The 70,079-nt window shown below is 45.9% G+C and overlaps 4 protein-coding genes across 4 annotated transcripts in view; 2 read left to right on the top strand and 2 right to left on the bottom strand.

Annotated features, from left to right (window-relative positions):
- Positions 1–8,852, top strand: part of PIGR (polymeric immunoglobulin receptor) — a 9,217-nt gene extending 365 nt beyond the window's left edge. The window contains exons 2-10 of the mRNA XM_036273433.1: positions 358–699; positions 1,233–1,892; positions 3,772–4,107; positions 4,903–5,226; positions 6,136–6,310; positions 6,702–6,823; positions 7,447–7,578; positions 7,692–7,750; positions 8,757–8,852. Coding sequence (XP_036129326.1) covers positions 358–699; positions 1,233–1,892; positions 3,772–4,107; positions 4,903–5,226; positions 6,136–6,310; positions 6,702–6,823; positions 7,447–7,578; positions 7,692–7,750; positions 8,757–8,852 — 2,246 coding nt within the window. The remainder of the gene's footprint in view (positions 1–357; positions 700–1,232; positions 1,893–3,771; positions 4,108–4,902; positions 5,227–6,135; positions 6,311–6,701; positions 6,824–7,446; positions 7,579–7,691; positions 7,751–8,756) is intronic.
- A 7,397-nt stretch (positions 8,853–16,249) lies between these two features.
- FCMR (Fc fragment of IgM receptor) lies at positions 16,250–41,705 on the top strand. Its single transcript, XM_036272816.1, has 8 exons — positions 16,250–16,423; positions 29,900–30,235; positions 30,971–31,099; positions 32,026–32,245; positions 33,643–33,773; positions 34,016–34,174; positions 34,628–34,686; positions 36,771–41,705. Exons 1-8 carry the CDS (start codon positions 16,387–16,389, stop codon positions 36,945–36,947), a joined length of 1,248 nt encoding a protein of 415 aa, XP_036128709.1. The 5' UTR covers positions 16,250–16,386; the 3' UTR covers positions 36,948–41,705.
- On the bottom strand, positions 38,799–42,625 carry IL24 (interleukin 24). Its single transcript, XM_036273291.1, has 5 exons — positions 42,455–42,625; positions 41,264–41,326; positions 40,243–40,401; positions 39,738–39,812; positions 38,799–38,882 (listed from the first exon to the last, which is right to left on the bottom strand). The coding sequence occupies exons 1-5, from the start codon at positions 42,623–42,625 to the stop codon at positions 38,799–38,801; spliced, it is 552 nt and encodes a 183-aa protein (XP_036129184.1).
- Positions 42,626–63,360: 20,735 nt separating this feature from the next.
- IL20 (interleukin 20) lies at positions 63,361–66,015 on the bottom strand. The gene is made up of 5 exons (XM_036273290.1): positions 65,857–66,015; positions 65,512–65,577; positions 65,244–65,396; positions 64,467–64,541; positions 63,361–63,438 (listed from the first exon to the last, which is right to left on the bottom strand). The coding sequence occupies exons 1-5, from the start codon at positions 66,013–66,015 to the stop codon at positions 63,361–63,363; spliced, it is 531 nt and encodes a 176-aa protein (XP_036129183.1).
- Between the last annotated feature and the right edge of the window lie 4,064 nt (positions 66,016–70,079).

The raw sequence follows: 70,079 nt of genomic DNA, 5'->3' as shown, positions 1-70,079 counted from the left end.
AAGAAAATGGTCTACAAAGTGTTTTTAGAAAATAACAGACAGCAAATGCACAAGTGAAACACCCTACAAAAGTGTTTTCTTGGTTTTGTTTTAAATAACCGAGGGATTTCATTATATAAGTTTGCATTCCATTGTCCTTCACATGGTTGTCATTTGTAAATTACAATTAGAATTTAATAATGATTAATCAATTCCTTTACCCAACAGCAGCAATTGACTAGCTATAGGACATGTAAATAATCCACAGAAGGCCCGTGTGTTAGGTGGAAATTCACCTCCTCCAGGTAGGCTCTTGGAATCCTCCCAGCGGCTTTACCTCCCACGGCCTCAGAAAGCCTCTATTCTCTGTCTCCACAGTGGTCTCCATGAAGAGCCCCATCTTCGGACCCCAGGAGGTGAGCAGAGTGGAAGGCAGCTCAGTGTCCATCACATGCTACTACCCAGACACCTCCGTTAACCGACACTCCCGAAAGTACTGGTGCAAGCAGGGAGCCAAGGGCCGTTGCACAACCCTCATCTCAGACAGCTACATCTCCAAGGACTATGAGGGCAGAGCCAACATCACCAGCGACCCAAAGAGCAACAAGTTTGTGGTTCGCATTGACCGTCTCACCCAGAATGACTCTGGGCGCTACAAGTGTGGTTTGGGCCTTGTTAACCAAGGCCTGTTCTTTGACGTGAGCCTGGAGGTCATCCCAGGTGAGGACCCTTGGGCTTCTGTGGGAGAGTGAGAGGAATCATCGCAGGTGCCATGGGAGGTCTTGAAGAAGAAGGTCCTGAGGGGGAAAGGTATCTCAGCATGAAGTGGGAAAGGCAAGGATCTTTCAAAACAGAACATGAAAATGAGACAGATGGCACCTTCTTGGGGGTGGTGGATGGACCTTTCTAGGTCTTCAGGGCCTATTACATTTTAGGGTTTGCCTGAGGCCCTAGCTTCGAAGAGCATCAGGGGGACAACGTCTCTCTTTGTGTTTAGTGCAGGAGGGACAGGAGGTCTATGAGCTGAGAGACATAGAAAAGGCAGGCAGAGCCCTGGCTGGTTTTGCTCAGTGGTTAGAGCTTTGGCCTGTGAAACAAGGAGTCTCGGGTTCGACTCCAGTCAAGGGCATGTACCTCTGTTGAGATTCGGTCCCCGGTCTCTCTCACATTAATGACCCTCACTGGGAATACTGAATAGTCCTATGTCTCAAGAAAATGAAATCAAAACTAGCCTCCCACCCCTCTTCCTGCAGGTCCTGGGCTCCAAAGTGGCACTCAGTTCTATATAGCAGAGCAGGGCAGAACAGTGACCATCAACTGCCCTTTCACGTCTGAGAATGCCATGGAGAAGAAGTCCGTGTGCAAGAAGATAGGCGAGTCCTGTGTCCTAGTCATCGACTCCAGTGGGTATGTGAGCCCCAACTACTTCCACAGAGCTCACCTCACTATTCAGGATACCAGCCAACTAGCATTCATCTTTATCATCAACCGACTCCAGCTCAGTGATACCGGGATATATGTCTGCCAGGCTGGGGATGATACTAGAGGTGACCAAAGCAATGTTAAACTCCAGGTGATGAAGCCTGAGCCTAAGCTGCTTTATGGAGACCTGAGGGGCTCAGTGTCCATTGACTGTACCCTGGACCCTGAGGTGGAACATCAAGCTAAAGTTCTGTATCTGTGCCGGGTGAGCAATGGGAACGACTGTGAAATGATCATCAACACCCAGGGGCAGAGGGCTCAGGCCTTTGAGGGGAGGATCCTGATTGTTGCCAAGGTTCAGGGCTCCTTCAGTGTGCATATCAATGGCCTGAGGAAAGAAGACGCAGGGAGCTACATGTGTGGAGCCCACTCTGATGGTGAGCCTCAGGGAGGCTGGCCCATGCAAGCTTGGCAACTCTTCGTCAATGAAGGTGAGACTTGAGAGGGGAAGAGGGAAGAAGGGGGGCCATCAGGCAGGTGAGAGCCTAGCTCTCTCCTTGTGAGTCTATTTAATATTCATCAGTCAGTCAACACTATTTGCTCATGGACAAGCCCTGAATGGGACGCTACGTGGGCAGCTGTCCAGGACAGCTAGAAAACACTGCCTCTGTTATCTTCATTCTTCTCTGTCATCATCTTGATGGCTGACCCTGGTTAATAGAAATGATGAGAGTGAAGTTCCTGATGGAAGCAAGACTTGTAGATCGTCTGGGTTTCAGAGAGCCACGGTGAGCACGTAGCATGGAGTCCCAGAGCCATGGCAGGGATTGCAAGGGCCCTCTGGCCTTTCTCCCTGACAGAATGGCTCCCCGTGCCTTACACTCAGATGGGTGAAACGGTGGCTTGTCCAGCTCTCAAAGCTCCCCTAGGAAGGCAACGCCCCGACTCTAAATGTTCCTGTCCGACATCTCTTACAGTTCATTGCTATTCATGCGATCTGGTTTCCTTAGCTCTACTTTGGCAAGGCATCAAGGTGGTGAAATACTTAAACCCCGGCTCCTTCTCACCCTGGAGCACTCTGCATGGAGTTACCCTCATCAGAAACGAGAAACCAGTACTTACAGTTCAACAGTACTGTCCACGTGACTTATATGGGGCTCACATTTCCTGGGCATCATTTCACTGTCCAGCTTGGGGTGCTTAGCTTGGGGTGCTTACCACATTCCTCAGCAACTTCATTCTGCCAGGGTTCTCATCGAACCTCTGCATGAACTTTTTTTTTTTAATTAATTTTAGAGAGAGAGAAAGGGAGAGGGAGAGAGAGAGATAGAAACATCAATGAGAGAGAACATTGACTGGCCGCCTCCTGCATGCCTCACGCTGGGGATCGGGCCCACAACCTGGGCATGTGCCCTGACCAGGAATTGAACCGGCGACCTCTTGGTTCATGGGTCAATGCTCAACCAGTGAGCCACACCAGCCAGGCTCAGCATGAGCTTCTTGGGGAAGGGCCATCCTTCTCTTTGAGAGGGTCCTTAACAATTAAGCTTATTTGTGTGGCATAATTTATATATATATATATATATATATATATATATATATATATATATATATATATATATATTGGTTTTGGGTTTTATTTTAGAATTTATAAAAATCCAGTGTCATCCATATTCATGAGCCTTTACACATATTTGCATAAAATCTCCAAATTCCAAAGTTAAGGCCAAAAAATGGAAGGTGATACTGTTCCAAATATGTACAGTTTTTTTTTTTAATTTGGAGAAAATTCATCAGGCAGCTAATAAACAGACAAAAACTTATATAGAGGGAGATTTTGCAAGAAGCCAAAGAGAGGACCTGATAGTCTGTCCTTAAATCCTTTTGTATCTCAACCAGCTGGTGTGGCTCAGTGGATTGGGCATCATCCCACGGACTGAGAGGTCCTGGTTCGATTCCTGATCATGGCACATGCCTGGGTTTGGAGCTTGATCCCCAGTAGGGGGCGTGCAGGAGGCAGCTGATTTATGGATATATGTGGATGTTTCTCTCTCTCTCTGTTCTTTCAACTCTCTCTAAAAAATAATCAATAAAAATATATATTTTTTAAAAATAAAAAATAAATTTCTTCCAGTCTCTGCTCAGAATAAGATGAAGGAAGGGAACCAGATGTCCTGTCTAGTGGTGAAGATTACGGGATCTGGTTGGGTGGTTCCAGTGACAGGCTCTGTGACATTAGGAAAGTCTCTCTCATTTTCTGAGGAGGAAGAGGTGATTTGTGGGAGTCTTACTCCCCACCCTGGCTGAGACCAGGGAGGGAGCCTGCTCAGACCATGTTCCATTCTTCCACCCCCATCTCTGTCCTTCCAGAGACGACGATTCCCCGTAGTCCGTCTGTGGTGAAAGGTGTGGTAGGAGGCTCTGTGGCTGTGCCCTGCCCCTACAACCCTAAGGACAAAACCATCTCGAAGTACTGGTGTCGCTGGAATGAGCAGAATAGCTGCCCACAGCTGGTGAGCAGCAATGGGCTTGTTAAGGGGCAGGAAGCAGTCTACGAAGGCAGGCTCACCCTGCACGAAGAGCCAGGCAATGGCACCTACACAGTCATACTCAACCAGCTCACCACCCAGGATGCTGGCTTCTACTGGTGTCTGACCGGCGGTGATATTCACTGGTGGTTCACAGTGGAGCTCCAGATCGTCGAAGGTAAGCCCTGCTCAGGTGGCTCAGTTGACTGGAGCATCAGCCCATGGACCAAAATGTGGCAGGTTTGATTCCTGGTCAGGGCACATACCCAGGTTGCAGAGTCAATCCCTGGTTAGGGCGTGTACAGGAGGCAAAGAACTGACGTTTCTCTCTTACATCAATGTTTCTCTCTCTCTCTCTCTCTCTCTCTCTCTCTCCTTCCTCTCTCTCTATAAAACCAATAGAAAAACATATCTTCTATGATATGTGAGGGTTTAAAAAAAATAAATAAAAGAGCTGAACTGGGGCAAGAGGGAAGGGAGACAGCCCAGGACACCTCCAGTCAGCAGCAGCATCACCCCCCAACTCTTCTTCCTTCTACTGCACACACTGCCATGCTTCTGGGACAGACCTCAGAAAGAGTCCTCCTGGGAAGGGGTCATACTTTCATACCTGCAACAAGTACCCTTCCCTGCACTCAGCTCCACTCTTCAGACTACCACACTTAGCACGTCCTATCTGAGGCGGAACACAGCTCTTTGCACTGAGCCCAGAAAACAAGAGCAAGGAAAGCAAACCGAAGCCGGTGTGCAAGGTTCTATGTTCTGTGACAGACTGACTTGGAGTGGCCGTGCACAATGCTGATCACATGGGTGCCTTAGTACATTTCTTATGTATTCAATATAATGGGGTCGTTTATAATGCTGTCCAAAAGAGGAAATGAGCTGTGGACCAAGGTCCCCACCACAGTCATTTCCCCGCAGCATCGTCACCAGTGCCAACTTCTATGCCTATTTCCTTCCCTCTCTGCTCCAGGAGAGCCAGACCTCAAGGTGCCCCAGAAAGCCACTGCTTGGGAGGGACAGACTCTCACAGTGCCCTGCCACTCGCCGTGCAAATACTTCTCCTACGAGAAATACTGGTGTAAGTGGAGCAACCAAGGTTGCAAGGCCCTGCCCAGCCAAGACCAGGGCTCCAGGCAGGCCTCCGTGAACTGTGACCAGAACAACCAGCTCACCGAACTGGTCCTGAACAAAGTCACCACGCGCGACGAGGGCTGGTACTGGTGCGGGGTGAAGGAGGGCCCCCGATTCGGAGAGACCGCGGCTGTCTACGTGGAGGTCAACAGGAAGGCGAAGGGTGAGTCTCCAAGGCAAGGCCTGCTCCCCCTGGACCCCAGAGAAAGGCTCCTGCCTGACAGTTCCTCCATCAGGGTGGGGGTAGGGGGCCAGGTTTGGCTCTAAGAGGCCGGAGCAGGGAAGATTTAGCCCCCACCTGGTCTCCGCCCTCCGGAAAGGGCGTCCCAAATAAACACACAAACTCAGAAAAAAATAGCAGGTTTGCCATTTAACCTCAGCTTCAAGACAAGTCCCATAGTCGCCTCTTTAGACCATTTGAAAACCTTTCTCTATGTAGAGATCTTCCTTTTTATAGAGAAAGTTCCAAGTCACTGTCATATGCAGTACACTCTGTCAAAGCCTGCTCTCCAAAGATAGCCAGATACCTTCTCCTACGAGGTCTCATAAAGAAAGTTAGGGCAACCTCTTCTAGTAAGTTTGCATTTTACACTTCTTTTTTAAATGTCACATGAAGTATTTTATCCCTAATGAAGGTCTTTTCGGTCCCTCTAGATAGGCAAGTGTGTCTGGGTCCTGCTGGTCGGCTTTGCGGAGGAACCCAATGCCAAGCTACCACCAGGGGGCAGCACTATCGCACCCTACAGTCAGGAGGTTTGGGGCAGGGTTTTAAAGTTGTGAAAACTCCCCGTCCCCAAATGATAGGTTGGTCAGCCTTTACACACAATTGGATCTATGATATGGAGCCTAAGAATAAAATTTGTATTAATGGGACAGAGGTCATATGTGACCAGAGAGAGGAGACCATCACTCCTGTTTTTAGTGCCATCCAGGACCCTACCCTAACAGCTTTGAAATCTCACTCTGCCCCTGTGAGTCATAATCAAGTCCCACTCCTGAGACTTCCTAACCTCAGGAGTGAAAACGTAAAGAAGGAGCCATCCATCATTCAGCCCCACTCCACTCTCTCCAGGGTCCCAGGATGTCAGCCGAGGGAATGCGGCTCCTGGTGAGGCGGTGGTAGAGCCGAGTGTCCGGAAGATCCCGAGCAAAGTTGTTCCGGATCCCAGCCTTTTTGCAGAGGACAGAGCAGCGAAGGCTAGTGAAGACGAAGCTGACAAGAGCAAGGCGCCTGCAGACTCCAGCAGGTGAGGAAGGATTCAGGGCTCCCCACTCAGAGAACAAGGACCTGAGGCTGGGCCACCAGGTCTGAGCAGGAGAGCCTGCCAGCTTCCTGGTAGGGGGGCAGCCCTCACTGCGTCTGCTGGTGCTCAGGAGAGGCTGGGGGTGCCCTCAGCCCTTCTCCTGTGGCTGGGGCAGGGTTAACCGTCCAGGTCAGTTTCCCAGGTCTGGGATGCAGAGAAGGCCCAGCCTTAGCCTATGTCATGTCTGGGAAGGTTTCTCGGAAAAATGGAGATAGAGGGTTCTATCAGGAGGAGGGACTGGATTAACCTGGAAGGAAGAACTAGCCAAAGCCAGCACATTGTGGGACGCCCAGGTTTCCTCTTCAGTGACTCACTCACTCACTCTTTCTTGCAGCTCTGCAGGACAAGGAAGGAGCTCCACCGTGCTGGTCTCCACCCTGGTGCCCCTGGCCCTGGTGCTGGCACTGGGGGCTATGGCGGTGGCGGTGGTTAGAGCCCGGCACCGGAGGAACGTTGGTGAGCCCTGGGATGCTCACTGCTCCCCCACCTCCAGCCCCTTGTCGGGAGGCGGGTTTGCCATGGTCCCTGCTCTTTCATAAGCTCAAGAAAGGGTTCTGGGAAGCAGGGCCGAGAAAGATAAACCCACAGGTATCAAAACTGACATTAAGTGCTGCTGTCCAAACGATGTCTCTGGAAGTCCATCCCGATTGTTCAGGTCTCAGTTCAGAGACAGGGCAGCCAAAGAGGAGAGCGGGCGCTGAGGAACCACACGTCCAGCCTAGTTTGAGAACTAATCGGATGCGTGACTTTGGGTGTCACCATTTCATGCCTCATAGCTCAAGATAGGGCTCATAATTCTACCTCAAAGGGCTGAAGAGAGGACAAAACAAGGTTCTACTCATTGAAAGGTCACAGAGTGACAAACAGGGATTGTCGAGCGTTGGTTGTTCATGGAAAGGGACTGGGAAGGAGACTCAGAACATTGCCAGTCTGCTTTGGGTCATAGTCAAAGATGAGCAACCAGAGACCCTGCCCCCGACCCCCAGCTTCCCATGGGCTCCCTCTGAAAGAAGCAGCATGTCCTGCTCCCGTCTGTCCCCAGCCCCATCCCTACACCAACTCTTTTTTCTCCCCAACAGACCGGGTTTCAATAGGAAGCTACAGGACAGACATTAGCATGTCGGATTTTGAGAACTCCAGGGATTTTGGAGCCAATGACAACATGGGAGCCTCCCCGGTCACTCAGGAGACATCTCTTGGAGGAAAAGATGGTACGTCCCTCACTCAAGAGGATACCTGACCCCCAGAAGAATTAGAGCCGACTCTGTGTCAGGTGGGAATATGAGGCTAGTGAGGGCTAATTCACCCCCTTCTTTTCACACAGAGTTCATGACCACCACCGAGGACACTGTGGAGACTGAAGAGCCCAAGAAGGCCAAGAGGGTAAGGGTGAGAAGGGAGAAGGACACCTCCCTTGGGTGACAAGGAAATATGACATGAGGGACTGCAGTTGGACATCAGGAAAAACGACCTCAAAGTGGGGCTGATGTCAGAGCAGGGGAGGTGGTGTCAGCAGTGTTCGGGAGAAAGGAGGGTGAGATGTATGTTACTGGCGTGGCGTTGATTGGCAGGGCAGAGGTAGGAGGTGGACTACAAACGTGCAGGAGGGAGACAAGTGCACGGAAGATTCGGCCATAGGGTGGGAAGGTCAAATATCCTAGGCAGGTGATTAGGTGGCTGGTCCTCCTGGGCTGCAGGGCCCAGGGACTTCACGTCACCCTTTGAGAGTTTGCTCAGGACCAGCTTTTTGCCTGAGACGGAAAGACACTTGCTGGTGATGGGCAATTTGGTAGATAGTAGATGTCCCTCCCCACCCCAACCAAGTGTTCCTTCACTTGAAATCTTATCAGGTGACTCCTGCCTTTGGGTCACCTATCACCCTCCCTGCATGCCTCTGTAATCCCAAGGGGATGTATTGATCAGATCTACTCCCCCTCACAGAAGCAGACCCCAGCATTTGGAACAGTTAGGGGAATGAGCCAGTTCTGGAGACAGCCTTCCTCTCGAGCCTTGTGTTGGGTCTCTGGGCTGGTGGACAAAGAATAGCCTGAAGCCCTGTGGCCGACACCAGCCTAGGGCCCTTGCCTTTGTGAACTGTGTGGGCAGAGCTTCCGGGGACAGGCCCAAGCAACAGAGGGTTCCACTCCACGTGTCGGAAGGAGGTAGTGAGACAGAGGGAAATATTTTTAGAAGCTGCAACTTTCCGTTTCTCAAAATTAGTCCCTCTTGGTAAATATGGGGGCTGGAATCAGAACAGCCTGGTCAACACAGGCCTGGGTTGCCGGGGCCACGAGGATGGAGTTAGGATACTTAGTGTATCCTCTCCTTCCGACCCCCACCCACTGAGCCAACCCTGTAAACACTGACCCCTCTCCCGTTGCCCTTACAGTCCTCCAAGGAGGAAGCTGACATGGCCCACACTGCCTTCCTGCTCCAGGCCAACAGCATGGTGACCGACGTCCAGGAGGGCCCCAGCGAAGCCTAGGCAGAGCGCCAGATGCCGCCTCCTTCCACCCTTGACAATCACCTTCAGAATCCTGTTGATTCTTAGGGCTCTCAGCTTCAGGGGCTTTCCTGCCTGCACCCACACCCTACCTGGGCTTTTCCTACCTGTCCTCAGAGAGCATGCTAGTCCCTCCCCAGCGGCATCCCAGCCTGGCCTCATTGTTCCTGGGAGGGGTGAGGTGATGTGAGGAGTTCCCACCTGAGGGAACTTATTTCTGAGACAACTAAGGTGTGGAAGGAGAATGGAATTTTTAGAGAGGCCTCATTGGAAAGAAGAGCTCAGGATGGGTGGGAGATCATTTTAGAGGGGACGGGCATTCGGGGCTTCTCTGCACCCTTATTATGGGATGTCAATGGGATTTTCCTCTTCACTCCATCACTCCATCTCTCATCCTCTCCCTCCCATCTGTCCTGCCTTTTTCTTTCCTTCATTGAAAATACATATATGAGCCCTGACCAGGTAGCTCAGTTGCTTAGAGTGTTATCCTGATACAGCAAGGTTTGATCTCCTGTCAGGGTGCATACAGGAAGCAACCAATAAATGCATAAAGAACTGGAACTGTGAATCAATGTTTTTTTCTCTCTCAAGTCAATAAATAAATAAAAAGAGAAAAGAAAATACTTCTAGGAATCCTCACCAGAACTCAGGCGTTCTGCTAGACACATGAACAGGGAGACCGCACACCCAGGCTGCAGCCTTTCTGTAAGCACCACTGAGTCCTTGGCAGCCACAGCTCCTCTGTGTATTATACTCACTATGACCTGACGTCCTCATCAGGTCATAGTGAGTACTCACCTCTCTGCCCATATTGGGAGGAATCATAAAAGGTCTGGAGTCCTAAGGCCTTAGGGATCATGCAACATGGACATACCTACAACAAATCTTAAATGCACATTCTTAACATTTTACAGGTGAGACAATTGAGGTCCTGAGAGGTGAAGAGGTGTGCTCAGGGGCACCAAGTGAGATACACTAGATTTGGCGTCTCCTGTTTTCTTAGCCAGGGATCGCTCTACAAGAGCCCTGCTCTCCTGGTGTAAACAGAGTTCTAGAACAAGGAGGAAGAGGAAGAGGAAGAGGAGGAGGAAGACAAAACTGAAAAGGGAAGCTGGACTTTCACAGGCCACACCTCAGGGAAGACAACCGTTTTCCTTTCTGTCACTCACTTGGACCTAAGAGGATAAGAGAATGGTCAAAAAATCATAACTCCTGTTTTTAAAAAATATGTTTTTATTGAAGTTTGTAGAGAGAGAAGAAAGGAAAGGGAAAGAGAGAGAGATGTTTATGTGAGACAGAAACACCAATTGACTGCCTCTTGCACACCCCCTATCCTGGGGATCGAGCCTGCAACTCAAGCATGTGCCCTGAACAGTAATCAAACCCATAACATTTTGGTGCATGGGACAATGCTCAATCAACTAAGCCACACTGGCCAGGGCCATAACCCCTGTATTTGAAGAGTTCTGAGTGGAAGGGAAGAGGAGGGAATTTGATGGTGCAAAGGAGGGGCTGATCTCCAAAGAGCTAAGGTTTAGGTCTTTTTCCCTCTAAGCTCTGTACCTCAGCCAGCTGGCGCTTGCTAACAAATCAAGAATGTGATTTAATTAATAATTAAAGACCATGATTGCCACCAAAGAGGCTCTGACTTTGTCCCCCCAAACCTTCTATTTCCCAGACAACCCTTTTAGAGCAATTTGCTTGGGTCCCACTTTCAGGCAACCCAAGACATGCATCTACACCAAAGCGTCTTCCATTGCCAACACTGGGCTGAGAAAGACTATGAAGGACAAAGATTATCTTCAGTAACAGAATAACTTGGTGTCTACACCAATGGTCCAGACTCCAAAGCTCTGTGTTATAGAACATAATTAAGACTGTTTATAATGGAATAAACTGAAAGCAGGTGTAACCAGTGCTTCCCTTAGGCATTGAAAAGAAATCTTTGTGAAGCATCCATAGAATACTTGACCTTGAATTTCATACCTTTCTGGGGTATTCTCCAAGATCAAGAAGTTGTCATCAAAAGTCAAGAATCCAAATGAGTGAATTCCCTCCATGGGAATATCACCTAGAAGCTATTTAAAAGATAACTTGGGTTTTTAGAATAGTTGATTCAAAGTATCTTGGGGGACAGTGATTAGATAAAAGACCCCATTGTCTACTAAGGCCGTTCCTAGGTTCTGGTACTGAAACTAGTCTTATCCTATAAGCCCCTACCCCACCCAGACTCTTCCTCAGGGCTTCCGTGTATGGAGATCTTTCTCTGGGAGAGAGTTCTTCCCAGCCTTCTATAAAGCCTGAGGTAGGGCAGAACCTTTGCTTCTATCCGGGCCTTGAACATATGCTTCTGATGCCACATGCTTCCTAAGCCTACCCTTGACAGGACTCAGCCATCAGTCCTCCTCAGTCTCCCCTCCAGCCCCACCCACCACAGTGCCCAATCCTGAGTCTTGGGCTCCTCCCTGGCCAGGAGAGGTGATGGTCAGGAATATTTCCCTGTTCTCTAGCTTCTCCTGGAATGAAAACAAATCATTCCAAGAGCACCAAAACTACAGGGTGTGTCAAAACCTATCAGTTTTACCTTTGGGAAGCTGCTCTCTGACTCACCAAAGGTTCATGCCTGGGGAAGAGGATTAAGTGAAGCTTCCTTATTAATGCCAATTACCTGCAAGCCAATCCTGAACTCCTGCAGCCTATCTCAGTCCCTAGAATCAAGTCAAGAAACGTGACTAAAGCTGCAGACGATCTTATAGTATTGACTGCTATCATCCATAGGTGATAGCTAGTATAACAGTGTTCTTCCCAAAGTCCACCTGCTTCTTATGCAGCATGCTGGACAGAGAAGCCCTTCTTTGAAGAAGGAAACTGGTCTATAGCCAACATGGAATACTAATAAATTAAAGTCACTTTCTGGGGGGGAGTGTGTTAAGTTCCTCAGTCTGCTGTAACAAAAACCACAAACAGGGTGGCTTAAAACAACAGTAATGTATTCTCTCATGTTCAGGAGGCTAGAAGTGTAAAATTAGGGTATCGGCGAAAATGGCTTCTTCTGGAAGCTCGAAGGGAGCATCTGTTCATGTTTCTCTCCTAGTTTTTGGTGGTTGCGAGTTATCCTTGGCATCCCTTGGCTTACAGATACATCACTCCAATCTTTGCCTCCATCACCACATGGCCTTCTCCCAGCGTGTCTCTCTGTGTCTTCACGTGACTTTTGTATAAGGACACCAGTCATTGGATTTAAGGCCCACTCTCATCTGGTTTGACCTCACCTGCAAAGTTCCTGTTTCTAAATAAGGTGATATTCTGAGGTTCTGGGTGGACATGATATTGAAGGGACACTATTCAGCTCAGTACAAGGGAGTAACAAATCGACTCTGGGGTTGATGATGATAAATCAATTAGCAATGATCAGTTTCCAGCAACCATTCAGGGATCTACTTAAATATTTCTGATGACAAAACAATCTTCCTCAAGTTCTTGAATTATCTCGATTTTTTTTTTTCATTTAAAAAATCCATTATGTAATAATGACTATGCATTACTAAGGCCCAATTACCACCGAGAATCTGTTTGTAGTAATAGCTGATTTTGGTTTGACAAGCAAATATATATTTGTCCGAGATGTTCCCAAGACCCGGGACAGCATCTCCTACGGACAGTGGACAACAGAGGGGAGTCAAATGTTGTGACATGGTCTGTGAAGCTGATCCTCAATGAAGAAGAACAATGTAGAGTTGCCCCTCCCCCACCTTCAAACTTCTTCTGAAATAATGAGCTTTACTAGGAAGTCTGTACAGTAGAAATAATAAAAGATCATCTCAGAAAGACTACATATCTAAGTAGATAGGAGGCATACCGAGAGAAGATGTAAGACTGAGACCAGTGATTCCCACCTGGCCAGAGAGGTGAGGCAGGAAGGGAAGGAAGATGGTCAAGCTATATGACTCTAGAACTACAAGCTTGGCAAGTCTATCCTAAGGCTGATGAAGAAATGGGTGGCCAATCCACCCTCACTAGAGCCAAAAGTCTTTGTTTAAGTGTGTGAAGGTGAGCCCTGGCCAGTTTGGCTCAGAGGTTGGAGCGTCGGTCTGCAGACTGAGAGGTCACAGGTTCAATTCCTGGTCAAGAATACATACCTGGGTTGTAGGTTTGATTCCCGGCCCCAGTGCAGGCGTCATGTGGCAGGCAATCAATCGATGTGTCTCTCTCACATTGGTATTTCTCTCTGTCTCTCCCTCTCTCCTTTCCACTCTGTCTGGAAAGCAATGGAAAAATATCCTCAGGTGAGGATTAAAAAGTAAATAAATAAATAAATAAATAAATAAATAAATAAATAAATATGTGAAGGTGAATGTTCTAAACTTCAGGTTTTTGCTGGTAAGTCACATTAAAATTCATCCAAAATTTTCACCTATTTGTGTTCTGATTTTAGAATGCTAACAGGAATGCGACCATGTTCAGAAGAGAAATCTTTCTTACCAAAACTCTACCATTTCTTGTAGCAGAGTCACAAGTAAGCTTTCTGTAAAGGTTAACCATTCCAAAGCCCAGGACCATTTCAATGGTCCAAAGACCATTCCAAAGTCAAGTTCTTGGAAAGAAGGGGCTGTTTCTGAGCCAGGTGCTTCTACCCGGGTGGGCTCTCTTGTGAGTCTAGTAGGCAGGGTGACTCTCTTTGGAAAGGGCAGTGTTGGGTCATGGAGAGGGCCCCTTGAGGATCTCAGCCCTCAGTCTGGAGAGACCCAGGAGATGGCCCTTGGAAACCTGGCCACATGGGAGGTCAAAGTAGGGTGAGGCAGCAACCAAGCAGAACCAATAACGGCAATCTCCACCTAATGACCGTGGCTAATCTCCACCGCTCTCACATTCTATTCTAGGCACCATACCAAGCCCTTTGCAATGCTGACCTCATGTAATCCTCACCAAAACCTTATGAGGAATAGTCTTCTTATCCCATCTGTAACACAGGGAGGATAATGAAATCTAAGTTACTACAGAGATTAAATTTACCTACAGGATTTAGAACACTTCCCATCAGGCTCTGAATTTTTTCTTCAGGTTCATCCCTTCTGATTAATCATCATTCTTAGAGGATGTTCGGCCATTGAGGTCCCCTCCATCAGTGTGCTTCAGCTTATCAGATCGTCTCCTGGGGTAGGAGCACCAGGGCAATACAACAGCCCTTGAGTCAGGAAGGAGACAAATTAGCAAGAAAGAAAAGAAGGATGGTAAACTTTCCCCACTTTGCAATTTAGCCAGGGGTCAGCCTTCCCTGGGGCCCAACCCCAAGACCCCGGGGCAGCATCTGGAGGCAAAGACTGGATGAGTCAAGATTTGGAAGTGTTGACCCCCAAGACTCCAAACATTCACTTCCTGCCCAGAAGTTCCTCAGACCCCAAATTTTTGCTCTTAAGAACCTAATGTGATGTTTCTGAGGTTTTATTTGGGCCACACATGATGTGAAAATCTCTCCTAACCCTCATTCCACACATCCCCAGCACCTCTTGGCAGGTCCCAGCCACGGCCAGGCCAACCTCTCATCTTCATACACCACATGTCCTCCCACCACATATTCACAACCACACAACACACATTCACAGATTACATATTCACACATCATACAACACAACACATTCACTCAGCCACACATCACATATTCGCGCATCACACACCACACACACACATCATTATGCCACACGTCAAACATTCACACACTAACATCTTACACGTAACACATTCCCACTACACTCCTCACACTGTCGCACACAACACACATTTCACACACACATGTCACAGCTGCGTACCACTCATCTCTCACATGTCACACACTACACACTCACACACTCTCACGCCACAACACATTCATTCATTTGTTCTCTCTCCAGGGCAACGGCAGGCCTGGATCCCAGCAAAGGCCAGAGCCCAGCTGTGTGACAGCTATAGGGCACTGGGCAGAGCCCTTGAAGTTGGGGAGGCTGAGGAGACCCAAGACCTCTCACTCACTCTAACCAGAGCCCTGAGGCTGCCCACTGACACCTTGGCCCAGTGTGGTTGGAGGAAGCCATGAATACAGCTGCTGTAGGCCAGTGGAGACACAGATAGGGGTGGGCAAGACAGGCTGCCCACCCCCACACACTTCCTCTGCACCTGCTCTGAGCCTCACACTCAACTTCCACTGCAGATGTCATCATTTTGTGTTTTGAAAAGCTTGTGACAAATCTGGTGTGTGGGGGCCAGTGGGGAGCTATGTACACAGGACCACTGAGGAGCCTGGAGGCTCTGTTAGCCACAGCCTCCCAGAAGGATGTGAGAAGAGCCTGAGTCCTTCATGGGTACAGGAGGTAGCAGCACCTGGAGGTGTGGCCCTGGCAACCAACCTAGGATGCAACATCCAGACATGAAGCCTTAGAAATTCTCCAATAAGTGACAGCCCCACACATCTGCATATTACAGCACTTCCATGAGCATGGTTTCTGCTGGGCCTCATGAAAGCCATGCGAGGTAGGCAGGGCAGATACCATCTCTATTTATCAGTGGAAAACGGAGGCTTAAAGCTAAAAAGTGCCAAGGTAGAACCAAAACCCAGGGCTTCTGACTGGAACCCAAAGCACTTTCCATGATACCATGTGGCTGACGGCCTCAGTGTCTCTCTCCTCTCCATCAGTTACTGGACTGTGCCCTTGGACCCTTGAGGTCCTTATAGGGTGGTTATACCAGGTTGCTGTGACTTTAGGCAGAGTTCTCTGTGGCCTGTCACAGCCTCTCCTGGCATCGCCTCTGTGGTCACTGAACAGGGGCCAGAGCCAGCACCTTAGGGGAACCGTTAGGGAGAGAGATAGTTAGGTGGTTGGTTTGAGGTTAAGACTTCAGGAACAATGTTGTAGAAGGGAATGCCAGGGATCATCTAGTCCTACCTTCATTTCTAGATAAAGAAATCGAGGTTGAACATCCATAGTTAGTCTTCCCACATAGTAAGTTCTCAAATATTTATCAAATGAGTTCAAGGGCTACAACAAGCACCTCTGACTCAGGCCCAAACTTCTGTCCACACAGCCTTCCTCAGATGGAGAACAGTGGTGATGAGGCTCTTATTCTGAAGACAAGGGAGAAAGTCGAAGGACTCTGGCTAGGACATCAACAAACATACATAAAGCATGGGAGGCTCCTGCAAGAAAAAATGACCAAGACAAAGAAATCTCATGCCTTCTAGTTTCTAATAGTCTTTACGGTCTGCCTACAAACCCTTTGAACCCTGGTGACCCATTATCATTCAACACAACATGTTTTCTTAACTCCTGACTTCCGTTGTGGTTTGCTGATGTTATCTTTTTTGGACTAAGACTAGCAAGAAAAAACAAAGAGGGGCTGTCATTTCCTCATTTTCAAGCCTTCATCTTCACATGGGCCAGAAATCTCATTCAAACACCGGACTGTGGCAGGCTCCTGGGTGAGCAGTGGATCTCTGTTCCCCTCTCCTGGGGCTCTTGGATGGGACCTTGCTCTAGAAGGAGCCATGGACCTCTGGCTTTGGTTAATTTACTTCCTGCCAGGTAAGTGCTGTGGGGAAAGAGCTCATATGTCTTAGGAGGTTTGAATTGGCCACAGGTAGAGGAGTGGCTGGTGCCTCCGGCTCTGATATTTCTGGACAGATTTAGCTACAAACCAGTACCTAGGGTAGGACACAGATGGAGGCCACATGAGGCATTGGGGACCCTCCCCACTACCTGCTAGAGCATCTCTCTCCACTCCAGATACATCTCCTGCTGAGCTCACATATTGACCCACAAGGGCTGAAGGTGTCACCTCTCCCAGACATATAGCCTATAAGACCTTAAAGCAAGTGCCACCAAAGTTCTTTCTTCTTACCTCTACATTCTCTTTCTTTGGATTTCTTTCACTCTTGATTTTCAACTTTCAACTCTACATGAAGACTCCCTAATCCATTCAGTAGCCCTAGTCCATTTCCCGAGCCCCCTATCTCAGTTTACAACTGTCTCCTGGGCACCCCCACTTCAATATCCCACCCGGATCTGAAATGCAACATGCCTCACACCTTACTTCAAATTCCTCATTGGTCACCATCCAAACCAGCTGATTTCTCTAAACTACCTCTGATATTAACCACCAAACATCAGAATGGCTCTTTTCCAGCTCTTTCCATTTGTCACCATTCACTCTTTGATTCAATCAGTGGTCAATTTACCAGGATGAGAAGCAATGGCAGCCTCTAGTAGAGAGGTAACAGGGGGAATGGAAAAGAAAAGAACACATAGTCATCTCTTACCTGTCTTCCCCACTCCCTGCAATTTGACCTGCCTGTAGTTCCTGATTCGTTTTCCTAAAAGCTTGACTCCCATCCTAGGATTGTCCTTCCCACTGTCTCCTGAATTAAATACAAACCTCTCTTGTGCCCCTCTTTACTTCTGAGTTTATTATACTCCTCCACACTTCCCTGGCCTCCAGTTAAACAGGACTCCCCCTTGAGCATGTGCTAGAATTTCTGCCACTAGCCCTTGCTCATCTCACTCCTTCTACCAGGAGCATTCCTCTGCTCACCTGCACCTTCTGTGAGTCCTTCAAAGCTAGTCTCAATCATCACCTCCTTCCTAGATACTTTCCAGAATCTCCTCTTCAGAACCCCAGTAGCTGATTCCATTCTGCCTTGTCTTGTGGTTTGGGGTGTTGTCCCCCTCATTTTGTTGATGAAATGGTCATCTCCTTGAGGGTCAAAATGGATTTTTTTATCCATACTTGCTTTCTTTGTGATGGCCTGAATGTGGAAAAAAGTCAAACCTTTGTCAAATTGAAGATTGAAAACCCCTAAAAAGCCCAAGGGAATGGAGTTTCAGTGAAGGGTCAGACTCGGTGAACAGTAGTAGGACAGTAGGACTGAGCACAGTGTGAGTACAATTAAACTCAACCCTCAGAGGGAAGAGGGGTTGGGTGGGAGCGGAAGGTCTCTAGGAGTGAGGGGTACCTAAATTGTTCCACAGGCAGCTGTTCTAAACAATACCATTGTTCTATCTGGGCCAGAGGAGTCCAGGCTCTGGGCTGGTCCTTCCACATTTGTGCCCATCCCCACAGGGTAAGGAGTTCACAGGCCCAAGGGGATGTGCCCACTCCAAGCCCACACCCATACCCCCTCTTCTAGACCTTGAGTTCTCCATCCAAATGTCCTCAGGCCCACTTTCAATGACTGTGTGAGCTTCCACCCTAGGGTCTTCTACCCTGGGGTGAACCCTTGGCCTATTAAAGGGTGGTGCAGGTGGCTGTTTAGGAAGGAAATGGATGGAGCTTATGCCTGCAAGCTGGGGGAGCCATCATGTACACACCAGGACCCTTGTGTCAGCGGGAGCCACAGGTGAGAAAAGAAAGGAGGTAAGCCAGAGGCTGGGCAAAAAGCTTGGGGTCTTTCTTTCCCTTATAGCCAGGTTTGTTTTATTTATTTATTTATTTATTTATTTATTTATTTATTTATTTATTATTCCTCACCCGAGGATATTTTTCCATTTATCATTAGATAGAGTGGAAGAGAGGGAGCAAGAGACAGAGAGAAACATCAGTGTGATGAGCTATATCAACTGGTTGCCTCCCGCATGACCCGACCAGGGCCGGGGATGAACCACAACCGAGGTATGTGCCTTTGACCGGAATTGAACCCACGACTCATTGTTCCATGGGCCAATGCTCTAACCACTGAACAAAACCAGTCAGGGCCCCTTATAGCCATGTTTTAGAGTAACATCCAAGGAGTGTATGAATTTGTCAAGATAGGGGTATAGGACATACTTTATTTTACAGTTTATTGGCTTGATTTATAACTTTAGAATATTTAGACATATAATAGTTGGGACTTTATTTGTATTCATGCCCCAGGTCCTGCAAATGTTGGAGTGGTCCTGGTCCCCAGAAGTCAATGCATGAGGCCCAAGCTATAGGCCATACTGCCTGGAGCCTTAGGTGGCATTGCATAATAAACACCAGGCAGTATCATGTGGTGTAGACTTTCAAACCTTTTTTACATATAATAATAATAATAATAATAATAATAATAATGCTGCATACATAATACCTACATACATACACATTAGATGTTGTGATCCAGTGTGCACACACACCCCCCTATAATTTGCTCTTGATTTTTTCATATGTGAATGGATGGATTTTTCTGAGATAGGAAGAGCTTGTGAAGAAATGGGTTTTGCTTTGGCTGGTTTGGTTCAGCGGTTGGAGCACTGATACTCAAACCAGAGTTGTGGGTTCAATTCCAGTCAAGGGCATGTGCCTAGGTTGTGATTTGGTCCCCGGCCCTGGTCTCTCACCTCTCTCTCTCTCTCTCTCTCTCTCTCTCTCTCCCCCCCCCAAAGATAAATGGAAAAATATCCTCAAGTGAGGATTTAAAAAAAATTTTTTTTTCTTTATTGATTTTAGAGAAAGAGAAAGGGAAATGGAGAGAGAGATAGAAACGTCGATGAGAGAGGTACATCGATTGGCCGCCTTCTGCATGCCCCCCACTGTGGATTTGGCCCACAACCTGGGCATGTGCCCTGACCGGGAATTGAAACCGTAACGTCTTGGTGCATGAGTCGATGCTCAATCACTGAGCACCACTGGCCAGGTTCAACTGAGGTTTAAAAAAAAGGGATTTTGTTTTGTTCTTTGTCATTGTTTTGTTTTTAATTAAATTTATTGGGGTGACATTGGTTAATAGGATCATATATATTTCAAGTGTACATTTCTATGATACATGACCTGTATATTGCATTGTGTGCCCACCACCCAAAATCATATAATTTTCCATTACCATATATTTGGCCCCTTTTACCTGCTCACCACTCTCTCCAAACCCTTCCCTCTGGTAACCACCATACTGTTTGTTGTCTGTGTCTGTGAGTTTCAGTTTTGTATTCTACCTATGAGTGAAATCATATTATTCTTAGCTTTTTCTAACTGACTTATTTCGCTTAGCATAATATTTTCAAGGTCCATCCATGTTGTTGTAATGGGAGTATTTCATCTTTTCTTATGGCTGAGCAGTCTGTAGTATATATGTACCACATCTTCTTTATCCAATCCTCTCTCGAAGGATACTTTGGTTGTTTCCATGTCTTGGCCACCATAAATAATGCTGCAACGAACATGGGGTGCATATATCTTTGCAAATACATGTTTTCAAAATTTTTTGATAGATACCCAGAAAGAGGGGTTGCTGGGTCATATAGTAACTCTATTTTAATTTTCTGAGGAACTGCCTTTCTGTTTTCCATAGTGACTGTACCAGTTTACATTCCCACCAGCAGTGAATGAGTGTTCCTTTCTCTCCACAACTTCTCCAACACTTGTTATTACTTGTCTTGTTGATAATAGCTGTTCTACCAGATGTGAGGTAGTAGTTCATTGTAGTTTTGATTTGCATTTCCCTAATAGCTAGTGAAGTTAAACATCTTTTCATATATCTGTTGACCATTTGTATGTCTTCTTGGGAGAGGTGTCTGTTCAGGTCCTCTGCCCATTTTTTTAAAAGGAATTGTTTGTTTGGTGTTGAGTGGTATGAATTATTTATATATTTTGAATGTTAACCACTTGTTAGAGCTGTTGTCTGCAAATATCATCTCCCATTTAGTTGGTTGCCTTTTTGTTTTGTTGTCAGTTTCTTTTGCTATGCAAAAGCTTTTTAGTTTGATATAGTCCCATTCATTTATTTTTACCTTTACTTCCCACATGCTAAAGAATGAAACTAGATTATAGTTTATCCCTATGTACAAAAAATTAATTCAAAGTGGATCAAAGACCTAAGTATAAGATCTGAAACAATAAATTACACAGGAAACATAGGTACTGAACTTATGGACAGACCTAGGTCGTAAAGAACATTTTATGAATTTGACCCCAAAGACAAGGGAAGGAATGGGTTAATGAAGGTGAATCAAAAGTCCTTTTTTTGCCATTGTAAGTTTGAAACATATACTAGATATTCAAATGGAATCAAGTGGAGACATCAGGAAGGCAAGTCTAGAGCTCAGAGACAAGACTTGAGATGCGTGTTTGAGTGCAATCTGTAGAGTTAGCATTAAGCCATGGGCATAAATAAGTTAGTGTGGGGAGAGAATGAAGGACAACAGAGAAAGGAACAGACCAAAGCACAAGGCCCTGGGGTGGCCCAACATTGGCAGGTGGATAGAGAAAGAGAAGTAAGTTAGGAGATTAAAAGGGAACAGTCATTGGGAGTATGGTGTCAGGGAAGACATGAGAAGAAAGAGTTTCAAGGGCTCATTTTCATCCAATGCTGCCAAGAGGGTGAAGTGAGCATTAAACATGGCAATAAGAAAAACTTGGGTGGCCTTGATTAGAGAAGTGTCAGTGGCATGTTGGAGATAAAATTCTGACAGGTGTAGGTAGAAGAGGAATTGGGAGGCATGGAAGTGGATTCAGTGATTTTGATGACTCATTTGAGAAGGAGAACAGAGAAGGGTGGCAGCTGAAGGGGAGGCAAAAGTCAACCGAGGGGTTTTCAGTGTGGGCACTATGGAGCATGGGCATGAGCCATGGCAGTGCAGGAAGAGGAGAAAGCAATGAGGCAGGGAGAGGAAAGGATAATTGCAGAAGAGAAAGTGAGCAGGATGGACTCAGGATACTACTAGGAAAGGGAACACTCCATTCATTGCTAAGAAACAAAGGGCAGACAGCAGGTCTGGACACACATAGGTTAGTGTATACGTAAGTGAAATGTTGAGTTAGACCCCCTAGAAAATCATCGCTATATGAAATCCAGAATCTGTCTTCAGAGCATTGTCACCAGCCAAGGCCATGTGACACCTTACCTTATTTTGCATTATGAAATTTTTATTTTTTTCATGTTCCAAATGTTTGTTTGTTTATTATTTTTATCTTAATTGTTGAAAGTATTATAGATATTCCCGTTTTCTTCCCCCCATAGCTCCCCCTTCCCGGTTTCTGTCCCACCCCAGACCTTCACCACCCTATAGTCTATGCCGATGGGTACTACACATATGCATGTAAGTTCTTTGGTTAATCTCTCTTCATAAGCCCCCTCCCTCTGAGGTTGGTCAGTCTGTTCCATGTTCCCATGCCTCGTTTCTATTTTATTCATCTGTTTATTTTGTTTGTTAGATTTCACATGTAAGTGAGATCGTGATACTTGTCTTTATCTGATTGGCTTATTTCACTTAACATAATACTCTCCAGGTCCCTCCATGCTGTCTCAAAGGGTAATAGATCCTTCTTTTTTACAGCTGCATAGTATTCCATTGTATAAATGTGCCACAGCTTTTTTATCCACTGATTTGATGAACATTTGGGCTGTTTCAGATCTTAGCTATTGTAAATAACACTGCTATGAATATAGGGGTGCATATATTCTTTCTGACTGGTGTTTCAGGATTATTAGGATATATTCCTAGAAGTGATATCACTGGGTCAAACAGAAGATCAATTTTTAATTTTTTGAGGAAATTCCGTACTGTTTTCCACAGTAGCTGCACCAGTCTATAATCTTACCAGCAGCACACTAGGGTTTTCTTTTCTCTACATCCTCATCAGTACGTGTTGTTTGTTGATTTATTGATGGTAGCCATTCTGGCAGGTATGAGGTCGTACCTCATTGTCATTTTAATTTGCATTTCACTGATGATTAGTGACATTGAACATTTTTTTCATATGTCTCTTGGCCATTTGTATGTCCTGTTTGAAAAAGTGTCTATTCAGGTCCTCTGCCCATTTTTTAATTGGATTGTTTGTCTTTCTTTTGTTGAGTGGTGTGAGTACTTTATATATTTTGGAAATTAACCCCTTAGCAGATATATCATTGGCAAATATGTTCTCCCAGAGAGTAGGTTCCCTCTTCATTTTGATGCTGGTTTCTTTTGCTGTACAGAAACTTTTTAGTTTGATGTGGTCCCATTTTGCTGCCTATGTTTTCTTCTAGGATTGTTATGGTTTCATGACTTACATTTAAGTCTTTTTTTTTTTTTTATCCTCACCCGAGGACATTTTTCCATTTTTTGTTCAGATAGAGTGAAAGGGAAAGAGAGGAAGAGAGAGAGAAAATAAAAAACATCATCAACGTGAAAGGGACACATCAAGTGGCTGCCACCCACACGACCAACCAGGGCCGAGGACAAACCACAACCGAGGCACACGTCCCTAGAGGGAACCAAACCCAGGTCTCTCAGGACCACAGACCGACATTCTAATCACTGAGCAAAACCGGCCAGGGCTACATTTAAGTCTTTTATCCATTTTGAGTTTATTCTTGTGTATGGTGTAAGTCGGTGGTCTAGCTTCAAAGTTTTTGCAACACTTTATTGAAGAGACTATCTTTACTCCACTGTATGCTCTTGCCACCTTTGTCAAATATTAATTGAGCATAATGTCTTGGGTCAATTTCTGGGTTCTTTGTTCTGTTCCAGTGATCTATATGCTGGTTCTTGTGTCAGTACTAGGCTGTTTTGATTACAATGACTTTGTAGAATAACTTGATATCTGGTATTGTGATTCCTCCTACTTTGTTCTTCTTTCTCAAGATTGCTGAGGTTATTCGGGGTCTTTTTTGGTTCCATATAAATTTTTGAGGTATTTTTTCTAGATCTTTGAAATATATCATTGGTATTTTGATGAGGATTGCATTGAATCTATAGATTGCTTTGGGTAGTATGGACATTTTAATGATGTCAGTTCTTCCAATCCATGAACACAGTATATTCTTCCACGTGTTTATATCTTCCTCTACCTCTTTTATCAACATCCTGTAGTTTTGCGAATACAAGTCTTTTACTTCCTTGGTTAAATTTATTCCTAAGTATCTTAATTTTTTGTTGCAATGGTAAATACGATTGTTTTTACAGTTTCTCTTTCTGATACTTTATTATTGGTGTATAAAAATGCCATTGATCTCTGGGTGTTAATTTTGTATCCTGCTACATTGCTGGTTTCATTTATTAAATCTAGTAGTTTTCTGGTGGAATCTTTAGGTTGTTCTATGTACAATATCATGTCATCTACAAATAATGGCAATTTTACTTCCTCCTTTCCTATTTGGATGCCTTTTATTTCTTCTTGTCTGGTTGCTGTGGCTAAGACTTCCAGTATGATGTTGAATAAGAATGGTGAAAGCAGACATCCCTGTCTTGTTTCTGTTCTTAGAGAAAATGCTTTTAGTTTTTGCCCATTGAATACAATGTTGGCTGTAGTTTTGTCTTATATGGCCTTTATTATGCTGAGGTATGATCCGTCTATTTCCACCTTGCTGAGAGTTTTATTTAAAAAATGGGTGTTGGATTTAGTGAAATGCTTTTTCAGCATCTATTGATATGATCATGTGATTTTTATCTTTCAATTTGTTTATGTGATGTATCACATTGATTAATTTGCAAGAATTGTACCAGCCTTGCATCCCTGGAATAAACCCCACTTGTTCATGGTATATGACCTTTTGAATATATTGCTGGATTTGATTTGCTAATATTTTGTTGAGGGTTTTAGCATCTGTGTTCATCAGGGATACTGGCCTGTAATTCTCTTTCTTTATAGTGTCTTTATCTAGTTTTGGAATGAGGATAACGATGGCCTTGTAGAAAGAGCTTGGAAGTGTTCCTTCCTCTGGGATATTTTGGATAAGTTTGAGGAGGATAGGTGTTAGTTCCTCTTTGAATGTTTGTTAAAACTCCCTTGTGAAGTTGTCCAGACCAGGATTTTTTTTGCTGGGAGTTTTTTGTTTATTTTTTAATTACTGCTTCAGTTTCATCAGTTGTTATCAAACTATTCAGGTTTTCTGATTCTTCCTGATTCAGTTTTGGAAGATTATATTTTTCTAGGAATTTGTCCATTTCTTCTAGGTTGTTCAGCTTATTGGCATATAGTTGTTCATAGTATTTTCTTACAATCTTTTATATTTCTATGGTGTCAGTTGTTACTTCATCTCTTTCATTCCTAATTTTATTTATTTGGATACTCTCTCTTTGTTTCTTGGTAGCCTGGCTAACGGTTCATCAGTCTTGTTTATCTTTTCGAAGAACCTGTTCTTGGTTTCATTGATCTTTTGTATTGATTTTTGGACTCTATGTCATTTATTTCCACTCTGATTTTTATTATTTCCTTTCTTCTACTTACTCTGGGCTTTTCTTGTTCTCCTTCTAGTTCTTTAAGTTATAGGGTTGATAGTTTATTAGAAATTTTTCTTGTTTCTTGAGGTAGGCTTGTAGTACTATGAAGTTCCCTCTCAGGACTGCTTTCACTGTGTTCCATAAATTTGGGGTTGTTGTATGTTCATTTTTATTGGTTTCCAAAAGTTTTTTATTTCTTCCTTGATAGTTTGGTAACCTATCCATTGTTTAATAAATAACATGCTATTTATCCTCCATGTGTTTTTAGTGTTTTTATTGTTGTTGATTACTAGTTTCATGCCACTGTGATCCAAGAAGATGCTTGATATGATTTTAATCATCTTGAACTTGTAGAGACTTAGTTTGTGTCCTAACATGTGATCTATCTTTAAGAATGTCCCATGAGCACTTGAGAAGAATATATATTGTGCAGCTTTGCAGTGAAATGTTCTATAAATATCTGTTGAATCCATCTGATCTAGTGTGTCATTTTAGGGTCACTGTTTCCTTGTTGATTTTTTTTATCTAGAAGTTCTATCCAATGATGTCAGTGGAATGTTAAGGTCCCCTAGTATGATTGTGTTGCTGTTGATATCTCCCTTAAAGTTCTACAGAAGGTTTAAAATTATATTTGGGTGCTCCTATATTGGGTGCATATATGTTGACCAGGGTTAAACCCTCTTGTTGTATTGATCCCTTTAGTATTAGGCAGTGGCCTTCACTGTCTCTTGTTATGGCTTTTATTTTGAAGTCTATTTTGTCAGATAGGAGTATTGCTACCACAGCTATTTTTTCATTTACATTTGCATGGTACATTTTTTTTCCATCCCTTTACTTTCATCTTTTGTGAGTCTTTTGTTCTGAGGTCTGAGGTCTCTTGTAGACAGCCTATATATGATTCATATTTTCTTATATATTCAGCTATCTTATATCTTTTGATTGGAGCATTAAGCCATTTACATTTAAGGTTATTATTTTTTTCTTTTTTTATCCTCACCCGAGGATATTTTCCCATTTTTTGTTCGGATAGAGTGGGAGGGAGAGAGAGGAAGAGAAAGAGAGAGAAAAACATCGACGTGAAAGGGACACATCGAGTGGCTGCCACCTGCAGGACCAACCAGGGCCCGGGACAAACTGCAACTGAAGTACATGCTCTGCAGGGTGGGTCCCCAAGTTGTCCAGTGAGGGGGCTTCCTTATCCCAGAGGCTGCTTCAGGACTTGCACCTTGAGTGTACTTGTTCTGGGCTGCTTTCCCTTCCCCCACGGAACTAGGCTCTGTGGGCTATCAAGTCTGGTCAGTACGGTTTAAACAGATTTGCATTGTGGGTGGTGCCCATAGCTTGTAGACGGGGCAGGCAGGTGCTTCCTCTCCTTCCAGCGCTTCAGCTCTGGTCACCATCCAAAGCAGGGGGTGATAGAACTTACATTTATAAGAAAAGAAAAGAAAAGAAAAGAAAAAAGCCCTGCTTGACTCCCCCGTCTTTCTGCACCGCTGGCTCTCACTCCCCAAGCTCCCATCAGGCCAGAGCCCCGTGCACCACCAGGCGGAGCCGCCAGGGTGCAGATTTCTAGCCCAGAGCTGTTCCACAGGTGGGGGAAGGAAGCCTCCTCTACGCTTGAGGTGGGGAGGATCACCCCTCTTTCCCCAGGCACTCTGAATAGCCCCTGTCAAAGTCCTCTCAGAATCACTGCTTGGTGATCTGCTCAGATGCCTCCGCAGGCCCCGTGCCCTTCGACCGGGCCGGCAGACTTAGTGGTCCCTCCCGCAGACCCCAATAAGGGAGAGCTTCCCGGGCTGGTGTTTCCCAGGCTGGTGTTGTAACCAAGCATGCGCTTTTTGCCTGGGATAGTGCTGTCTGAGCCCCCTGCCCCTGTGGGCAGAATCACCTCTGATTCCTACGTGGGCTCCCCTTCCTTCTGTGGTGCTCTCGTTTGGGGATCCCTGCGTGGGGCTGAGTCCCCCCACTCCCGGTTGGTAGGAGCTGTCTGCCACACCTTACCTCTGGCTTCCCAGCCAGGATGCCCGGCTGCACAGGTTGGCTCGCCCACTCGGCATCTTCTGTCCCCTCTCTGCACTCCCCTGCCCGCCAATCGGTTACTTTTAGATGGTTTTTCAAGTCCAATGCTCTGCAGTTTAGGCACAAGTCCGGTCAGGTGTTGGGAGCAAGCGGACAAAACTTCCTTAGGCTGCAGCCATCTTTCTTCCTCCAGCCCAAACATCGATTTAGATCTAATTATATAATTAGTAACGTTTGAAATCATTTATATCCCTTTCTCCCCAACAGCACCACTGTAAATCCAGTCACCACATCATAGATTGATGTCACTTACTTAGTAGCTTTTCTAAAATACCATTAAACACCTTGGTTCCTTTATATGGCTTCTTTCACCTCTCTCTTTTTTCCCAGAATCATTTGGAAAGGTAGTTATAGCCCAGAATTACAAAACTTTAAGGGCACCTGACATGCTTATTTACCATGCAGATGCCTTGGCCCCAGCCTGTACCCATGTAATCACCATACCTAAGGGTAGATGAAGGTCATCTGCGTCCTGGCAAGTTCCCTCCACATGAATCTTAGCACACTGTGCATACATTCTAAACCAGGGGATTATTTCTATCTTTCTTCTGCTAGGGAAATCTGCTTTTCTAAGCCGTGGATGTCAGTTAGGGGCTGCTATGAACTGGAAGGAGAGCTGGGGTCTGGTCATTTTTATCTTGCCATCTAGTGCTTCCTTGAGATGCAGTTTTCTTGTGCTTACCTGGTCCAGCGTTTGTACAATGAGGATGTCTTAGTCAGCTGAGGACGCTGTAACAAAACACCACAGACTGCATGGTATAAACAGCAGATGTTCACTTCCCACAGTTCAGGAAACTAGATGTCCAAGATCAAGGTGCCAGTAGATGCCCTCTTCCTGGCTTGCAGATGGTCACCATCTCCCTGTGTGCTATGTGACCTCTTCTGTATGCATGGAAAGAATATGGCCACTAATCCCATTATGAGGTCTCCACCCTCATGACCTCATCTAATTCTGATCACCTCCTAAAGGCCTAACCTCCTAATACCATCACATTGAGGGTTAGAACATCACATTGGATTCTGGAGGGACACAAACATGGAGCTCATAACAGAGGATCTGGGCAAGCCAGGGGTGGGTGGAGTGAGGCACTGGAGGTGTCCACCTAGGTGATGACCCGTCCCTGCTCTGTCATGCACCTGACCGCTTTACAGCATCTTGCGCCTGGAAAAGCAGCATTCACGCCCATTTCCGGCTGAGTTGGTCCAAAAACAATGATGTGTTCATTCTCAAGTGCTGGAATTTACATGCAGGTGCGGGCCATCTGGACACACAGGGTGGTTCCCCCACCCCCTTTATTAGGTCTTTGTCCTTTGCACAGGTCACCCTTCCATTGCTACATTCCACTCACGAGACTACCACACATATCTCGATTCCCAGTGGATTTAAAGCAGTTTGGGGTTATTCATGTCAGGGTTTCTGTGTTAAATCTTATATAGCTGGCTGGTCCCTCTGCTTCTTCCTACCACGTTACCACAGCTACACTTCTCGATAGTAACAGGTCCTGGAAATGCTCCCGTCCAGCCCCTCTCTAGCCTCCTCTCCCTCATCTCACATCTCCATGGCTGTTCCTACTTCTTTGCACGTTTCCATGCTTCCCCCCTCCTTGAACGTCTTCCTCGGGTCTCTGATAATCTGCAAGCCCCAAGCCCCACTTCTTTTCCTGACTCTCCTCATTTTTCCAAACTCCCAGGAGCTATTCTTAACGTGTGGTCTGTGGATGAATTTTGGGAAGTTCGTAAACTTCTCTCCATCCTATGAACACGCTGCTGTGTTCTGTCTCATGTCCTGGCCCTTATGGAGGCTGTTATTGCTGGAAGCATCTCTCCTCCTCCATTAAAGTCCTCCAGCCCCGCTCCCCCCCACACATGTCACACTAGGAACCTTCTTGCCAGAAATATGCAGACACTTATTGGACCCTTACCTTCCTCTCCAGTTGTGTTAGATCTGCCTTCTTCAGCCAAAGCATAGCTTTTGATGTCAGGGATTCATGAACCACATCTTTTATCCCTTCCTGCTCCACACCCTCCCCAATGCACACACAGTATATACACTGATGCACACACACTCACATACACCCTTGCTTTCCCTCTATGTTCCCTACGTCAGTGAAGACCATCATCATCCCTCAGTTGCCCTCCATGCCCACTCCTTCAGGTCACAACTGAGATATCACTTCTTCCAGAAAACCTTCCTCAAACTACACCATCCCCCTGCAACAGCCTGGATCAGGTACCCCTGCCTGCTGCTTCCAAGGCTGTGTGTCTCCGAGCCTCTTCATGGGATCTGCGACACAGTGCTGTAGTGGCTGCTGTTTGTACTGAATGATTTAAAAATAGCACTGGGTGTGAATGGTTGTTCTGGCTGAATGGATCTGAGCAAAACAAAACTAGACAGAAAACCCTGTTGCAGCAAAACTGTACCCTGCTTCCCAACACCACACTGAAGTCACCCAAACGTTATGTGCTGTTTGCAGTTACCATGGAATATGCTGTCTTCTTAGAGCGGGGTAGTAGTTTTGACTGTATTCTTGGAGGGTTGGTGTCTTGGTCCTTTTGGGTATGGGTTTGGTGATGAGTTGAGGGTTATTTCAGGCTAGGGCTGGGGAGAAGCATCCTGAGACACAAGTTTGGGCACAAAGATGAACCCAGAGTTGAACTGAGGATGTAAACAGGAGAGGGAATGGAAAAGGCTGGGGATCAGGCTAGGGCTAGAGATCAGGACAGGACTGAGGCTGAGACTGGACTGGGCTTGGGCTGGAAAGAGGACTGGAGTTAGAGTGTGGCTGGGAATGAGGCTTCCTATACATTAACACCCTCTTCCTGCAGCCTCTGGAGCTCTGAGGATACTCCCAGAAGTCAAGCTGGAAGGGATGCTGGGCGGATCTATTACCATTGAGTGTCCACTTCCTGAAATACCTGTGAGGATATATCTGTGCCGGGAGATGCCCGAATCTCAAGCATGTATGACTGTGGTGTCCAGCAAGACCTTTGTCAAGAAGGAATACAAGGACCGAGTCACCATGAAGCTGTATCCAGACCATAATCTGTTCCTAGTGGAGGTGACAGATCTGACCAAGAGTGACAGTGGAGTGTATGCCTGTGGGACAGGCGTGAACACAGACCGGGGCAAGACCCAGAAAGTCATCCTGAATGTCTACAGTGGTAGGTGCCCGCCCTGATGGAGGCTCAGCCCATCAGAGAACATTTCCACTCGAGAAAGCTGGGACAGCCATTGAACTATAGAATCCCCCGGACCCTTATGCTATTGCCATATTAGCCAGTCCAATAAGTACTGAGATTTGTCGAGTTGAAACCTCACAGAGTTGATTAAATTCATGGGCCACAGGATTGTCTATCCAAACAAGATCGGTGCTTTCCTTGTGTTGTATCCATTTAACCCAGGACATGAGAGGGGTGGGGCCTTGAGCTTGAGGAGAGGCCCTGAGACTGGAGGAAACTGGAAGCAAAAAGACATCACTGTCCCATGAGAAATATCAGGGATAAATTCAAAGGAAAGATAGTCATTCCTCAAGCCACATCTTTAGGCCGAATTTCTTGTTTATGATCTGATCCTTTCCATTTTTCTGCTGAGTGCAACCTTTCTCCTTTTTCCCACCCACTTTGTCACACATACGCAGCACTAATTCAACAGCCTGGAAACCCAGTGGCCGCTGGTGGCTTTTCAGGGATGGTTGACTAGGTCAGGGTGAAAGGGTTTTTATTTCAGGGAAGCCCCCAGCCCTGTTCTTTTTCTCTCCTCTTGGTGGGCTCTGCCCTTCTCCCTGCACCGCCATCCCCCCTGGCTGAGTTCGCTTCAGCTCCTACCACTCACTGTCCCTTCCCCAGGCTTTCTTCTCCTCCCTGAGCCCACCAGTGTATTCCTCTTGCCTCCAGTAGAGTACGATCCATTCTGGGATGAGCCGATGCCTAAGGGTCCACCGTGGTTTCAGAAACTTCCACAGATGCGGCTGCCCCCTTGGTTCCGGAGCCCTGAACATACCCGTTCCTTGGAATTCACATCCAAAGGTCAGTTTCCCAAAGCTAGGGTAGGGGAGGTGGGGGAGGTGATATGGCACTGTGAAAATGGAGAGGGTTTGTTCATATAGTGATTGGCAGAGCAGAGCTGAGCCTCGGGTGTGTGTTTCCCTGCCTTAGGAGAGGGTACATTCCTGAGATCTACTTCTATGTCCTTTGAGCCCAGCCTTCAGCCTGGACACTCAGCTCTAGTTGCAGAATTTACATCACCACTAGGTGGCCCTACAAGTAGTGAAGTTTGTGCTCCATTCAGAAAATCTAGCTCTTTTATGAATGAGTGTGGAAATCAAAATTGGGCAGACGTTTCCCAGCTGGAGCTCATTATGATTCCTGCGGCCCACAGGGCTGTCTTCCACTTGCTGGCATACAGTGATTTTAACAACTCTATTTTGCAGGGAAAAAATAACACCGATTATACTACTGATACCTTTACATTTCTATAACATTTTCCTGTTTTAAATGCATTTTGACACGCCATGTTTCCATCATATCCTCACAGCTACCCTGTAAGGTAGATACACTAACTGAACACTGTGTCACTAGAGGACTTGCTGTGTGCCAAGAGGCGTAGGTCATCACGTAGCCCTGGTTGTGACTGACAGGTGTGGGGTCGCGGAGAACAGATAAGCACATGGCAGTGGACATTGAACTACAACGTTTTCTCCAGGCTCAGAGGGGGGCAAGCCTAGGAAGTCAGGGAAGCCTTCCTGGAGAAAACGGTGTTTGAAGCAAATATGGATAGAATTTATTAGGTGTAGATGGCATGCTGAGAAGGCATTTCAGGCCATTAGGAGTAAAGGGGCAAAGGTAGTCGTCATGAAAGGGAAGAGTGTGTTCAGGAAAGAGATGGTGACTGAATCCTGCTGGAGACTAGAGTGTATGTGTGGAAGGTCACTTTTTCCTTCTACCTCCTGCAGTAACCACACCAGCTCCAAGGACAGAGGCCCCAACAACACACCAGTCCTCCCCCACCACCACAATCACCCGTCGCCCTCGAGTTTCCAGATCGTCTTCAGTGGCAGCTGCCAAGCCCACCACCCTCCTGCTGTCCACCACAGGCTCAACGACCTCAGCACCGGAGAGGCTCAGGCCCCAGACAGCCAGCTACAACCATCACACCAGGCATTACAGGCAGAGGTAAGAGGCCTCCGCCATCCAGGATGGGCTAGAAATCAGGCAAAATAGTCTAGAGTTAGGAGATTCACTGAAATCTTCCTGAATTGTCTACCAATCAAGACCCTTCTTGGCTTTGTCTCTAGAAGGCCACTGTGAAACAAAATACCTATGAGTATAGCACATTAACTCATTAGTGCCCTTAACATGAATACACTTGTCAATGCCCCAGCAGGTGATCTTTTAGAAGCCAGACCCCAAAATTTCAGTCACTCAGCATTCATTCAGATCTGTTGTGATGGGAACAAACTAAATTAGAATAAAATTAACTACTAAACCATTAAGTATTATAATTACTTTCACATGTTTCCTTTTACTTTTTCAATGTAGCTTTTAGGAAATTTTAAATCACATATGTGACTCACGTGTTTCTATTGGACAGCACTGGTCTAAAGGCTGGATGCTCCAGGAAATTGCTGCAATAGGCCATTAGAGGGCAGCATTACATCAACCGCCGAAGAAATGCGATATATTTTTACCTAAGCAAAGATAAACATGTTAGTGAGGAAGGGGACGGTCAACATCATTTGGGTTTTATAGATAAGGAAACTGAGCCATGAGAGCTAAGTGGTTTCAAACGGAACCAGGATTACTGATTATTAGTTCAGAAAATCACAACAGCCTAATAGTGAAGAATTCAAACCAATTCAATCAACATTTTCTCACTATGTGTCTTTCATTGTGCTATGTCCTAAAGATGTAGAAAAATGAAGACATGCAATATATAGGTCTTATCTTACTGATGAAAATCTGACTGTGGCAAGGGTGGTAAATGCTATAAACACAAGAATTGAGGACGGGGAGAAAATAATTGAACCTGGTTTACCATGATTAGGGAAGAGGACTTATGCACTGGACCTCCGTGGAAAGGGAGATTTCGATATGTGGAGAAAATTGAGGGAAGGCCTTCCAGGCAGAGGGAGCACCATGACAAAAACATCCTCTTTTCCACAGTTAAAAGAAGCTAATTCATTTAATATTTGCAATAATCTTGTGAGGAAACTGAGGTGCAGAAAGCTAGAAGAGGGTCTGGTTGTTGTTTTTCTTGACTGATGCTTAGACCAGGTGCATTAAGTTCTTTTTATCCATTATTTGGTTCATCCTTAGACCGTTCTGTGAAATAGGTTTTACTAGACCCATTTACAGGGAAATGGGGCTCAGAGAAGTTAGGAGACTGGTTCAAGATCACACAGCCAGTCAAAAGCTGAGCCTAAATTTGAACCCAGGTTTCCTGACTCCAGAAACAAGGCTCTTCATTGGGAGGGGAGAAAATTTGGGTAACAAAGGGACAAACAGCCATCTCCAAAACGCTGCCACTCAAGAGTACTTCCTTAAACCTCCCTCCCCCCTTCCCTCCTCAGAGCCTTCAACCATGGCCCCGCGTCCCGAATGGAAGACCAGGGGTTTCACATCCTGATCCCCACCATGCTGGGCCTCCTCCTGCTGACACTTCTGGGGCTGCTGGTGAAAAGGGCCATTCTAAGGAAGAAATGTGAGTGGTTGGGGCTTGGTTGGGGAGAACTGGGGGGCTCAAGGGGGCCCAGAGCATCCAGATTCCGGTGGATCCCCGGGGAAACTCGGGAGCTTTCGATGAGCGGCCCGCGGCATGGGGAACGAGGGCTGGGTGAATAGTCTGGAGATGGGGACGACGAGCAGAGTGGCCTGCGCCCGTGGGTCTTCAGTGGGGGTAAGACAGTGAGCTGTCCTCTTTCCCTGTGGCTCTTGGCGGAGAAGCTCTCTCCAGGCGGGTCCGCCGACTGGCCGTGAGGATGAGCGCCCTGGAGGCCTCGCAGCGGTCTCTGTCGCAGAGGCCTCGGGTGTCACCGCGGCCACGCTCCCAAAACAACGTCTACAGTGCCTGTCCTCGACGCGACCGGGGGGCGCACGCTGCGGGTGAGCAGGAGTGATGGCTGAGCCGGGGGCGAGCGGGGGGAGGTACAGGTGAAGGGGGGTTGCGGGTGAGAGGGGATGGGGGGGCCTACGGGGAGTGGGGGCGGGGAGTGGAGGGGGCGAGGCCCGTCCGTCAGTGGACGAGCCGGAGCTGCCGAGCCGCGTGGGGGCGGAGGGAGCGCCCTGTGCCGGGGGGAGGGGGTTACAGGGAGCGGGCGGTGCGTGCGGGGCAGTGGGGGGTGGGGTGGGGTGGGGAGTGGAGGGGGCGAGGCCCGTCGGTCAGTGGGCGAGCCGGAGCTGCCGAGCCGCGTGGGGGCGCAGGGGGCGCCCTGTCCCGGCGCCTGGAGGAAAATCGGGGGCCGCAGGGCCGGCTCTCCCACGCCAGGGCTTCGTGCGGACTGGGGTTGGGGCCAGACCCTCGGGCACGCACTCATCCCGGCCTCCCTGTTCCCCCAGGTGCGGGAGAGGCCCCAGTGCAGGGGGCCGGACCCTCTGCGCCACCCGCCCCGCCGCAGGTAAGCTGCGTCCCGGCCCTGATCCGCCCGGCGGCCCGACTGGGCGTGGACCGAGGCAGGTCCTCTGGCCGCGTAGCCCCGGGCGCCGGCTTTCCCAGAAGTTCTGGGCGCAGTCCGGAAACCAGTCGGGTGTTTCCCGGTCAGTGGTGTCAGTGGAAGGACCACCCAGCAACCGGGTAGCCTTAGTTACGTAGCTTTTAGCCGAGCATGCGTGTTTAGTCCACACTGATACATGTAGTCCTACAACACATGAAGGGCTTTCATGTAGCAGAGATTCGATTTCTAGGAGGCCTTGGGGGGGTAGAGGGGGAGGCTACACACTTTCACCTTAACATGAAGGAGAACTTTCTAGTAAACTCTCTTAGATGAGAAGAGTTAGTTTACCATCGCTGGAGGTAGTTAATCTTGGCCTAGAAGAGGATGACCTGGCAGAGGTCAGAATGTACAGAGGATTCAACACCTGGGGTGAGGAGCGTTCCTCTTGAAATCTAGGAATGGTCATAGGAACTCATGTGTCTATCCATGGCCATTGGCAGATGGGTAAAAAGCCTTTAAACTATCCACTCCTCTTTGTTTTCCCAAATCAAGAAAAAAAAAATGTTATTCTCTAAAGTAGCCCACAGTAGCTAAAACACTATTCCCTAGGGAACAGGAAAAACTAAGTGGTCAATGTCCCATTTGTAATTAGCGTGTAGACTAAGCTAATGCAACAGGCCCTAAAACAGAGAGCTCGTAAAATGGAAGTAAGGGCAGTAAGAAGTGGCAGGTCATCTAGGAACTAAAATATCTCCTGTCTTTTTGCTTCACCCTCCTCTGGAATCTTTCCTGGTCCATGGTCAATGCTCAACAGCCACATTCCAGCCCAGAGAGGCAGAAAAAGAAAGATGCTTCTTTAAGATGTAACCCTGAAGTTTCACACATCACTTCCTCTGGCATTCCATTGGCTGAGGAATGCAGTCCCTGTCTGGGCGATCATGTGCCTTGCTACAAAGAGAATAGTGATGCCCAGCAGCAAGTGACAGCTCTGCCACACTCGCCTCCAGCTGTCACTCACCCCTGCTAGAGAGGGTGCACGGTAGCTTAGGCAGGTCCAGCAGTGCCTATACTCTACCCACTCTACCCTCGCACACGCCCTTTTCTCTTGCACTGCCTGTGACCACGCACACCCTCACCTGGGCCTGTAGCTTGCTCAAATTTTACCCTCCTCCCTGCTTGAAACGTTCATTCCTACTATTAGGGACAAAAATCTCTTGATGGAACAAGTTCACAACAAGGTGCACATGATTAGTGGCTGAATATTTCAGCCTTCACAGGGAATAGTTTAATGTTTTAAGCCAAATAAATTAATCTCAAATGGTGAACTGTAACAGGCAATGGGAGATAAGTACAAAAAGTAGCAGGTCCTTTCAATGAGCACTTACTGAGTGCCTGCTGTGTTCAGGGGGTGGACTTCTAGTTCTCAGCACTTGTGTTTAAACATGTGACTCATCACCACCGCAGCCTTCTTGGGTGGATGTTACAATAATTGTGCCGTGTTGGGGTTATGGCTCAGCCCTGTCCCCCCAGAACTGATCGATCCTGAAGCCAGATGATTCCAAAGTTTCTGTGTGGGGAAAAGAAACACCACTGTACCCACATGCCCTGCTGCCTTTCTCCCTTCACCACCTGCCCCTTCCTGGAATGCACCGTCACACCACGTCATCCGAGCCTTCGCAGAGGTGCAGGGGGTGACTCACCTGCTTCTGAGTAACTCCCTAAGGAGATGTACATTCATTCCACAAGTCACCTCATCTCATCCCAGAGGGGAAACTTCTCTGGCAGCTGGTGCTTAGCCACGTAACTTTCGTCTGAGCCCCATTTAAGGCATTTCTTGCCCACATGAGAGCTATGTGTTTTCCAGTCATCTCAGGTGAGATGCCACCCTGAAAATCCCCGGGGCTGAGACACCTGATGGAGCTCAGCCACCTCTGTGTCTGGAAGAGCAACTGTACACATGCCCGCCGTTGCCCACTGTGGGAATCTGCCTGGAGAAATACTAGAATCACCTTCCCCAGATCTAGTGATGCTTCTTTGGTTGTTCCCAGGTGTCTGAAGCTCCCTGGCCCCATGTGCCATCTCTGAAGACCAGCTGTGAATATATGAGCTTCTACCACCAGCCTGCTGCCAAGATGGAGGACTCTGATTCTGATGACTATGTCAATATTTCCTGCCTGCCTCATCCCTCCAGCTGTCCCCCTGGGCCCAAACCTTGGTGCCAATGAGTCTTGTTTGTCTGCAGGTTTCCAACACCTGCTCCATCTATTTTCAGAGCCCTCATTACCTCCCACACCCCACCTTGAGTCTCATCCCTGTCTGATTGCCCAGAGTATAGCTCAGGCCCGACACCTCTTCTTGCACACCTTTGCAAAGTCCTGTGGCTTTCAGGTGGCTTCTGGCATGCAGAGCATTTGTCCCCATACCACCTGCTTCCTTTTCAAGCCATGTAACAGGCTGTGGGATTTGCAGACTATCTTTGATCACAGGGTTTTTGCTGTCTTGGCTCCAGACCATGTGGCATTGGGCTGGAGCATAGGCATAGCTGTTGCTTCTGGAATCCTTCCCAGGCCTGTCTTCCTACCAATAGATGGCCACTGGACTGCACTGTGAGGACATGCCGCAGCCCTGTGAGCTAGGAAGAGGCCAGGTATGCACTGCCCTTGGCAACATCTTTGCCCTGATCTTAATTAAGGGTGGCACTTACTTGTGCCCTGAGATAAGGGCAATTTCTTTTGATGTGATGAAGGATTCTAAATTTCCACAACCATAGATATCTCCCTATATCCCTAAATCCTCTTTAAGTCTCCTTTCCTTGATGCTCATAAGGACCCTAGAAATGCCCCTTTTTTAGAAATAGTTTTTGATGCCTCTGTCTTTCTTCCATGCCCCAACACTGGTATTTGTGCACTTATCTAACGTTGCTCTATCTTAGCCATCCAAACCATTATATCTCTCTGCTTGCAGAAATGCACCTTATCTCTTTGCCAGTTCCAAGTAATTATAGCAAGGGGAGTGGGGGAATCATGGCCTGGGATCCCTGGAGAGCCAGGTGCTCAGCAATAGCACTTATGTCATGGGGGAAGAGTCTCTTCCATAAACTCTTCCACTTAAGTTTTCTGAGCAAGGGTATAGGCAGACACTGTATCTTTAAACTGAAGTCAACGACAAAGTTCAACTAGAGCCTGAGACTAGAGAATGCCCAGTCTTGCTGTTAGGAATAAGGTCTTTCCCAAACACACAACTCAGCCTCACTGGGCACTCATCTGGAAATAGTAAGGCAAGACTGCCAAGCTTGAGTCCCCTGCCTTTTATTAGCAGGGAATGTCATCACAGATTGGAGAGTCCATCCAGGTACAATGTCACCATCAGCAATGTCTGCTTGACTCTGGCACCTGCTCAAGTGGCAGATCGGGGAAGAATGAGTAGGATAAGGAAGGAGGTCATCCAAGGGGAATGGATGGTGGGAACGGACTGGGGAGTGTGGGCAAGAAATGAAATGCTTAGTGAGCCTGCTTTGTGTTGGGCACGGAACACATTCTCTCTTTTCTCATTTACATTTTAAACTGCCCTTCACCCCCACCCCATCCTGGAGTTGTCATGACAATGCGATTTCCATGCCCAAATGTTCAACTTTATATCCCACCATCCCTCATCGTTCCCCAACAATTCAAAGACATTTGAAAAAAATCCAGCTTATTAGTCATTTACTGTTCACTGCCCCATATGGTTCCAAGGATCATGGAGGATAAAAGAGAAGCCAGGGGCATTGACTCCGGTGTCTTCACAGAACTTAGTCTCACAAATAAATATAACATCGGTTAAAACACTGACAGGAATTAAATAGAGTTGTAATAAATATAGGCACCTGCTTCATAGATTATTCACAGCATCTGAGGGAAACTTTCCTGACTTAGTTGTTGGGGCCACTTGTAGAATGAAGTCTTTGGGGACAAGCCTAGACCAAGAATGGGACCCATGGTCAGGGGTGTGAAGCACCCAGAGAACATCACAGGAAATGACATTGTGTCACTCTTGAAATGACATGGAGAACGAGGAAGGTATTCTGGTCCAGGCCTTCAGAGCTGGTAGAATCTCTGCATCCAGGTCAGGAGAAAGTCCACTTCTCCAAAGGCTTTGATCTGAGCTGCTTCTTTGTCCAGCTGAAGGGAAAGAAGAGTTGAGGGTCTGCCATGTTAGCCGCCAGCACAAGTTTCCTTCCGCCCCACCCCTGGCCTGACTCCACGTCGTGGGCAGCGTCCCCTTTGGAATGGCCTCTGATGAACTCTCCCACCGATCACTCGTCCCCTGTCTATGTGTGTTGCCTGCTTCAGGATTGAGGACAGTGGGACAATGCGTAGCAGGGGGTCAGAAGCAAGCAAAAAGCATCTGGAGCCCCTGATAACAAGAACCATAGAATCTGGTCCGCCTCCTGAGTCCACTGTGCAGATGGTGATACTGAGGCCCAGGTGGTCGCTTCCCTTTGTGTGTTACTGCTTTTTGTTTATTTTTAGGCTGATGTATCTGTTCCTTTAAAAAGTGATCAAAATCATATATGTTTGGGGGGATGGAGTAGCTGGGATGAAATTTGGATTTTCTTCGTTGTATTAATTTGGGAGATGTAATATATTTTCCCGTGGTTTTTTTTTTTTCCCTCAGCAACTAGACCATTTGAGCATTATGGAAAATACTGTGTATAGGGATGTGTATGGAGGGGTTACGGGGTGGTCTCCCTTCTTTCTCCCTCACTTCTGACTCCAATTGTCCAGCTCAAGTACCCATTAGCTTTCTCACAAGTAAAATTCTCAGTAGTGAAATCATCTTATAGAGAAATATAATGGCATTTTAATTTGAAAACTGGCAGGAACATATAGTATGTAATTTGTGGTACTTATGCAAAATACATGCTAATCCCTGTGGGGAAGCCTGGAGGTCACCTGCATTGCATTTTGCACCAGGTCTCCGAGGCATCTTACTGTGAGAGTTCAAGCAAGCCCTGAGCTCCTGGCCTGGATTACCTTTTTAAATGCTCTCTGGAACAGCAGAAACCTCCTGCGTGCACTCTCACGGATGGAAAACATCTCATTTTCCTGCTGGGTAACAGAAAAAAAGTTGTGCCAAGTGTTGGGCAGGAGCCGAGGCAAGCCCCCTCCCGCTCCTTCCTAGTGACGCCAGAGGGGTCCCAAGGCCTAAGAGGACAGCGCTGAGTCCACATCCTCAAGGAGCCCCAACATGTGGCAGGGCACCTCTAATTCCCACAGCCGACTTGCCAGGTGGGGGTGATCATCTCATTTTATAGGTAAGAAAACTGAGGGCCAGAGAGGTTGGGCACCTTGCAAAAGGCCAACCAGCTGGTTAGAAGCAGGGCTAGACTTGAACCCAGAACTGCTGGTGCACTAAGCCTGTGCTCTTTTCACTTGACTCCCTGTCATGGAATAAAAGCCAGGACCAGATAAGGGGAGGGGAGTCCTCTCAAAGCGCACCGTTTTCCATCGGCCCTGGTCCCAACTTTGTTCTACTCACGCTGGGTTGTAGTTTTGACAGGATGACAATAAAATTGTTGGCCAGAGTAGAGAATGACTTCAGGATCCTGAGCTCAGTTGCCTTCTTATGGTAGTTTTTGAAGACGGTATTCAAGTAGAAGTTCAGCAGAGCACGGACGAGGTAACAGCTTTCAGCGTCCTGAGGAGGGACTGGGTCACAGTGGAGCCAAGGCCCCTGCCCACCCGGCCCTGGATAAACCACCCATGTGTCTCCAAGGCAAGATGGGCACAAAAGAAGCAGGGATCTTCTAGGAGATGTTGCTAAACGTTCGATCCGAAGGAGCCCTCGGGAGCGTGAAGGGAGGCGCCTTTGGTTTCCTGGAGGAACCACAGACCCAGAGAGAAGGACTTGCCCAGGGCCGCACAGCTAGTCAGTGGCAGACAAGGCCTCATTCCCAGGACTCCTGACTCCCCACCTGCTTGATACTCTTTCTTCCGCACCCCATGACTTCCTTAATAGCCATGTGAGGTGATAGACTCTGAAAAGCACTCGAAACTTGGTGGTTGTGAGTTGGCGGGGAAGGGACTGGAAGGAGAAGAAATGAGGAGAAAGAAACAGCACCCTTGAAACAGGGATTGCACTTCCGTCCCCTCAAGTGCCAGAGTACAGCGCAGCGCCTGCAGGGATCAGGGTGGTATCTGTGTGCTCACTGACCGGCTCGGTAGGCAGCGAGAAGACAGAAATGGGTGAGATCAAAGGATGGAAACAGAAGAGGCCCAAGCAGATGCAAAGAGAAAGGTTGATAGTAACTCTGAGTAAACGGAGACATGTTTATGAGCCTGAACCTCCACCCTCGCCCCATGCCACCACACACATGCCCACCTAACCCAGGTCCTGGGTGAGGACCCCATGCATTAACTTCCCTGGCTCACTGCCCGGCCCTGTCCTGTGTAGGCCCAGCTGGGACAGGAGTGAGGTCATCTGTCAGCCTTCCCAGACAACCCCTCACCCTCACCCACAGCAGACCAGCCATCGTCCTCCCCCGAGGAGGTCTGATTACCGAGACGTTCTGCAGGACCTCCCTCCGCAGCAGCCGGACATTCATGATGTTATCCTGAGCTTGCTTTGGGAACAGAAAGAAAAGATGTCTTCAGGTTGGGAGACGGCATAGAAACCAACCGTGCAAGTACATGCTAAATCGCTCTGGTCTGTGAGATCTCAGAGGCCAGAGGGGTACCCAGGAAGGTCTGGGCTGAGCTGGCCCTGAAGGTGGAGATCCAGGTTTCAGCCACAGAAAATGACTGAACTTGGCCCCCAGGGGCAGATGCAATCCCAGGAGTTCTCAGAGCCTTGATCAGAGACCTGTTTGATTCCTTCGGCCATTTGAGACAGGAAGAAATAACCATATTTGGTTTAAGAACCACTACTGGCAGGATTTTCCCTCCTTTTTCCATGAGGGTGGGAGGTGGGGCTTTTCTCACCCTGGAGCTTTCCCTGCAGCCCAGACACTCATTCATTTTAGTTCTTGGTTTAGCAAGAGCCATTGAGAGGAAGGAGCTTTCAAGCTCCTGTGTCTCACATCCTCATTGTGCAAATAAGGAAACTGATGGGGGGTGGGGGTTGTGTGGGCTGGTTTCACGGTCAGGATCACATACAGGTGTCCTGTCCCCAGTGCAGCACTCTCCCCTGGCCAGGCTGCCCCATGAGCTCCCCCTTTCTGCCTTGCCTCTGGACTGTCCCTTTAAGGAGTTGAGTGCATTTGTGAGGGCATATTCAGCACTTACAGGCCCAGGAGAAACCCAGTCACATGACACAAGCTGCCCATCCCACCTCAGCATGAGCCATCCTTTCTACCTTTAGGCAAAGTGTAAGCAGGTGGTGTAAAAAAAAAAAAAACTAGCCAGATCCTGGCTCAACAGTAGGTGAAAATTCCAGTAGGTGGGACTCAAAGGACTTCCCATGACTTCTCATTGGTGGATTCCCATGTCCCCTGGGATGCAGATGAAGCCCGGATGAATAGGCTCCAGTCTTCATTCCTCTTGGGCTGTGTTTATTTTCCTATAGACTGACCATGTCTTTCTGAGCCTCAGTTTCCTCATGTGCAAGAGGAAATGTGGGGTTACGATGTCTCGAACTTCACAATGCTATTCCATAGGAAAATGATTAGCAAGCTACCAAAGACTCCATGCTCATAAAATAGTATCCCCCCACAGTCACACCCACAACTGGTCCAGATGGACACTTTACTCACCACAATGTCCTTCATGGCCCAGAAGGCCTGCCACAGTTCCTGTAGAACGACCCCCTCCACTCGGCAGGGCCCAAATTGGAATCCTTGGCCTTGGACCCCCGGACCCTGGCTCCAGATAAGCAGGATGAGACTCAGGCAGGGGAGAGCAGCCTTCTGCATTGGAGGGCCCATCCGCAGCGAAGGAAAGACCCAGAGGATCCTGCTGGAAGAAAGGGAGACAGTCCACTGAGGCAGGTGCTCCGGCCCAGGAGTGGTATACCCAGGGTATACGCAGAAACAATGCTCCTTGGCTGCCTCAGCCAGCCTTGGGACCCACAGAGAGGAAACCTGAGACTAGGGTGGGTTCTCAGAGTTAGAATATTGCACACATGGGGTGTACTGAGGTAGGGTGAGGGTCTTTCTGCCCCTCATCTCATGCGGGTCTCGCTATTTCACTATCTATCGCCCACCCCATGGTGCCCATCCACATCACACACACTCGGCATCTCCTTTCTTACTCCATACAGTTCTTTCTAGCCAACAACCTGCTAGTCAGAAGTTGACCAAGAAGAGTGAAGAAATGGGGGGTTGGGGGAGTCTGGCATTATAATGTGGCAAAGAACATGTATAGGGAGCCCAAATTCAGGTTTGTAGAACTTAACTAAGTGTTTGTTCTTCTGAGTTCTGCCCTTAAGGTACCAGGCACACCTGGGCAGGACTCTGTCTCATCCCGGGCCATGTCTGACTTCTCGTCACAAGGGATCTGAGGAATTCGTCCTGGCACACTCTCACTCTGTTACTGCAACTGACGGCTCACTTTCGACCCTAAGAATTGGCTTTTCAGGTAACTGAACAAGAGGGAGGAGTCACTTTTCTGGATGAATCACCTTAAAAACTTCCACTAGAGTGCCAGCTGGGAATGACTGTGTGGAGAGGCCCCGAGCCAGAGAAGGGTGACCCATGATCTATTTATCATAACTGTTCGCACAGCATTCCCTCTCTCTGCCTTCTCTGCCCTTTGCTTTCTTCTTCTTTTCCTCCGTCCCTTTCTTCCTCTCTCCTTTCTTCCTTCCTTCCTTCCACAACCATTCCAGGACCTTTCATAGTCCAGGCACTGGTCTCACACCTGAAGACACTCAGTCTTTCACGTCAAGACTGGGCAGGAAAATGGGAGAAGACCTGCCTCTAGAACAACTGCCAACATGTGGGCAGAGACGTGGGGCCCAAGACCAGTGCCCGGTGCCCTTCTTCATGCGAGTGTGAGCTTAGTGTCTCCCTGGGTCTTCCCATTCTGCCCTCTCAAACTCCACAGGCTCCAAAGCCTCTCTTGAAAATTCATCTCTGGGCCTCATAACCCTTCTGCTCTTCCTCCATCCAGCCTTAATCTTCTTGGGGTGAAGTCAGAGAAAGCAGCTCCTCATCCACCTTCTTTATTGATTTTAGAGAGAGAGGAAGGGAGAGGGAGAGAGATAGAAACATCGATGAGAGAGAACATTAATTGGCTGCCTCCTGCATGCCCCCCACTGGGGATTTGGCCCACAACCTGGGCACGTGCCCTGACCAGGACTCGAACCAGCAACCTCTTGGTGCATAGGTCAGTGCTCAACCACTGAGCCACACCAGCAGGGCCACAGTTATATCTTATCTTCACATATACACTGAAAAAGTTGACTTCTGCCCTTCCCAACCCCATCCCCAATGATGCAGCCATCTGATGCTTCACAGCAAAGTGCTCAAGAATTCCTACATCACTCACCTCAAGGCCTGGAGTTGATGCTTGGGGTTTGCTGTTTGGAGGTGGCTGGCTGCTGCCACAGAGGGGGAAGTTAGGCAGGCACCCGCACCACTCACCAGTCAGGATGTAACTGTGGGTGGAAGGTTCCTGTCCCAGCTGTGGAAGCTATTGCAAAAGTAAAGGTGTGCAGGCTTTGTGGAGATCCATATATATGGGGGCTGGGGAAGGGGCGGAGGAAGAAGAGGGAGGTGGGAAAGGGAAACTGGTCATGCTTTCCTAGAGAATTACTTCATTGACTAGTCACCCTTCACTTTAAGACAGTGGGGAAATGGAGAGAGCTGCCCTGAGACAGGATGAGACCTGAGTCTGAGTTCTGGCTTTGCCACTGTCTATGTGACCAGGGGCATGTCTCCTGAGCCTCAGTTTCTGTATCTATAACATTAAAACAAAGGGGAGGGAGCAAAAAGGAGACTGCCCTACTTTCCCCAGAGGCAGATATAAGGAGCAAACAGCACAGAGGTGATCTGTAAATTCTGTACACATATAAATACATTCTTGCTTGGTAGAGGACACCATCTCCTTAATGCCGAAATCATTCAATAATTATGCTCTTTAATGATGGGACAGTAACCAGGAAGCTAAGGATAACCCACAAGTACTTCTTTAATGGGTTAGGGGCAGAAATTTTAGGAGTGTTTCCTGACATGCAGCCACCCAGGGTTATACATACTCAACCAATATATGCCCTCCTTAGATTCATGTGTGTGCATGGCCAGGTCTGAACCTGGGAGACCTGGTGTCCAGTGGGCTACCCTCGGACTGTGCTGCTCTGCTGAGGCTCACTGGGTGCAAAAGCAGTCTGACATGTCAGGAGCATCAGTGCAGCCATGGGAACTGAATATACCAGGGGAAGGGGCAGTCTGACATGTCAGGAGCATCAGTGCAGCCATGGGGACCTGAATGTACCAGGGAAGGGGCAGTGTGACATGTCAGGAGCGTCAGTGTAGCCATGGGACCTGACTGTACCAGGGGAAGGGGCAGTCTGACGTGTCAGGAGCATCAGTGCAGCCATGGGGACCTGACTGTACCAGGGGAAGGGGCAGTCTGACATGTCAGGAGCATCAGTGCAGCCATGGGGACCTGACTGTACCAGGGGAAGGGGCAGTCTGACATGTCAGGAGCATCAGTGCACCCATGGGGACCTGAATGTACCAGGGAAGGGGCAGTATGACATGTCAGGAGCATCAGTGTAGCCATGGGACCTGAATGTACCAGGGGAAGGGGCAGTGTGACATGTCAGGAGCATCAGTGCAGCCATGGGACCTGAATGTACCAGGGGAAGGGGCAGTGTGACATGTCAGGAGCATCAGTGCAGCCATGAGACCTGAATGTACCTCCAGCTGGCAAGGCACACAGGCCTCAGCTTCCCCGTGTGTAAAATGAGGGGTACACCACAGTGGTGTTCCCAAAGCACATCTCACAGAACCTAGTCCTAGGCAATGCTTGTCTACAAGACACTCCATGAAACAAGAGATTCATTGTCAGTAATTAGAGAGGCCTGGCCTGTGCTGTAAGAATGTTTTTTACATTTTTAAATATTTTTTTTAATCAAAAGAATGCTATTCCGTGACATGTGAAAAGTTTGTGAAATTCAAATTTCAGTATCCATAAGTACAGTGTATTGGGACAGTCTTGCCCATTTGTTCCCTTGTCTATGCTGATTTGTGCTTCAAGGACAAAGATGAGTCATTGTGGCTGAGGCCATGTGGCCTGCAAAGCCTAAAATATCTGCTCTTTGGTCCTTTACAGGGAGAGGTTGCTGAGCTCTCTCTAAGGTACCTTTTCACACAAACTTTCTAAGAGTTTTCCTAACCTGGGTCCAGGAGTAAGATGTGCTGTGAGGGGCAGGATAACTTTCTCCAGCTCAGTACAGAAGGCAGACACTGGGAGGAATAGACCTTCCCAGTCTCTCCAATTGGCGGACCCTCCCAATCTCTCCAATTGGCAGACCCTCCCAATCTCTCCAATTGGCGGACCCTTCCCAGTCTCTCCAATTGGCAGACCCTCCCAGTCTCTCCAATTGGTGGACCCTTCCCAGTCTCTCCAATTGGCGGACCCTTCCCAGCCTCTCTGGCACCAGCATCCCTTCCCTCCATCACACACACGATGTTCTTTGTCTTCTCAGACAGGCAGTCTGCAATCTCCAGTCTGGCCTGTTGCCACTGCCTCTACAAGGACCAAGCTTGAGTCCTTTGTTTTGCTCCGGGATGACCCGAATCTTGCCCTCTGGTTGTGATGGGGGTCCCACATCACACCACTGTTGTTGGGTTTTTTTCCCCTTCAGGGTTGAAGGCATTACTAAAAATCCCTACTGTGGAATGAAGATGCCAAGAGGCATTGATAAAACAGAAAAGAAAACAAAGAGAGTTGGGGCAACAAATGAGGAGAGGGCTGAAAATGCTAGACAGACAGTGAAGTCAGGGAGCTAAGAGAATTTGAGCCTCCAGGGCAGCTGCAGTCCTAGATGACTGTCTTCTGATAGGCAGGAGGGATGAGCTGTTAGCAGGGCAGGCTGGAACAGAGGCATGAGCTCATGGATATAGTTCGCTCAGATCCAGGATATCCAACTGGGGTCATGAGTAGCTCATTCTGTCTAAGGAAGGATTAAGGTAACATGAACATTCCAGGCAAACACGTGCCTGGGTCTCAGGCTCTGCTGAGCTTATGGTAACACAATTACCTGGGAAAGGAGGCTAGGAGAGAACTCAGGGACCTTGGCCCAACATCAACTGTGATTGCTGGGTATGAGGAAGAGCTTTGCCTGCTGGCAGACCTGGGTTCAACTGTGACTGAGCCACCTATGAGCTGAGCCTCAGCTTCCTCAAGTGTAAAATCACGTTCTTATTGGGCCACAAAGACACAATGGCATAGAGCCTTGCTACTCAAAGTGTGGTCCGTGGACCAGCAGCAATAGCAATACCTGGGAGCTTGTGAGAAATACAGAATCTCAAGCCCTTCCCCCAAACTGCTGAACCCGAATGAGAGTTTTAAGAAACTCCCCAGGTGATTCTTATGTACATTAAAATTTGAGAAGCACCTACATAAAATAAATGAAGTAATTAACCCAAAGTCTTCCACATGGTAAAAGCTTAACCAGTGAAGGCTTCACGTGAAAGGGGAAAGGACGGGAGCCGTGATGCTCAATGGGGCATTCTCAGGGGGCTTTTGACAATGTCTGGAGATAATTTTGGTTGTCATAACTGGGGAGTGGGGTGGGGGATGTGTGACAGAATGGGCCAAGAAATGTTGCTAAACATCCCACATTGCACAGGATGGCCCAGCACCACCAAGAATTATGTGACCCCATATTTTAATAGTGCTGAGGCTAAGAAATCCTGGGCCAGGGGAAAGTGGTGGCTGTGGGGAAAGAGCTGAAATGGAAACAGAAAGGGTAAGGAGGTACCCAGGCTAAGGAAAGGAGCAGTGGCCCTGGCCGGTTTGGCTCAGCGGTTAGAGCGTCGGCCTGCGGTCCGGAGAGACCCGGGTTCGGTTCCCACTAAGGGCACGTACTTCGGTTGCAGTTTGTCCCCGGCCCTGGTTGGTCGTGCGGGTGGCAGCCACTCGATGTGTCCCTTCACGTCGATGTTTCTCACTCTCTCTCCCTTCCTCTCTCTCCCTCCCATTCTATCTGTACAAAAAAAAAAAGGAAAAATATCCTCGGGTGAGGGTAAAAAAATTTTAAAAAAAGGAGGAAAGGAGCAGTGGACTGATGACATGGTCAGGGGAGTGGAAACGCAAGATGGCAACTTGGAAGACAGTGTCCAAATGCTCCTGGGTGGGAGCGGATGGGGGAGGCCTGGCCTCTGGCTCACCCCTAGGGAGGCTCCAAGTCCGGACTTTGAGAGGTTGGAGAAAGTGGGGCCAGTCCTTTGGTCCAGACCCATATATTTCTATCCAAACATTATCCAGGACCAGACTGAAACCAGGGACTCTTCTAATCTCTCTAACCTTTGTGCTTTCTGGAACTAGGGGAGTGTTCTTTACAAACATATTGGGTAAGAGAAAGAGGATACATTTGCATTTACAGAACCACTTTCTTTTCCAAAATGTCCCTTGTTCTATTCAGGGCTTTTATTCTGATCATCTCATGCCACCGCTGTCAGGTGTGTCAATGTGTAGAGCCAGAATTGTGCATTTGAGAAGTCAATCTGCTCCTACCCCACACCCCTTCAAGTTCCCCTAAACCTATATAGAGAAAGGCACTGACACAGATGGAGCAGGCTCCTCTCCACTTGTAGGGAAAGCAATCAAGAGCTCGCTCTTACATCTGAAAACCCACTCTTCCTGGTTGATGAAAATGCCACGCTGGAGAGAAGTGATGAGCATATTAATTAGGACTTCCTGAGAGCCAAGAGATAAAAGAAAGTTACACCATCCATTTCTTCCAGCAAATTGACTTTGATCTTCACTATAAAAGAGGTTATCTTCCTGTTTGGCTGGGAAACTCAGGCAGTAATAAATGTGGGATACCTGAGCATTTCGTCAACTCTTTTCCCAGTAGTAGTGATACCATTGTAATCAGCTACTTATTAATAATAGGAAAGGAACAAATGGGAGGTCAGACATTATAAGCATGGCCACTTGGGCAGCTTCACCAGGAAGCTTCAATTTCACACTCTCCAGGGAGCCACAGGTCTATTCCCTGAAAAAACACTGGGGAAAGGGGCCCAACAAAGGAGAGATAGACACATGTACAGTGAAGCTGGTGTGTCTAGAGAAGGTGCCTGTCAACCTAGCTTGGGGAACCACAGACTGGCCAGAGTGGGTAGGACCACAGCAAGCCTGCCAAAATTTGGGAATACGTAATCCCAGAAACATAGGAATTCTCTCTCTTGTTGCTCTCTGGCTTCTTTGGCTTTGCTCCTGCCCATGTTTCCTCCATAGCCATGTGGCCCTGCATGCAATGGACTAATGGACTTTAGCTGGAAACACAAACTAAGCTAGCCTGATGCTGGATTGAACTGCTTCAATATAGAATGGAAATTCTGGACACTGGCTCTAATTCCAGTCCTATTAAAGCCACAGCTGCACTTCTTACTTGGAGGAACAAAGGGAAATGGGGCTTTGAAAACTCAGGATTTAATTCCATGCAAATAAAAATCACTCATTCTTTCATGCAAGTCTCAGAAAATGTCTTTTCTTGGAATAGCACAAGAATTCCACTCTCACAAACAACAGGTTGGTATGAGGACCTCTCCCCACCAGTTACAGTAGTTACTGCCACTGTTCCAGGAGCAGAGATGAGAGGTGCATGTCCACTGGTTGGCCCCTTAGATGTGATGCTGCCATTCCTCATTCTCCCCTTGTGCTGGCATGTTTATAACCCAAAATCTATGATTATTATGGTAAATTATTATGCTGCTCCATAACTGATGATCGGGAAAGTCCCTGTATGCCCTCTAGCTGAACTTGTTTAGTCAAAATAACCTCAGTGAATTGGAATACTCCCTGAACCAAGAAATTGTTGGGAGCCGGCTACGTGTCTGACAGAGTCCACAGAGCCTGGAGGTCTTGAGTCAGAGACTGGACCTCTCTCACAATCTCAAGGAATTAGGCTTGCATTGTGCTTGTGCCGCTCCAGACTAAGTGTGACCCAATGTACCTTGAAATACCTGGCATACCTAAGAGTGCCTGGGTGCGCCTGGGTGCGCCTGGGTGCGCCTGGGTGTGCCTGGGTGCGTCTGGGTGCGCCTGGGTGCGCCTGTGTGTTCCTGTTATCCTTAAGGCAACTAACTAATTCTATACAGCATTGCTGTGGCCCTGGGCATTATGTCAAGAAGATCCTATTTTCTGTAAGGTATAAAGGGCATGTAATAAAGCAAATCGGGGCTGATTCCAAAGACTCTGTCACAGAGGTGTTCAGAATCAGACACCAGCGGGCTAATAAACGGCTCTTATTTGGACTTCAATTCTCTAGTGGTCTTTCTTTGACTCTGTCACACCACAACATTTGGAGGCCCCAGGGCTGGTCTCCGAGAACTGGGATCAGTGGCCGGCTGGCTTTGCTCTCCATTTGGCTTTAATTTGGCTCTGGAGGTCTCTCTGTTCTCTCGTGCCACAACACTCTGTCACTGGTCTATTAAATGATTTATTACAGGCATTTCAAAGGATGAAAGTAAAACCAAACACAAATTATTCTTACATCTGTAGAGCATGCTCAGATAAACAAAATATTTCCAAGTGAATTTTCTCACTTGATATTTACCATAATCCTTTGAGATATGATATCTTTGTATATTAGAAAGCTGAGAGTCAGAAAAGTCTAATAATTTTTCCTAGGTCACATAAATAAATGACAGAATCAAAACTAGAGTATATTTCTGTCTTTTAGTCCAGTATTCTTTCCTCTGAACCACCATTCCATGCAACTTTTTAATTCATTCATCCTTTTATTCATTTACTAAACAAATATTTCCTAAGCGTCTACTGAGTGTCAGAAGATGTTATGCAAAAAAAAAAAAAAAAAAAAATCAATTACTATGATAACATTTATGTAAAAGGTCCAGAAAATATAAATCTATAGAAACACAAAATAAAGTAATGGTTTGCCATCTCTCTCACCCTGCCAAGGGTCAGCGCAATGCAATGAACTACAAACAGACACTGCTTGAAGTGAGGGGGAGCATCACAAGGGAGCAAATGCTCCAGATCTGTGGATGCAGCCCAATTTATTTGCAAAGTGGTTACCCAGGTTACATGGTATTTTAGGTAATTGTTTCCTTGAGATGGCGTCTCTCTGGTCCGTAGGCCGACGCTCTAACCTCTGAGCCAAACTGGCCAGGGCAAGACCAATATATCTTTACCTCATTCTTATTTTCATGTATAAAAATGAGAAACTTAGCCCAGCCTGTGTGGCTCAGTGGTTGAGCATTGACCCATGCACCAAGAGGTCACCAGTTCAATTCCTGGTCAGGGCATATGCCCAGGTTGTGGGCCTGATCCCCAGTGGGGGCATGCAGGAGGAGGCCAACTGATGTTCTCTTTCATCCATGTTTCTATCTCTCTCTCTAAAATCATTAAAGGAAAAAAAAGGTTAGAAAGTTAATAATTAAGGTGTCCCAGAGTGGGAGCTTTAGATAATGCCTTAGAGATTTTATAGCTTGCTTCCTTCTGGGTTTCACTGAATTAAATCAGGTCAATTTGATTTTAATAGGACACGTAAAGGCTGGGCAATTAATGAAAAAATTGAAACGCAATTGCAACAATATCCCATCAAACCCAGGAATTCTCTAATGAGTCAGTACAGTGGAGATACACTTGCAACATTGTATCTGAGGACCATTAACAGCAGGATGGAACCTATGTAAACATCGAAGTGAGAGATGATCTCCCGTAGTCTTAGAACAGTGCTAGAAAGGCTGAAGAGGCATTGCAGTGGAGGTGACATTGGATCTGAGGCTTAAAGCCTGAGCAGTTCAGCAAAAACAAAGGGCACTTCTGGAGGCCACTGTGACCTCCACAAATTCTATGGCCATGCAACTACTGTAGGGAACCAAGGAGAAGAGGTTCTGGAAGCCACTGGAAGAGACACCACCACTGATTGCTCTTTCACTTAATGATTAATGATTAATAGAAATCAATGAAGAATAGTGATTTAAATACACCTTAAGAATGTGAAAGGGGTCAGCGGGGGAAAAGGAGAAACATCTGTAACAAAAATAAATTAATTTTAAAAAATGAATGTGAAAGGGAACTTGGAGTGCTACTGACTCCTCAAATCAGCAGGCAGAAATGAAGGAGTGGGATGAAGGACCAGAGTCCCAGCTTTCCAAGCAAAAGCTTCTGGCCAATCACAGGAAACAGAACCACAAAAGACATCCAGTTCTGAAAACTGCCAGTGCCTCCCAGAAATCAGGCTCCTGTACCACCCACAGTCCGCAGTGCATCAATTTTGAGTCCCAAGAGCATAGGTATTTTAAGTAAATACATGACATTGTACAGGTTGGAATAATGGTATTTACAGAGTCTCCTGAGTAGATCCAGGTAGAGAATTGTGGTCCTTTTCCCTGTGTCATTCTGACTCTCACATATTCCAAATTCTTTTCCTAATGCAGATTTTCTTTTCTTTTTTTTTTTTAAGGAAGGAAAAAGGAAGCAGTCTATTGACTCTCTCCAGTCTGGTCTCCCTTTAAAACAGAATGCACACTGCTCTAGAAGAACCTTCTAAATGTCAACTCTGACCACATTGCTCCTCAACCCAAAATCATCTTTGGTTTCTCATAAGGAAAGTTCTCACCCACTGCTCTTCTGCCTTTCTGTACCCCTGCAGTACCTAGCACAGAGACGACCACCTATCTGGTGTTCAGTAAACATGGTTGCCCTCAAATCAATTCTCTTTTTCTGATTTTAATCACTTTTTTTTATTTTTCAATTATGGTTGACATATAATATTATATTGGTTTTAGGTGTACACCCCAGTGATTAGACATTATACAGCTTACTACATGATCATCCTGATAACTCTCATACCCATCTGCTGCCATACATAGTTATTAGAATATCATTGACTACATTTCCTATGCTGTACTTTACATCCCCATGACTATTCTGTAACTACCAATTTGTGCTTCTAAATCCTTCACCTTTTTCATCCATTTGCCCAACCCCCTCCTATCTTGTATCTAGGAGTTTGTTTCTTTTCTGTTTATTTGCTTATTTTTATTTTTAGATCCAATTGTTCATAGATATGTATTTATTGCCATTTTATTGTTTATATTTTTTACCTTTTTTTTTCTTCTTCTTCTTCTTAAAGAAGACTCTTTAACATTTCATGTAATACTGGTTTGGTGCTGATGAACTCCTTTAGCTTTGTCTTGTCTGGGAAGCTTTTAATATGTCCTTTGATTCTAGGTGACTACTTTGTTAGAGCAATCTTGGTTGTAGGCCCTTGCTTTTCATCACTTTGAATATTTCTTCCCACTCCCTTCTAGCTTTCAAAGTTTCTGTTGAGAAATCAGCTGACAGTCTTATGGGAGTTCCCTTGTAGGTAACTAACTGCTTTTCTCTTACTGCTTTTAAGATTCTGTCTTTGTCTTTAACCTTTTGCATTTTAATTATGTGTCTTAGTGTAGGCCTCTTTAGGTTCATCTTGTTTGGGACTCTCTGCACTTCCTGGACTTGTATGTCTATTTCTTTTACCAGGTAAGGGAAGTGTGCTCTCATTATTTTTTCAAATAGGTTTTCAATTTATTGCTCTCTCTCTCTCCTCCTTTCCACACCCCCATGACGTGAATGGTGATACATTTGAAGTTGTTCCAAAGGCTCCTTATATTATCTTTATATTTTTTTTTCTTTTTGCTGTTCTGATTATGTGTTTTTTGCTTCTTTATATCCCAAATCTCTGATTTGATTCTGGGCTTCATCTATTCTACTGTTGATTCCCTATCAATTAGTATTCATTTCAGTTAATGTATTCTTCATTTCTGACTGGTTCTTCTTTATGCCCTCTATGTCCTTTTTCATGCTGTTTAAGTTCTCACTAAGGTCCTTCAGCATCCTCATAACCATTGGCTTGAACTCTGTATCTGGTAGTTTGCTTGCCTCCATTTGGTTTAGTTCTTTTCCTGGAGATTTATTCTATTCTTTCATTTTAGACCTGTTCCTTTGTCTCTGCATTTTGTCTGCTTCTCTACGTTTGTTTCTATGGATTAGGTAGAGCTGTATCATCTCCCAGATTTGGTAGAGTGGCCTTATGTACTAGGTATCCTGTAGGGCCCAGTGGCAGAGCCTCCCCAGTCACCCAAGCTGGGCATTCCAGGTGCACGCCTGTGTGGGCTGTGTGCATTGTCCTGGTGTGGTTGAGCCTTGATTGCTGTTGGCATCACTGGGAGAAACTGATTCCTAAGCCAACTGGCTGCAAGGACCAGCTGCAACTACAGCAGAAGAGCTACTGTGCAGGAGCTGACCTTACAAAGTAGAACTTGCTTCAGTGGGACTTCAGTGCTCACCAAGTCCTCCCCTCAAGTATGTCACTTGTAGAGGTGATAGGGTTGCAATTTGGCATGGTCTGAAGCTGTCTACTGGGTGCACTGGTTCTGGGGCCTCCAGGGAGGTACAAAGTCAGCCACTGCCTGTACCTTGCCTGAGGCCACCAGGCAGGAGATACAGAGTGATATTTGTAAGGCTGCTACTTGTGTTGGGCTTGGAGGTGCCAGGAGAGGCCAAGCTGTGAACCAAGGCGGGCTGCCACTAGTGTCAGGCCTGGGGCCACTAGCAAGAAGTACCAGACATGCTGAGGCCCAATGCTACTTGTTTGAGAGATTTTAGCAAAGCCTGAAGCATGAAGCAAGAGAGGTCAGTTGCATGGAAAATCCACTGGAAACAGGATGGGCTTGCAAGTTGAGTGGAGCAGGGCCTCAGGGAATCACCAGGGTGGGGCAAACAGTTTGAGCTAAGTTGATGGAGATTCATATATAGCACCTTTCTTTTGGCCCTGTGAGGAGAGTCTTGGAAAAGGAACATGGTCTCTACCAGCACTTTTGTCTAGCTGAAAGCTGTCCCACCAGCTCTTGCCCTAATGCAAGGCAATTCAGTTCCTCCCCATATGTTCCTAGTGCCTTTCAAGCTGCTTCCCCAGGGCTGGAGCTCAGAGGAGTGAGTCTGAATAAGTCCATGTGTGGGCCCTTTAACAGGAACTGCCTGAGACTACAGCCACCTTCCACCTCCCTCAGTCTCAATCTCTGCTGGTTTTCAAAGCCAGAAGTTATGTGGACTTGTCTTCCTGGCACTGGAACCCTAGGCTAGGCAGTCTTGTGTGGGACTGGGACCCCTTGCTCTTCAGTGGAGACCTCTGCAACAGAGCTATCCCTCCTGATTTTTATTCACCACATGCGGGTGTGGGACCAGTCTGTTTTGAGACTATGCTCCTCCTATCAGTCTCAATGTGGCTTCTTCTTTAAATCCCTAGTTGTAAGACTTACATTCAGCAAAATTTCAGGCAGTTCTGAATGATGTTTGTTCTGTAGTTTTGTTGTATTTTTAATGTGCTAGTGCGATAATTCAAATACCACATTTACCTACACCACCATCTTGATCAGAATTCTTAAATCAATTCTTAATTTCAAAACCAGGTAAATGGGCTCTGGCCAGTTTGGCTCAGTGGTTTGGCCTACAGACCGAAGAGTCATGGGTTTGATTCTGGTCAAGGGCATGTACCTTGGTTGCGGTTCCATCCCTGGCCCTGGTAGGGGTCATACGGGAGGCAGCCAGTTGACATGTCCTTCTCACATCGATGTTTCTCTCTCTCCCTCTCTCTCTTTCTCTCTCCCTCCCTCCCACTCTGTCTGATGATAAATGAAAAAAATATCCTCAGGCGAGGATTAAAAAAATATTGTTGAAATTCTCTGACCTGGAAGTACACATTTTCTGGGAACTTTCCTTCTTTATCTCTTCCCACACCTTCACATATCATGCTCCCAGCCAACTCAAACTGCTCTTCTCTTCCTCGTGCCTCTGCTCCTCTGTTCACAGAATCTGGGATGTCTTCACCCCAGACACAGAAAGATGGTCATGATACATTGTTGACTGTCAAAAGTAGATTGCACATATATATACACAGTTGTATTTGTGCACACTCACACAGATCCAGTAAGTCACTGGATTCCTTTAGGCATCAGTTTCTGCTGTAAAGTGAGAACAGTAATACTACCCACTTCATAGGTATTTGTAAGCATTAAAGGAGAAGATACAAGCAAATCATGTAGAAGGTTATTTAAATATTACTAATATTTTATATATTACCATGACACACTTAATACCTTTTACTAATTCAAAGGGCCTGAGATGGCTACAAACAACTTTTTTACCCTTTAACTACCTGATCTTCCTCTCAGGAAAATACCTGATGGAGTGCTGATTTTAGTCTCCCATATACAAACAATAACATTCACTGTGGCTAATCCCAGTTTTGATGAGTCTGTTTAGGGAGCCTTTGAATTTGCTTTAAAATGATAATACTCAGTCCCAAGAGAAGTAACATGAAAATATGATATGAAAACTTCAGGATCAGAATTCATTGCAAGAATGCTTTGATTAACGATCGTAATGAAAGCAGATGAGAACTAAATTACTTCCTGACAAGCCAAATCATTTTGTGCTAAAATCATTATGTCTTAAATAGCTATTTCTACTTTCCCCTAAAGAATATTGATCTGAAAATTATTTTTGTCTTCATTTCTAAAATAGTAGCTTTATTAAGATATAATTCCCATGCCATAAAATTCACCCTTTTAGAGACAATTCGGTGGGTTTTGGTATCTTCAGAGTTATGTAACTAGCACCGTTATCTAAGTTCGGGACATTTTCATCACCCCCAAAACCTCATACTCATGAGCCGTCATGCTTATTCCTCTCTGCCCTTAGCCCCTGGAAACCACTGGTTTATTTTCTGTCCCTGTGGATTTGCCTATTTTGAACATTTCTAGGCATCATATTTAAACAATTATCGAGATAATTTCAAACTTAAAATATGATCTTCCTCTGAGGTGGGTTTATATTTGCTTCTGGAAGGAGAGTAGGGAATTGATAATCCCAGATTACTTTAATCCAATCATAGATTGAGATGATTCAAAGCTGATTTTCTGTCCCTGTTAAGGCTAGTGTATTAAGGGATGACCATGACTGCCAGGGTATAACACTTTGGGATCTCAACCCAAAGCTTGTCAGGGAGGTTACTAGGGACCCCCTTCAGCAGGCTCCAAACACCGATGGTTGTTGCCCTGATCTTATAAATCTGTGGAAACTTCTGCACATCTTCTCAAGTCCTCCAACCTTTTTCGTTATTGTTGTTAATCCTCACCCAAGGATACTTTTCCATTTTTTCATTTATGACTAGGGCCAGGGATTGAACCCACAACCCAGGCACATGCCCCTGACAGGGAACCAACCAAGCCTGTGACCCTTTGGTCCGTGGGCCAAGGCTCTCCAAGCGGGGCCAAACCCGCCTGCACGCTATCATCTTTCATTTCTCCCACAATGGTTTGCAGTTTCTAATGTGGAGAGACCTTTTACGTCTTCTGTCCCTAATTTATGCCCGAGTATTTACAAATTTTTGATGGTATTATAAACAGCTTTTTAAAATTTCCGATTGTGTGTTGCTGATACATGGAAATACAATTGATCTTTTTGTTTATCGATCTTATATTCTGCTTCCAAATGAAGCTCTCTTTCTAGTTCTAGTAGCCTTTTGGGGTTTTTTGTTTGTTTGTTAATTTGTTTTTATTGATTTTTTTTTTTTTTTAGAGAGAGAGGAAGAGAGAGATAGAAACATCAATGGGAGAGAGAAACCGATCGGCTGCCTCCTGCATGCCCCCACTGGGGATTTGGCCCGCAACCTGGGCATGTGCCCTGACCAGGAATCAGACTGGGACCTCTCAGTAAATGGGACGATGCTCAATCCTCTGAGCCACACAGGCGGGTCAGGAACCTGAGTTTTAATGCCAACTCTGTCATCACTCACCATGAAACCTTTGGCAAGCCGCTTTCTTCTCTGAACCGCAGTTGCCCTGTAACATGATCTGAATGTTCTCTCCCCTAGCTTTTAGACAAGAAGGCACTCTGAAAGGTGTTAGCACTCTGGTTGTAATTCACAGCTTCCTGCCTCTGGTCTCTGAGTCCAACCTCTTCCCGTTAAGGATTGACTCACTGTGCTCACGACAATTGGGCTGAACAGGAGAGAGTGTCTCCTTTCTCCTCCCAACCTTTCAGTGAACTAGGGGAGTGGCTGTCTTCAGTCATCCTCTCACCATTTGTTCTGCAGCCTCCAGTTGGCAAGGCCCAGTCTGTTTTCTAGCAAAAGCCTTTCATCTCATGAAAACATTAGCTCCGGGCCACATACATAGAGAAAGCAATGTCATTTCGTTTTTAAATGTTTTTCCTTCTAAAGGCATTCTGTTCTCTTGCTTTTGGATTCAGACTTTACCAATGATGTGAAGTTCTATTTTGCTGAGATAGGGTAGGCTTAGAAGCTGAAGAGACAAAGTCCTGTCCTCCAGGAACTTAAGAGTCCAGCAGGCGAATGGTCCATTTGCTCTTTATTCATATTGGAAAGAGATGGGTAAACAAAATTACACGGCGCTATGTTGGAGAAGGCCCGAATCCTTGAAAATAGGGAATTTGAGCATCCCTAAACCATGGGAAGAATGAAAGATATAGCAGACTTTTTTGTTTTCTTTTTCTTTTGAGTTGCCATGCTTCTGGATCTCATTCCTCAGTTTGGGAGATGCCCTTCCTTCTGAGAAGGAGCCCACCTCCCATCATGGGAAAGGCTTGTCCCCCTCCCTGGCATCCAGAGCATCACCTAGGCTTGCCCAATCAGATGTGCCCACCTCAATGATGATTACAAAGCTGGTGACACAGGAACCGTGCAAACCCCGGCAGGCAATGGAAGGCAACCGCAGCTACACAGGATGCCCTGGGACCACAGTAACACATCCAGTTTCTCAAATTCAGGGTCATCTCTTCTAGCTCTTTCATTTTACTGGTGCAGTGTGGAATAAATGAAGACCATCCACATGAGAACAGGCAGAGGCTGTTTATTCAGAGCTTGCTATAGCCTGCAGGAGTTAGAAGGCTTTACAGTAAGAAAAAAGGAAGCCTTCAGGTATGCCTTGATCAGAGGCTGCTGGTGTGGGGGAGCTGTCGGTGGGCTAACTGGAAGCGGGGCATCCTGTGTGAGTGGTTAGAGGTGTATATTTGGCTTTTTCCTGTTCATGTGATGTTGGCAGTGGGGACAAAAATTAGAGGAGCTATCAGATATTAATCAAGTTCTGGCCCTTTGGGGCCCAACTGCTACAGAAGTTGTGTTTTGGCTTCCTGGGCTGGTTGCTGCAGATGTGGATCAGGGTTCTATTTTTATATAGAGACTAGCCATTGTCCATTTGTATATTCAGTCTTTCAGCAGAAACCGAGGCCCGAGAGGTAGAGTGATTCACCCAAGGTCAAACAGAAAAGAGTAACCAGAGGTGATAGAGCAACCTGAGGTTTAGCATATTTATTTTATCATCTCCAAAGGAATCTACATTCTGCTTGTTGGAGAGACCATGGGAAAAATGAAGTTTGACACAGATGTTGTAGAGGTAAGTTGCACCACGAAGTTAATAGTTAGTGGCCCAACTTGGTGGAAAGGTTCATCACTTTCTTCTCCAGGCAGAACCACTGCTAGAGGCAGAGCCTCTCTTGATCAAGGACTATCTGTGTACTGGGCATCTCAGCCAGCCACCAAAGCGAAGTGGTTAAATGCATAGTTCTCCAGTCTGTCTACCATATTGATATTTTACCTCCACTATTGTTAGCTATATGAACTTGAAAATGATACGTTACTTTTCTGTCTGCAGTTTCCTCATCTGTGAAATGGGAATGAGCCTGGCTTCTGTGTCATAGGGTTCTTGTGCAATTAAATGAGTGGACACTTGCAACATGCATAGAACGGTACCTGATACCCAACAAGTGTTTGTACAAGTTAGTTACAATTCCACTTAGTCCTCACTTCAACCCAGTGTGATAAGTATTATAATCCCCACTTTTTAACAAAAATTTTTGCCTGTATTGGTTTTTAGAGAGAGAGGAAGGGAGAGGTAGAGAGAGATAGAAACATCGATGAGAGAGAACATTGATTGGCCGCCTCCTGCATGCCCCCCACTAGGAATCGGGCCCACAACCTGGGAATGTACCCTGACCAGGAACCAAACCAGTGACCTCTTGGTGCATGGGTCGATGCTTAAGCACTGAGCCCCACCGGCCAGGCCCCACTTTGCAGATAAAGAAACTAAGGATGGTTACGTCACTTAGCCAAGGTAGTGGGTGTCAGAGTCAGGATTTTCACTCATGTCTCTATGAAGCCAAAGCTTATTATTCCTTCTTACTGTGTTTCTGAAGACAAGGCCTCACTGTTGGGAAAGAGGAAAATAGAGGAGAAAAGCACATAAGGCCGTGGTGTCAGAGTGCCCATGCTCAACTCTTGGTGCTGCCCTCGTACACACTACTTACCATCTCCAGCACATTACCACTTGCAAACTGTTAATAATACTACTCCTTCAAAGGGTTGTTTTAAGGATTAAATAATGGGGTGTATGTGAAGCTCCCAGTACAGTTCCTAATGCATGGTAAGTACTTAATGCATTGTTAAATGGTAACAATAATTTTAATTATTGTAATTGAAAGTGGCAATCATGAACCATTTTTTAGGATCTATCTCTCAATGTCGCCACCTTCATGAAGTGTTCCTTAACCCCGAACCTGGCTTGACCTCTCCATTGCTGAATTCCTCATCATTGGTACTATAGTAGGTCAAGCAGGAAAAAAAAAAAAAAGACTTGGAGGAGGATATGTTCTCTCAGGGGAGAGGAATAGAGGTAACAAAGCCAAGAGGTAACTAAGAGGTAAAGACATGACAAGTCAATGCTAGAATGGAGTCCAAAAGACCAAGCCTTCCCATGGCCCAGACTTTCAGAAGAGGCAGGACTGTCTCCCAGGAAAACAAACAAAGGACCTTTGTCCCCAGCTCTGTGAGCAAACCTTAGACACATGCATCTGGAAGACTCACACCATTGACAGGTAAAACCTGCCTCCTCATTGCCATCCAAAGTCTCTTAGAAGTGATGTTTCTAATTTTAACACTGAGTTCAGTGAAGTTGACTTCTCAACTCTTCCTTGGAGTTGAAGCTAAGTTATTTTATAAAATATGTTTTTATTGATTTTTTAGAGAGAGAGAGAGGTACATTGATCAGCTGCCTCATGCACGCCCCCTACTGGGGTCAAGCCCACAACCCCAGTTTGTGCCCTGACCAGGAATTGAACCGGGACTTCTCAGTCCATGGGACAATGCTCAATCCACTGAGCCACACCGGCTGGGTGAAGCTAAGTTTTTATCAGACTAGTCAGAGAAAAACAGGAGACATGTGACTGGAAAATCTAATAGAAGAAGGGTGACATGGGGAAAAAGTCTCATAGAAAATGGGTGATTATAATGGGGAGCATGAAAGAAGAAAATGTCTTGTTTTTAGAGGAATACAGAAGACAATCCGTTCCATCACCCTGAAAGATATATAGTATCACCTTTTTTCCAGAGGAAAGAACTAAATTCCAAGAATGTTATGTTTTATAGCCCAAATCACTAAAGTAATAAGAGTAGAGTCATGATTTGAATCTACAAAAAGATATATGAAAAAAAGACACCTAAATGTTTGAGTAGTAACTTTTGGGTGGTGGGCTAGGGTGATTTTAATTTTCTTTTTTATATTTCCCTGTATTTTTCAAATATTCTGTATTGGGTAGTTGTTAATTGTATAAGGAGGAAAAAAAAATAGTACAGTGATTTAAACAAACCAGGTCGCAGGGCTGTGGGCTGGGAGCAGAAGCCAGAGGCAGTAAGGAGAGCTCGCTGTAGGAGACAGGGCATCAGCAGCAGTCTGCTGTTTCTGAAATTGGAGAAACTGAACTGCTAAGCTGGGGGTGCAGCTTAGAGTGAGGTGGGGAGAAAGGAAGCAGGCAGCCCAGGCCAGGATTCCAGCTCCTTACAGCCTAGGGAAACTCGACATGAAAGGGGCCTAGAGAGAGACCACTGACTTAATATTGGCCATGAAGACAAAGACTTGATCCAGGAATAACCTAGATCCTAGGGTAGACAGAATAAAAAATGAGAGGGCCTCACAGGAGGGCTTATGCACTTTCCTGGGCAAGGCTCAGTCAATAAGTGTGTTCTTAACCCTTATAATAGAAACTTCTGCTCATTGTAATTGGTATTGCAATCAAGATCTCTGACTCAAGAGTATGGGAACCTGAAATGAGAAAGAAAACTGAGATATAGAGAGACAGTGTGCAAGCCAATAAGGTGAACGCAGGAGTGGCTAAAGCCCCTCTCTCAGTCACAGTCACTTTATGTGAAGGGTAGAGTCATGAGATTAGAGATGTGAGTGGACTGGAAGATAAGAGCCGGGAAGGTACTCAGTAGGAGAGAGAAGGCCCAGTCCCCATGTGCATCTTCTTCCCCAAAGGAGCGAGCAGTCCCTAGGTAGTATGAGATTCAAGCTCATCCCCATCACTGTTTCTGTTCCTGAAGCATTTTCTTTCTTTCTTTCTTTCTTTTTTAATCTTTATTGTTGAATGTATTACAGATGTTCCTCATTTTTCCCCCATTGACCCCCTCCTCCCCACTCCTGCCCCCCTCCCGCCTTTCCCCACACTATTGTCTGTGTCCACTGGTTATACATATAAGTTCTTTGGTTTGTTTCTTCCCACCCCCCAACCCCTTTCCCTTTGAGGTTTGTCAGTCTAGCAATGAATTTGTACTTCTTTTTTTTTTTAATTTTTTTTTTTTGGTTACAGATGTTTCTCGTTTTTTACCCCATTGACACCCTCCTCTCCATCCTCCCTGCCCTGCCCCGTCCCCGGTTTTGTTGTCCATGTCCACTGGTTATGCATACATGCATATAAGTTCTGTGGTTTATCTCTTCCCATCCCCCCACCCCTCCTGAAGCATTTTCCACTCCACTAGATATCATGGAGGAAAACTTTATTCATAGAAATACAATTGTACTATACAGGATTCCACAGCTGAAAGATACGTACGTATGGGGTTGGAAAGCTGGGTGGGGGTGGTCAGTAATTGTAAGGCACAACCCTAATTTTACATTGGAACTTCTTCCACAAATCCTACATAGTAACCAATGTTTCAGTTTATAAAATCATTGTAGCAGTCACTAAATATGTCCTTACTTTAATAAAAATGAATAGCCAACTCCAGCCACTTGTCTAGAATTTAGAGTTTGTTCATTGTCTGAAAGTAAATGATGTCTAATAGTCAGGTTAGAAATATTATCCATGACTTTTCTTTAAAAAGACACATTCAAGTACAAAAATAAATAAAGATTAAATAGCAAAAATAAATAAAATAAATTAACTAATAAATATACCCAATAGTACAAAAGATATTACCAAAATCTTATAAAGCCATGTCTAGACTAAGAGTGGGAACACATGAAAACAATCACAATAAGGAGGCAAATATTCAATAAATACTATACAGTGACCAGCACTAAATGGTATAACAAACAGATGGTGGTTGGGGTCGTGTCTTTACAGTACTCAGGACTGGAACTCAGCCAGGAGTGTGTCCAGCCGCACCGCCACCTTCCTCCTAGCTCGTCTCCTCCATCCACTGCAGGAGAATGTCCAGCTCTCCCAAGGCTTTCACCACCGCTTCCTGGGGCTTCAGCTGAAAGAAACACAGCGATGTGGTGAGCGAATCACAAAGAGACAGCATGTGTCCCACGTTTAATCCTAAATTCAGTCCTCTTCTCTCACTGGCAGCTCTGTTGGGGATTGTAAACAGCATTCTTTTCAAGATGGAAGAGCTTGAAAGAAGTATGGAACCTCAGGATCTCACAAGAGGAAGGAGAATCATTGAGCCCACCAACCTGGTCTTAAATAGGAAAACCGATGCCCCGAGGGGAAGCAGAATTAGGACTATAACCCAAGCCTCTTGTATCACAGAGATCAAGGTAATGAGACTGTTTTTTTTTCAAGATGTGTGTGTGTGTGTGTGTGTATAAGTGGGTTGCTTACTCTGCATACATCAATTGAATAAATATTTACTGTGCTAAGCACTTGGCTGGCCTGGGATCTGGAGATCAATTGTACATCCCCTACCCACAGGGAATTTACAGCCTGGTGAGGGAGACAGGCAGAAACTGGCAGTTAAAATGTAGTGTGGTGATTAAGTGATGGAGTCCACACAGGATGACAGGGGAGGCACTTACTCAGAGGCAGCAGTATCTTCTTGGAGGCGATGCCTAGACTGAGTCTTAAAGGCTGCATAGAAATATTCAGCGAGAAGTGGATTCCAGGCCTTCCTGGCAGGTGTGCACAGGTACCGAGGTGAGAAACAGCATAGTGTGGGCATGTGTGAAACTGTAAGTGACTGTTTTTGAGGGTATGTATGAGTGTGTGGATGTTGGAAAACTACAGCCTCTTGTTTGTGCAGCTGGAAGAGCACATGTCTCTGGAGTGACTTGATGGAAACATGGCCATTCCCTTTCAATTCTTAAAGCATCTTCCAGAGAAGCACCTTCTAGAGCCAGGATTGGTGTCCTTGGAGTACAGCAGAGGGAGTCCACGTGACCTCAGAGGGCTGTCAACCTGAGAGCTACAGGATTTCTCCCAGTAAGAATACTCATCCCCTACCATCTATGACCTCAGTTCTAAAACTACACTCATCCCAAACAAGGTCAAAATTGCTTATACCTCTTGAAAGTGACTCAGAATCTGGCTGTATTTCTTCTTTGCTTCCTCCCCACAAGGGCATGTCATATAGGTATCCTGAAAACAATGCCAAAAAAAAAGGTAAGCCTTATTAACTATTCTAATTTTCTGCCATTAACACAAAGTAAGTGGGAATTCTACTCTTTCTATTGGTACTCCTTTCTCATAGAAAGGTCTTTTCAGACCTCATCATTTGGAATCGTTAACCTAATCGTCAGTACAACAGGAAGCCTGCTTTTTAGACTCAAATACAGAGCTCCTTGCTTCTTTTTGGAAACAGGTAGCACTGAAGAAGTTTGTGAGCACAGTGTCCCATCTGGCCCGTACCTCCCACTTAGGTCTGTTCTACCCCCCCTTTAAGAGAGCCCCCATGGAAAGAGAGAACTGGATTCCTAGGTCCTATTCAGGCCCTATTGTGAGATTGAGTCCAGTGGCCTGATGATTGGCTACCTGGACCCAGGATGCACTGGTACACACACCATCAGATACCTCACCTCAATTTCATGGATAAAAGATAATTGTCATTAACATCAAATAGCTAGCATCTTATAGTTCTTTAGCCTTTTTACATGGAACATCTACCCCAAAGTCAATAAAAATGAGTCCTTATTATCTAGTCACATAGCTCAACACAGATTATTAGAACTTTTGGATTCAGTTTTTTTCCATACTTTTAAATGGGAATAAAAAGGAGCATGGTTGCTAAGTCACTGAAGCTGTGTACTGAGATGAATCCTTTTACCCAAGACCCTTACTCACACAGAGCCGGAGGTCCTTCTTGATAGTAAGAAAAGAATTGGCAAGACTGCTGATCTTCCGGAGCATATGGTGGTCAGAAGGCAGATAGTTTTTGAATACTGTGTCCAGGTAGAGTCTCAGTATACGGCGGAGGAGGCAGCACTGGTCTCCAGGCTAAAAAGAAGACTGTATGTTGATGGGGGTAAAGTTTCCAGGGACAAGACTCAGGGTGCTAGAGATGCCCCTGGTTCATAGCTCCTCCAAGAACTCCTATGGGCCAAGCACATACCTGTGTGTCTTGCAAAGATTCAGTCTTCCTCAAGATTCTGAGGTCAGTGATTTCATCTTTGGCTTGCTAAACAGAAGAAGACAAGAAATGACAGGTCGGTGATGGCTGTCGGGGTCTTAGACATGGAGACCTCTCATTCCCTCCTTGCCATGACCCACAAGCAGTGTCCCTTTCCAAAAACACTTTTAAATTATGAACTACAGATATTCCTTGGGAATGCCTTCTTCTGGTAAGGAGTCCCCAGCCTGCCTCTTTTTGTGGTCACACCACTGGGGGACAGAGAAAGACAAATAGAGAAGGGGAGAAGCAGCCACAAATGGGGGGAGGGGTGCCTCAGTCACATACCACACTGTCTCGTATCTCAGAAAATCCCTTTTGCATTTCCTGAAGGTTTGTGGTGATCACACAGTTTCCCAAATGGAGCATCTTCAGTCCAGCAGAAGGTGTCCAGAAGAGAGAAAACACAGCCGAGAAAAGGCAGAGGGGGAGACCAGAAACTTTCATCTTGTGCCAGACTCTGGAGACCACAGGAGCTAAGAATTCAAAGGAAAGAGCATGACTTCCTGATGTCTCCATCTCATGCCTTAAGAAGCCAATCCAGTCACCAGGGATTTGTCTCACCCAGATGTCTGTCTCATGGGGGTGAAATTTTATAGCTTTATCTGGCCCCTGACGGTCTGGTGCATTCATTTAACTTACTAAGAAAAACTGCTGAGCCTCCTCAAAAAGCAGCCTTTGGGTCCTTGTTCAGAGCCAATGTGAGTTGGTGCTGTAGGTCCTGGCTTCTTTATTCTGTTCCCATCCCAGCCCCATCATCATTGCCCAGCAGGTAAGGCCTGGAGCAACAGGCACTTGCAGTAAGTAGCTAGGGTAGGACATCTCAGGGAAAATGTCAAAACTTGTTTTGGTGAATTGACGTATATCGTCTTCCCTTCCAGAATACCAGTGTAGCTCACCCTAGGCCCGCAGGGAAACTAGGGGAAAACAGAACTCACAGAAGCTGTTGCTGAGCCACCAAAAACACTTGGAGAAAATTGTCTGGATTTTATGCCCACCTCAGGGCAGAGGAGCTTATCTCTGTTGGGCATTTGTCTGTGATCAGATCAGTTATTTGGGGAGAGCAGATTTATTTTAGCCCCGAAGACAAATAGACAGTCAATGGTTTCATAATAACTCTACTGCCAGGGAAAGGCAAAATCTGATGGGCAATCAGCCCAGTTCCACCAAACACTTCTCCACCCTCCTGAGGTGTGGACTCCACAACACCCCCTGCAGGAAGGCTGTAGTCAGGCACACCTGGGACCAAACCAAGAGCACCCTCTTTCCTGGCCTTTTAACTCTGGCTGAAGAGCAAGTGATCCCAAACACAGAGAAAAAAGGCACAAGAAAACTGATTTCTACTTGGGGTGAGCCTTTCTTCGTAATGGCACTATATAGTGTTTTCTGAGTTTTAAGACAAAATAATAATGGGCTGGGATTAGGGTGAGGAGAGCGAAGAAGCAGTTAACTTCCAGCACAGATTTTAGGGGGCACCAAAAGTCTTGGTGGTCAAGATAAATACTATGGTAATACAATATTAAAATTAATGAAAAAATCCATGATAAACAAAATATCAACATTAAAGGGAAAATGAGTACTCCTATCTACTTCTATACACTATCTATATGTTTTTATGTACCTTTTGTGATTAATTTTTTCCCCAGAAGTATATGATGAAAATATTAGTGATGAGTCTTCACCAAGAAAGTAAAATTATAATGAATTCTATATGAGTCATAAATAAAATATTTAAACTTACGATAATAGTTACTTTTAAAATTTTCAGTATTTTTCAACTACTTTAATGTTTTGGAAAAATACCATACATAAAAACATATGTATAGGGGTGTACATCTTTCCTTTTGCCTTAAGCTCCAATATGACTGGGTACAGCACTGATAATTATTACCACATACTAAATTTTTTTATGTACAAGGCAATATGCCAGATATATTTTATATTCACGTCCACCTGAAATATTGCCAAATGTAGGAAAAAGGAATAAACAAACCAAACCCAAAAGTACCTGAAAGAACTCTGGGTTTGGAGACAAGAGAAATGGGTTCATATCCATGCTCTACAAGTTCCCATCAGTGTAGCTTGTCCAAGTTTGCCCAGAACTGAAAGGGTTTCTGAGACACTGGACCTTCAGTTTTAAAACTGGAAGAGTCACAGGTAAACCCGGATAAGTTAGTCACCCTACATCTATGTGACCTTAGACAACTCAACTCACCTCTCTGAGTTTTGTTTTCTTAGCCTCAAAATAATAACTAAACTTACCCCAGAAACTTGTTTTGACATGTAAATAAAATAAAGCGTAATTTATACACCTAGTGATTGATTCACTTTAAATAATGATGTTAGTTTGCCTCAAATGTGAATAGTAAATATATGACAAATTCAATGAGCATTTATTGAGCACCTACTCTACTATCTTGAGTATTGTGCTAGGTACTGAAGTACAAAGATAAACACGGCAATTCCCCACCCTCTAGAATATTTTGTCCTAATGGAAAGGACTCCTTTAGATGTGACCCTGAACACATCGTGATAGATGACTGGGAGAACGGGGCTAATGCCCAGAACTGTAGATAGTATAATAAAGTTCTCTTACCTGAGTTCAGAAAGGGCTGTTGCTTCTGATCTCCTAGCTGTCTGTTTTAAAGCTAAGAGGCTTCCAATTATTTATATATGTGTCACCTGAAGGAAGTGAGCTCCCACAGGTGACTAAAACTCCCTTGGAATTTCTCTAGTGTATGACATTTCCTCCCAATGGAAGACAGTTTTTAATTACTGGCTGGATTACCTCAACACTTCTAAAAAGCTCTTCTTAGAAGGTTACTGGTTGTAGTAGTTGGATAAAAAAATGTGCTCTTTCTTTCTGGCTCCCTTCCAAAGGTAATTAGGACAAAAAAGATCACTGAGTTACAGTGTTTTTGTCCCCTCCTTTAATTCCAGTTCTCCTTAACCAGGCTTCTCCTCAACCTCACACATGGGGGGGGGGGGTGCTCCCTCTTGCTATTTCTCCCTTACTTTTGCTATTCACCCCAATTCTTTATTCCTGAACCACACCAACCCCTTCCTTCTCTGACTTCCAATAGCAGATTTTTCTTTGGCACATGAGAGGGTCTAATTTTGCCCTCTCTTTCATGGGCAAGATTAAATCAAAGCACTGAGATGAACTACATGTCAAGTTTATGCTGTAAAATTTGTCAAGATAGTTGAGATTATATTTCTTTTCAACTCATTTCTTACTCATTACCTAAACTCTAAAGTCCTGTATTTGAGTCCCAGGATTCCATAGTTTACAGGGTGACTTTGACATTTTATCTCATCTTTTTTTATTACAATTTACATATCTGTAAAATGAGAGCAATATTTTATTTTATAATATTTTTTAAAATATTATACATACAATAATATATAAATTCCTTTCCAGTTGTGACATTCAATGTCACTGTGATTCTTTGCTCTTCTACCTTTTGGATCAGAACACTCTTTTTTGTGTCTTTTAATGTCTTCCTAAAGTTCCTCAAAATGAAGACCATGACTTTTTATTGTAATGCTTGATATATATTGAAAATATGTGTGAATATTTAATCTAAATATCTCTTGAGCTCATGCCTGTTTTTTCCTTTTTATAACTTTTTTATTGTTGACACTATTACAAATGTCCATCCCTCCTCCTATCCCCCAACCCCCACCCCCACTTTGCCCACCTCCACCCAGCCCCCCAAAACCCCTCTTCCCTCTGGCCATCATCACATTGTTGTCTGTGTCAGTGGGTCATGGATATATGTTCTTTGGCTAATCCCTTCACCTTCTTTCATCCAGTCCCCTCTTCCCTCCTCCCTTCTGACAGCTGTCTATTTGTTTTATTATTATTATTATTATTATTGGTGCTAAATAAATAATTTCTCATGATAAACCATAAATAAAGTAAAATTGAGAAACGTGATCTGACAAGATTTCAAATAAAGACTTTCAGAAAATATAAGCAGTATCCATGCTAGTCAATTCCTTTTCATTAGCCAAGAAGAACTCAATTGCTTTGTTTTAAGTTATCTGTAATGATTAATTAAACTTATTCACCCTGGCTGGTTTGGCTCAGCAGCAGAGCGGTGTTGGCCCTCGGACCAATGAGTCTTGGGTTTGATTCCTACCAAGGGCACGTACCACAGTTGCGGTTCATTACCTACCCTGGTCGGGTCATGCAGGAGGCAACCAGTTGATGTGCTCCTCTCACATCAATGTTTCTCTCTCTCTCTCTCTCTCTCTCTCTCTCTCTCTCTCTCTCTCTCTTTCTCTCTCTCTCCCTCTCCCCCTCTCTCTCTCCTTCTCCCTCTCCCCCTCTTCCCCTCATTCCCTCCCACTCTATCTGAAGATAAATGGAAAAATATCCTCGGGTGAGGATTTAAAAAAATTAAATAACATCCATTGAACAGATCCTATTCCATTTTCTGTACAGACACCAATTTAGCTCACTTCCTCTACAAAATGTTTCCTACCTCACCCAAACCTTCTCTCTA

This window comes from Molossus molossus, unplaced genomic scaffold (genome assembly GCF_014108415.1).
Source record: "Molossus molossus isolate mMolMol1 unplaced genomic scaffold, mMolMol1.p scaffold_m16_p_20, whole genome shotgun sequence".
Taxonomy (NCBI): domain Eukaryota; kingdom Metazoa; phylum Chordata; class Mammalia; order Chiroptera; family Molossidae; genus Molossus; species Molossus molossus.
The sequence above is the reverse complement of the archived record's forward strand: the minus strand, read 5'-3'. Positions and strand labels throughout refer to the sequence as shown.

What these genes read in the sequence shown, in the direction of transcription:
- FCMR (XM_036272816.1), top strand. Translation starts at nt 16,387, where the DNA reads ATGGACCTCTGGCTTTGGTTAATTTACTTCCTGCCAG. An exon ending in GTTAATTTACTTCCTGCCAG is followed by an intron (nt 16,424 to 29,899) that starts GTAAGTGCTGTG and finishes CTCTTCCTGCAG; the next exon opens with CCTCTGGAGCTCTGAGGATA. An exon ending in ACCAGGCATTACAGGCAGAG is followed by an intron (nt 32,246 to 33,642) that starts GTAAGAGGCCTC and finishes TTCCCTCCTCAG; the next exon opens with AGCCTTCAACCATGGCCCCG.
- IL24 (XM_036273291.1), bottom strand. Translation starts at nt 42,625, where the DNA reads ATGGGCCCTCCAATGCAGAAGGCTGCTCTCCCCTGCCTGAGTCTCATC. An exon ending in AGGTCCTGCAGAACGTCTCG is followed by an intron (nt 40,402 to 41,263) that starts GTAATCAGACCT and finishes GTCCCTCCTCAG; the next exon opens with GACGCTGAAAGCTGTTACCT. An exon ending in TGTCAAAACTACAACCCAGC is followed by an intron (nt 39,813 to 40,242) that starts GTGAGTAGAACA and finishes TCTGTTACCCAG; the next exon opens with CAGGAAAATGAGATGTTTTC.
- IL20 (XM_036273290.1), bottom strand. Translation starts at nt 66,015, where the DNA reads ATGAAAGTTTCTGGTCTCCCCCTCTGCCTTTTCTCGGCTGTGTTTTCT. An exon ending in AATCTTTGCAAGACACACAG is followed by an intron (nt 65,397 to 65,511) that starts GTATGTGCTTGG and finishes TCTTCTTTTTAG; the next exon opens with CCTGGAGACCAGTGCTGCCT. An exon ending in AGAAGGACCTCCGGCTCTGT is followed by an intron (nt 64,542 to 65,243) that starts GTGAGTAAGGGT and finishes CATTGTTTTCAG; the next exon opens with GATACCTATATGACATGCCC.